We start from the raw sequence: 72,089 nt of genomic DNA, 5'->3' as shown, positions 1-72,089 counted from the left end.
GCTGCAAGATCCTCTTGTAGCTTAGCGAGGCGAGCATCGATGGAGGCACGTAGTGCCAAGTTGTCGTCGCTGATATGTTGTCGTAGTGTAGCGAACGAAGTCAACTCCGTTGAGACGAACTTGGCCAATTGCTGAACAATTGGTTCCAAAGTTGTCTTGGTGGCGTCGGCGCTTTCCTGCAAGGACTTCAGCAGGACGGAAGCGTCGGAGAATAGTTTATCGACTTTTTCGGTCGCAGCCTCACAGGCTCTGGTGGAGGCGTCAATCGCAACAGTTGCTGAGGCCACCGAATCATGTTGAGCCCTGGAGAAGGCGTCAACAATTTTCTGAAGGGCAGCTTCAGAGAGAGAGGACTGCTGGTTGGAAGAGGAGGCGAGAAGTAGGTCAACCTTCTCGTTAAGCTCTTTGAGATGCTTCTTCGTCACTGGAGCATCATCCTCCTCGTCACTCTGAACTTGAAACGGATTGTAGTAGACCGAATCAAAGTTCATGTTTTCACCACCAAGGTAAGGGTTTTCGCCATCAGAGGCATTTTCAGGAGATGGAGGGGGTGGTGAAGTTGGGGGTGTGGTGGGTTTGGTAGGTTCAGGTTGAGTGGATGTTGGGTTAAATTTGGGTGGTGGTTGAGTATGGGTAGTTTCGGTTGTATGGGTTTCAGGTTGTGGTGGTTCGGTTACTGGTGGTGTCTCGGTTGCAGTGGTGAAAATGGGTGGAGGTATAGGGAAAGATGTTGGGGGAATAGTGGGGTTTATGGTCGGAATGGAAGTAGGAATGGTTGGTGGAGGTGAAGGAACTGGGGAATTATGAAGTTCCATCTCTGGGGTAGGGGACCGAGGTGGTGTGTTGCCTCGTTGAGGAGATTCATCTCCTTGAGAGCCATCAGAACCCGAACTCTCACCCTCAGAGTCACTGGAAGAAGAGGGGATTACAAGCTTTCGCTTCTGTTGAGTCTTCCTCCTCTTCGGCTATGGGGACTGTGCAGCCTTCGGTTGTTTCCTCTTTTTGGGAGAAGGTCCCTTTGGAGCTTTGGACGCTTGCTTCCCTTTTTCTGCCTTTTTGCCCCTGCCTACCGGTTTATCTGCATCGTGAATCAACCTGAGCATATCCGGTGTCAGTTCCCTAGGACCAGTTGGCCTAAACTCCTTGATCGTCTGAATTAGTCTGCTGTCAGATGGCACGTCGCCATACATTGACTCCGGGATGGAGCCAATGAAGGAAAATTTGGATGCATCTGAGACGATGATCTTCTTGGTATGGAACGTACCAACAGAATACATCGATGCACCGTCAGCAGTGGGAACATCAAATTTATTCATGGCCCATCTTGTAATCAAGATCCAGAACCGGGCCAACGACACCTCAGAGTGTCGGGATGATGAAGAGAGGCTCTGGATGAGCTGTTGCCATAGGACAAACCCATAGTCCAGGTTAAGCCCGTTGTATACCCCGTACATTATTGACAGGAAGAGACGACTTGCACCGTCGGATCCTGAGCTCCTTTCCGACAAGCCCTTGAAAAGGACTGTAAATAGGCCATTCCACTGTGGCAGCAGGCAAGACTTCTTAAACTTAGCGACAGAGGTGAGAACCTCTGTGTATCCCATGTTGTAAAACATGTTATACAGATGACCAACCGGAATCGTCTCCGGATGAACTCTTGAAGGGTCAACGGAAAACCCCAGCATGGTGCAGAACCTTTGGCGAAAGACTGAGGTCTTGTGTTCTGCAAGCTCGAAAAACACCCTGTCGACGGCCTTGTCGTAGTAGGCAGTCGCGTAAACCTGCGATAGGGCCACCATTGGCACAGATTCAATTCTTGAGAGAGCCGGAGCAAGTTGGGAGTACTTCAAACATTCTATGACCGGCGACATGTAGGAGTCGTACGCCAGTGGGTTAAGATCAATAACCAGACATTGTTGTGGGCGGATAGGGAGGATCTGTGAAGTAGCATGAACGGAAGAGGATTCAGCCATTTTTGCAGGTATGAAGAAGATGATGAACAGGAAACTGTTTGGGAGTATTTGCTCTTTGGAAATTTGGAGGTAGTAAAGAGGTAAAAGGTGGTGGAGACGGCTTTTTATAGTGGGTGATAGGAGAGAAAAAAAATCATTTCAAATCTCTTATGGAAATACGAAACGGGTTCTTGAGTGACAGATGGATGACAGTTGAGGCGTGCGATGATCACGTAGGAGAGAGAGTGTCAGGTTCCTAGGATCACGCAACCCAACAAGCGCCGTTTCAGAGAGAAAAACCGTTTCCATTTCCACACGCGCCTTTAATGCCAGTATGATAACGCTTGGATTTCGCACACGCGTCCACAAGTGTCAGTAAGAGCACGGCCGTTTCAAATTCACATGCGCCCACTTTTACTGTCGTTTGAATTTCAATCCTTTTAACTCCCGCCGAGTCAGCAACCTTTTGTCTTATCCTTTTAAACGGCATTTTTTTTTGAATTAATTAGCCACGTGGATTGTTTTTTACCACAACTTCATAATTAACCACCAAGTAATAATACAGCCTGTAAATAATTAGCAACGGAATTTGGGAAAATCAAAGATTTTCGTGCAAAGAAGGATTTTGTTTATTCATTCGACACGTTTGATTCCATCTTGTCTTGTTCTTATTATTGCGTTCATACAGTTTTATATTTACATACTTGTTCAAGATCTAATCGATCTTCGTAGATTAAAGGTTGTTTTAATCTCATCAGTATAGGTAGTAACCTTATACCCCCCCCCCCCTTATAAATTGGCTTCATGAATGAGACCTACTAACGGTAAGGCTGACTTACTCTTATACATATATATAAATATTAAACTTTTAATATTATAATAGTATAAGAGTGTATTTTAGACATTTAAAATACATGGTGGTTTAATCTATTAATTAAACTATACTTTTAATTTAATTAAACTCAAACCATATATTTATAGATTTAATAATACTCTTTTAATTAAACGCTTTAATTAACTATTAATAAAGTCCATAAGAGTTAATTTGAACTATTCAACAAAACATCATAATTCCAATTATTAAATTCAAAATTAAAACTATTTAATTAATTGTTTAAGTTATGAACCCAAGGGTTTTAGAATTTAATTTTTTTTATAAAAAAACTTTTTTCAAATACCAAAACTTGAGGGTAAGTTTTGTGACTCTTGAAAACTTTTGAATTTCATAACTTATGGAGTTAAATGTTTGTTTTATGATGAAACTTTTCATGTTCCATAACTTAGAACAAGTTATGGAATTCTTTAAAACATTAACACCAAGTTTTGTAACTCCATAAAAAACTTTGAATCAAATTTTTTTAAAAAAAAAACTTTCATATCCATAACTTATGGAGGTTTCAAAAAAAACTCTTTAGATCAAACTTTTAAAACTAATAAAATAATCATATCATTTTATCTTTTACTAAATTTGACCTAATTCAACTCTTATAGCAAATGATTCAAATTTTACAAATAATTAGTTTTTCACAAAAATAAATAATTAGTTTTTCACAAAAACAAGTAATTATCTTAAAATTTATCAAACTTCTTGTTTTTTTTTCTTTTTTTTTCAACATTGAAAATCAAACATTTGCATCAATATAACAGAAAACAACCCATGGCTCTGATACCACTGATGGGTTTTGTATACTACAACATCCTATGGTGCACATACAACCCTAGAAGCTTTGGATCTATGTTTTCACTAATTATACATGCAAATGGTTTCCAAAGCTTTAAGCCTAGAACTAGCATACAATTGATATAAACTACATAAAATACTAGTTAGAAGTTTACCTCTTTATGTAGCTTGTAGAACTTGATGAATTTGGCCTTAAAGAGCTTAGCCTCAACTGTGTGGAAGCCTCAAATGAAGTCACAACACATCATGGACAAAGGTGGAACTTGAGAGAGAATTCCATGCACCCAAAAACACCCATGAACTCCAAGAACAAGCATGTAGGCGTTTTTTAGGTTAAGAGCATGTATGTATATGTTGGATTTCAAGGGTCATGGGTATAACCTAAATCCATACCCATGGGTGTTATGATATGTTGCCCAACTCTTTATGTATCCATACGTAAACTTGGTCCAACATGGATAATAAGCCCAACACATATAAATATAACTAATTACCATAATTAGTCCCCATAGATTTAATTAGTCTCTTTTGATCACTAAATTAATTCCAAATTAACTCTTGATCAATACTAATTAGAACATATGATTTCATATTAATATTTTTAACTTATAATATATTAATAAATCATATATAACCTTCTCTCAAGAGTCCATCCTAACAAAATGTCCTGATTATATGCAACCCAAATCGACCATGCTACTCTCGGGTCGAGTACATACCAATAATAGTTATGTGCTTAGACATCTAATCCAACAGAATCATGACAAGGAGAGCCCTGTCAACTGAACCGCCGTTGCGGAGGTCGTAGAACTTTCGGCACATACCGTATGGGGAATGCTGGCCATGCTCGTGGCTCCATATGTGTAGGTCCTCTTCCCAGCGCGGTGTTGGTCCCTGGAGTGGTACACCTGTCAGAAAAATCTTGTATCTACGAAAGGGAGGTATCCTCTTACAAGGAGTGTGCATCCATAATGGACCACCTGGATGGCGGTATACCTGAAAGCTCGGCTCGGGCATAGGGTCGTACAGGTTGCGAATGTAAAAATGTAGGTTGCTAACCTCAAAGTCAGCATCGGAGTCCTCCTCCATTAGGTCCTCGTCACTGTCCTCATCACCATCTTGACCCTCCTCCGTGTCCTCCTCGGTGGCTGGTGCATCAGCCTCGGCCTGCTCCTCAGGCTCCTCCTCAATCCATCCATCATTCCTATTGTTGGCAAAGTAAGGGTCTCCGATTAGGTGAAATCCAGCCACGTCAACCATGTAAGAATAGAGGTATAAGAAGCATGTAAGGTGTCTAGGTGTATTGTTCTATAGTATCATAAAACACTCATGTAGTATTTTAAACTTTATGTTTGGTTCTATAGTTCCTTTGTATGGGGTGTTGGAAAGTTTTAGACATGTTCACCACGACTATTCCCAAGCACATGTTAGTCACATCTTGGATGAATATAGTTGATTAGGCTATATCCATCCTAGATCTGATTACATAACTACCTAGGCCTACTCGTACAGTTCAACTTATCTTATTACTTTTGTATTTTTCTTGTTATGACATCATAGCAATGTAACATTTTCAATTATATTTATGATGGTTGTGTTTGTTTTGATCACTATTGTACATTATGTTGTGATACTGTTCATTAAAGTCATCCACCTCCAGACGTTTCCGCCATCCTGGTTTGGGGGTGTGACAGATTACCCCAAATAAAAAGCTCCATAGTGATCGGAATATCGACTTTTGAAAATCATTGATCAATGTAATTGAAGGAGAATACCCCATTTTCTTGCAACATTGCTAGAATGTTTTCGGAAGAAGGAAAAAAACATACCATCAACTTCTAAATTGAGAAAATTGCTTCTTCGATAGATTTTTCTTCCCCTTTGATTCCATCTGAAACGTAATCACTTCCATACTCTTGTTGTACACAGTTGTTGTGTATGCAAGCGATAACCACTTCATTGGAATAGCAAAAGATGTAGAAAGAGCATGATGTAGAACAAACTCATTCAAACATTGAACAAGCATTTGAAGACCTTCAGGATAAATGTATCGGGATTAAACTAGACATTATTGGCTTAAATCTTCATTTGAGGAGTAGAGGTATCTTCATCAACAGTATCAAACAAATCAATTTACGACACGATTGAAAATGATCAAATTAATTTCTCAAAAGATGAAAGAATCGTTGTTCCCCCTTTTATGGTGTCAAATTTGAATTACAATCTATAGCCACTAGAAAATGCCATATGGAATGTAGGTAATTAAAGATACATCATCTTTATCTGCCACGTGTAAAAGCAATGAGTGTTTTCCCTCAAAAGACGATAAAGCAACATTAAGTTCACAGCATTCATGCAACAGTCACTTTTATATATAGCAAACATTGAACATCATTCTAGATTTTGTCACTAGAACAGAAAAGGTAGGGTCATATCCACTTACTGAAATAATAAATGGAATCATAAACTAGACTTTGTAGAATCTTGGCTCACGTTGGTATTACTTGAAACCTCGAGCATTCTAGTGCAATAGTGTGCCAAATAAAAAGATAGAATCAAAGTTTAAAAAAAAAATCTAGAAGTCATAACACCAAATAAAATTTGATATAAAAGCGATATAATATCAAGCAAATATTCTCTTCCTTCGACATCAATAGAGATATCGAAGTGCTTGTATGGTTTCCAATGAATTATAACTTAATACTTATAAAGAAGTATCGAAGGGCCTCTTTTTATAGGTATCGAGGGTATACTTGTTTCCAAATATATATATGTAGATTAACATAAGAGGAGTGATATGTATGAAAATCCTTGAGTGATCAGTATAATCATCTCCAAGTAAGCATGAGTTAGATTTAAGTAATTAAAGGATTGAAAATGTCCAGACTAATCTCATTTCATTAAATAAAACATGGATCTCTATGAAAGAAATGACTTGGAAGTGGTCAATTTCAATAACATATTGAAAAGAACTGAAGTGTGAGATTTTGAACATTATGCAGAGGCGTAGCGCAACACAAAGAGTTTCCTTCGTCAATTACATGCTAAAAGATAAAACAATAAACACAGAGTTTTGGGAAGATCCTCACGTCATTAATGGTATTGTTTTGTGGGTATCATTTAAATCATGGTAACAATGACTTCAAGATCATAAACACAAAGTTTTCGGTAGACCATGATTCTTGTTTGTTTAGACTAGGGATCTAATGAGTTTTGCATATGTATGTGTGAATTGTGTATGAAAGGGAGATAAGAATAGAGAAAACGAGTTTCTCATAAATTCATAGCGAAAACAAATTTGATCGTAAAAATAGTTTTCGAATAATCATAATACTAATTTGGTATTAACCTAGAATGTCAAGGGTTAAACAAAAAAATTGCAAATATACCATCGATTCCTTTATTACAATCTAGAATACAAAGTATTCATCAAAAAGAAATTTTCACAACAAACAAAAAATATTTTTGATATTTTTGATTTTTGAAAAGAAATAAAATATTTTTAGAAATATTGATTTTTAAAAGAAAAATAAATAAATAAAATCTTTTCGGACGTTTTGGTTTTTAAAGAAAAAAAATGTTTTTTGACTTTTTCATTTTTTTTAACTAAAGTAAATCTTTTTGGAAATATTTTTCTAAAGAAAATGAAGAATATATGATGTGCCTAAACTATAACTATCAACTTTTGAATTTATAACCTAACAAAAGTTAACTAACTAAGCACTAATAGGAAGTGTATCTAGTCGGATTATAGAATAGTAACTAAGTCGGGTGTCGATCATATGGAATTGTATTTAATTAATAAAACAACTACTAAAAGCTAAACTAAGAAAAACAACTAGAGGTGGGGTTTTATCTGATTTTAGAAGTTCATATTAACTTAATTAAAATACTCAATTAATTACTAAAGTAAACAACTAGAAAGACGATTTTAAATCAGGAGTAAAGGATACTTTCATTTGGCTTCGAATCTCTCCTGTTTCCTATGGTTAATTTCAAGACAATGGATTAATTTCGTTAGTTACCAAATAAAAGTTACTAGTCATCATGATCAGACTAACTAGCATAAGTCAATTCACTAACTTTAACCCCAGTGATCATGCAAGTTAAGGACACTAAATTGATTTTAAAGGCCATTTGGAATCTGAATGATAGAATCTATAGACTACTATTCTTTGGTCAAGTCTAGTACTTGAGAAAATATTATGATCAAATACTGCTCTCTAACACAATTAAGTTTCTAACTTATCACCTATACCAGGATGTGACTAATCACTAGCTCTAAAAATTTAATGATGATAAATATTAAATAGCTAGGTAAATCAATTCCATGCAATTAACTACAATTTAACTATATATATATATATATATATATATATATATATATATATATATATATATATATATATATATATATATACTTGTCAAATTTTGGCCACCACAACGTGGTTGGCCGCCACTACGCCGTTTTCCTCATCGAAATTCCGTATTCTCCAATTTAGCTCAACAATCACAAAGTTTCCATTCACCACGTCGTGGTGATGATCACGACGTCGTGGTTGTTGGATTTCACATTTTGGTACAAACACTAAATCCATCTGCAATTTTTCTTGAATTTCAGATCATTTTGAATCTCGCCAATCGAAGTTACGAGTCATGAGATATGGTCAAAATACTGACGAGGGGTCAAGCTGTCCAACAACATCTTTTTTGTGTCTTCTTTTTGTATTAGCCTCTTCATTCCCGCTTCCAGCTCCCCATTTGCTTCCTTTTTGTCCCGAGCTTAGGGCTTTTTGTTTTGGCTCCTTGTATCCATGAAAAGGCTTAAAGTTAGAGACTTTATGGATGAAGATGTCTCTTCATGGCCAGATCTGAATTTGGAATAGGTGTCTTAATGATTAACACCTTAATAAATAAGTTATGGGAAAACGTTGCATTCGTCAAGCGTACTTCTGGTTACGGGCAGCATATCCCATTGTGACAACCCGAAATTTCCATTCTGAACCAACAATATCACTTCAATAGAAGTTATAACAGTCACAGTAAATTTTCAGACTTTTCGGATAAGTTTGAGTAATTCATGGTTTACACTTCAGGAGATATCAGGAGAGTGGATGCACTAGGGTTTCGTGCAACACTGTTATTCCAACACTCTGTCATAGTAGAAATCATTTCGGGAATAAAAATATTTTCTGCCAAAAATATCTCAGGACTATAAATACAATTCTAAACCAAATTCATTCATTATTCGCATTTCCAACTAGAGAAAAGCCATTTTCTCTCTCACGGATCTTCAGGTTTTTATCCCAAATCGTGAGTACACTTCTCTAGTTGTCTTATAATGCTTATAATGTGCTTAATAACTTAGATTACATAGCAAATCTGTGAGATTCGGGAGTTTACCGCCCAAGAACGTTCTTGGAGAGTAAACTCCTATATGTGGCTTAAATGCTACCTAGTCTTTCCCCCATGTTAGGTAACTACCTTAGGCTTGTATGCTAGTGTGTTTGAGACTAGAAATCAAACAAAACCCTAAGATTCGGGATTTTACCGCCCAAGAACACTTGGGGAGTAAACTCCATTTTAAGGGCTAAAGGTGTCCCAAAGTCCCTCGAAGCCTCGGATCTCAAACTAGAAGCCTACATTACATGTTTAGACCACCAAATCAATTAAGATTCAAGGGAGAAAGAGATTTCACGGCCCAAAAGGTTCTAGGGCCGTGAACTCCAATAAATGGTGCCAAATGGTGCCATAATTCCTCCTAAAGCCTTGAACAATTGCCTAGAACATATCCTATGTGAGTATGGGACTTGAAAGCATCAAAAACATCATTCCAAGGGAGTTTACAGCCGTAAACTCCAAGGGAATATGGTCCCAGGGCCGTAAACTCCTAAAAGGAGTTATATTATGCCCTAAACTCTTCCATAGACCAAGCCATTAAGTAGAAATGCTTATTAGGGCCTTATATAGCATCAAACATCAAATGGTAACATAAGTGTGAGCTTACGGCCGTAAACTCATGAGTTTACGACCGTAAACTCATGAGTTAACAACAGTAAACTCACTTAGTAGGGTCATTAGGGCCGTGAACCTCATGGTGGAGCATTCCTTGAGCCCTACACACAATAGCTTCCCCTACAAACACTTAAATGTAATCCTAGAGGCTAATAACACTTGATAAAGGTGTTTAGCATGTCCTAGGGTGTCTTGACTTGTTTATTAGTTGTTTATAGACTAATTTGTTACATATATGTGAATTTATATGTTAACTAGGATCATAAGTGTGTTCAAGACTTCACTTGACACCTAGCAGTCCTACCTCTTCAGTTCATCCGTATCACCCACAACAGGTGAGTTCATACCCCTTAATCAATGTTTTAAATGATTTTAAACGTTTTAATGCGGGGAATACAAGTAGAAAACAGTATGTTATTAAATCAATCTTATGTATTTTGTAACTGTGTTTTCACTCAGTAGATTTCACATATTTCAAAAGGTGACAAATGAAGTGGTTTTCTATCTTAAAATACCTAGATAACAAAAGTATTAGTTTTGAAATGTTTATTAAAATGACATCAAGTCATTCTCAATTATTGTTCAAAACTCCTAGATATCTGGCAAAACCATTATTTTACCTTCTTGAATCAAACTATACTTATGCGCATATGTTCATATATATGTTAGAAATTATAGTTTTCACCCTTCATTTAGTTTCCAATACTCTTGGGTAGCAAGAGTGCATAAACCTACGTAAACAATCAATTACCTTTAAGTTAACTATCATAGGGATAGTTAGAAGATATCAAACATTATTACTACTACAAGGAATCACACAAGAGTCAGTTCATTCATGAGTCTATACCAATACCTTACATGATACATGAGTACACTTACTTAGGATTACGTGATACATGAATATGTTTACATATACTTACCTGTTACATGAACACACTTACATGAATACCATACAGGAACACTTTTACATAGGTGCATTATCCTGTATTTACTTACCTGGATACTTGTACTTAGAACTACGAGGATGATTTATTAGTACTTTCTGTGTAAATTACCTTTCCTATCCCGGTTCAATGGGATATCTCGGCGGGACTTACCATTCCGAACCCCACTGATTAGCACCAGTGGTCGATGACCATCTACGGAGGTCTAAGGTTACTACTTATACTAGGTAGATCGATAACCGGGGCTAACCCCTCCACCCACATGCTGCTGCTACAGAGGACAAGTGGACAATCTTCGATTGTTCATAAGGTTATACCTTTCGCTTATTGCGATGTTGTGTTACTCCTAGTACCCAGCGATGACACTTACATTAATACTTGTTCTGGACAATCTTCGGATGTTCATTAGGTTACATATTTCGCTTAATGCGATGTTGTGTTAGTCCTAGTACCCAGTGACAACACTTACAGTAGTACAACTTACATTAATACTTGTTCTGGACAATCTTCGGATGTTCATTAGGTTACATATTTCGCTTATTGCGATGTTGTGTTAGTCCTAGTACCCAGTGACAACACTTACAGTAGTACCACTTACATTAATACTTGTTCTGGACAATCTTCGGATGTTCATTAGGTTACATATTTCGCTTAATGCGATGTTGTGTTAGTCCTAGTACCCAGTGACAACACTTACAGTAGTACATTTTCCTGTTTACTTTATTTCGTGATACTTTCACATAAACGATTAGTTAGACTAAGTACTTTAGTACTAAACAATTGAAGGAAAAACTATCATTTTACTTACAAAACATTCGGGTCTTGGGAGAAGACTACATTGTCATAACAAAACATTCAGGTCTTGGTAGAAGACTACATTATCATAACAAAACATTCGGGTCTTGGTAGAAGACTACATTGTCATAACAAAAAATTCGGGTCTTGGTAGAAGACTACATTGTCCTAACAAAACATTCGGGTCTTGGTAGAAAGACTACATCTCAAACTAATAGAAAATAAGGGATTTTCTAGGGTTTTTCATACTTACATCAACATTTTCATTTAAAGGTTTACATGTCCTTCATAATAGATTTTCATAAGCAAGACAACAACACTTAATTACTTATGAATTCACCAGCTTTAAAGCTGATACTCTCTTTCAAAATAACTTGTATTCTCAGGTCAACAGTAGACAGGTACGATGGCCAGGTTTTGAGAAGACGGAGCAGACAAGTCTCGTCTTTTATTTTGATTATTCATTTTATTGTTGTACATTATGAAAGAACACACATGTATTAAAACTCTACTTATAATGCAATGGATGATGTTGTTGCTTGTTTATTATATTACACCGTTGTGATACTATACATGACGTCCTCCACCCCTGAACGTTTCCGCCGTTCGTGGTTTTGGGGTGTGACACCCATGTCGATCGCGAATCATCTTGCCCAACGCTCTACACCCAGTGTAGATATGTGTATGTCACACGTACGTCTGTCGTTGACCTCTATTGACTTTTGACCAAATGTGCCTTTTTTGGTTAATTGTGAGGGTTTTGGATCTTGAAAGGGGCACAAGTTTCTTAAGCCCAAGTTATGGACAAGACTCGGCCTTGGATTAGTAGGTGTGAGAATTTCATTAATTTCTAATTAGGTTTAAATTGGTGTAATTATTAGGCAGAGTCTAGTTTCGGCAGTTCGTGTCTAAGTTTTATCAGTCATCGGTGTCAAGTGAGTCTCATCACTTATTCTTACCTATGTGGTAGAATAGATGTATATATATGTGACGACCAATTAATTCTAAGTCTTATTACTGTGTTTTCGTTGTTTATATGTTTTGAGACATTGGGTAGTCTACAGGGTTGCTGATAACTCACAGGGCGTGCTGTTTTTCCAACTGAGACTTCGGGTAGTCTCCAGGGTTGCTGATAACCCGTAGTCGTTTTATATGTTGTGATGTGTGTGATATTTTGGGTAACTCACTAAAATTTGTGCTTACAGTTGTTGTTACTTCTGATGATTGTGGGAAAGTTAAGGCTTGATTCTACACATTTTTCAGAAGATTATGTTACTTGATATTTTGGGACACTCTGATATTTTGATGTGGAATTGTATTTGACATTATGACTTTTCATGAGATTGTTTTTATGAAAACTGTTTTTTTTATATGGGATTAAAAATGGAAATTTTGGATTGAAATTTTGTAACATCCAAATGTTCAAACCAAAATTTTCATTTTTGATTCCATATAAAAAACAATCGTAATCCATAAAGTCTCTTATGTTAAGCCTTTGCATGGCTACAAGGAGCTAAAACCCAAAAACCTTGACTTTCTACTTCATTAAAGCCCCATCTCTCTTGCATGGAAGAAAGGAAAAGGCCAAGCTAACATTTTTATGACTTTATACATCTTAGAATGTCTGAAAGGACAGCTATGGAGTACTCCATACTCACAAATATCAAAGCTTTGGGATAAAATGAACCAAAATACAAGGCTAAGCAAGATCTAACTAAATAAACTCCAAGATTTGGACTTTATACCTTGAAAAGGTGCACAAAGAGATGAAGTTTCTGGATCTACAAGGTAGAATGCACCACCACCACTAGAGTGATCTTCCTTCTAACACAAAACACTCAAGAATCACTTTTTAAGCTTCAAAACTCTCATACACAAGCTAGAGTTCGATTTTAGGGTTTGGGGGATATGGAGGTTGGTCATGAGAAGTTCCAAGACGGTTTATGTTGCTTATATAGTGGTCATAACCAAAGGATTACGGTTTTGGAGACAACATGAGTACGCCCGGCATACCCATATGTACGTCCAGCGTACTCAAATATTGACCCGCCCCAAAGCTTGTTAACTTACGCCCTACATAAGGACCTTTTATGCAAACTTTTAAAACACAAGGACTGAAAAGAAAAATATCTGACAACGGATGTTACAATTTTAATAGTAAAACTTTATCTTCCAACTAATTAATCATTATAACTCAAAATTCTTTTAACTTATAATACATAATTAATTGATATAGATATGTATATGTAAAACTCTACTATGATTGTAGAGTATATAGTTTTGGTTTGAAGAAGAAGACGCAAAACTCTACTTTAGAGGTTAAGACATTAGCAATATTTTATTTTATTTTATATTGTTTTGGTCAAATATATTATTATTATGTTTTCTGTTTTATGCATTTTTTAGGTAGTAATGGATGTCATGCATAATATCTTATTTGTTGTGGTCTTACGATTCATTAACGAAACAAAAACCCAAAATAATTAAAATATTTGCTACGTATTGATGGATGACATAAATAATATATAATAAATAATTAAATATTATAAATAATTAAATATTAACATAAAAGTATTTGATGAAATCATAAAGATCTATAATGAACAACGCTTCTGACATGTACTCAATATTATGAAAGCTAATGTTCGATTGATGTTATAAAGTACCATCCTTTGATTATTCTCTTTTAAATTAATTGATGTGTAATTTTAATAGACATAAAAATATATTTTTTTAATATTTTTCTAGTATTTAAAGATTATTAGTCAAAAAATAAAAATAAAATAATATATAAATAAGAGTGATAGAATGATAATGTTATAAGACAGAGTAATAGTATAATAAATATAAACTGTTGAAAAGTATTATATAATTAAGAGGGATATTATAATAAATAAAAATAGTTGAAGAATATTATGGTAATTATAAAGTCATTTTTAATAACAATATTTTTGAAACAAGTAACTTTGTATTATTATTATTATTGTTATTATTATTATTATAATGCATTTTAGATGTTTCATGTACATATGTTTCCCTAGGTACTAACGTTCACCAAATAAATAATTTTTAACTTAATTAATAATAATAATAATTATTATTATTATTATTATTATTATTATTATTATTATATTTAATTTTATTTATACATAAGCAGCAGAGGAGATTGCAAAATATAGTTGTAATAGTATATGTTTACTTTACAATATTTTTCAAAAAAGTTGGATTTTATATACCAACTAAGTGTATGAAATATTATTACATATTTAATGTCAATAACTAATCATTTTCTACAATATATATTTGTCAAAATTATAACTTAATAATTTTAACATTCTCGATATTCGTCTAGTTATGGAATTACACATATCTCTCTCACACACACATACACACAGAGGTTCCCAAAGTTGATAAACCCACTTGGATGTATAGACTTTTAAGAGTTAAATGTGTCCTTTCGTGCTTTACTTGTAGTTAAAGATGAAGTTTTCATCTTGATTTGGTTGTGTGAATACACACCATAGTCCATAGATGTAACTTACTTTGGGTGTGATCTACGCTTCAAGGGTAAATCTTCTAAACATCTTATGATTTTTATAAGTTGATAATCTTTGTCTAATTGGATCCATGGTTTTCAAGTTAAATTTTAAATTTACTGATCTGCTGCAAAATCTGTTTTCCATAATTGTTTTAGATTATATCACCCCACAACACAATTTACATCAAAAAATTTGATAACCATTTGTTGATTCATCGCCCTTTTATACAACCTCGCCATATGAAACATGTTTACCTTTCCATAGAGAAATACACTCTTTTCCACTTTATTTTCCTATGTTTAGAGTATTGAAGTCACCGTAACTTCGAATAAATTACAAACTTTATTGTTTCTTGCAACATACCAATTCCACTAGACCGAGTTATTCCATGTTGATTTTCCCCCGTCAATAGGTTTCCAATAAGAGTAAGAGATCGATATGTAACTACTCGGTTAATCACACATTAAACAATTGGAGAAGGTTGATTTTCTATGTCAATAGGTTTCCAAATCAGAGTAGGAGATCGATATGTAACTGCTAACATGATTGACAACAAACAATATAACTTTATTATGAAGGTAAAAATAGTAACATCTAAATAAATATTTAACATCATATCTGTTATACACGTAATGTCACTCGTTTCAAGATATTGGAGAGACAAATGTATTTGATTTGTCTATAAGCTTAAATTGGAAGTCATCAAGTTAACCAAGGCATCAAAGTTGATATCATAAGTCAAATCAACATGTTAGCATGTGTAGTATGAAGTTATATAATGCATAACATCATTGATTCTGGTACGAAAAACGAGTCCTAAAAACGAACTGATGTTGAACAAAGAAGTGTGTATTCAAGGTGCTTTGAAACATGCTAAAGCCCAAATAGAATAAAAAGGCTGCAAATGCAAAATGCTCTGTTGTCCGAAATGAATGTAGTCATTAATTAATTGATCGAATAACTAAAGTCGGAAATGAACCAAAAGTAAGGAATGTTGAAATTTTAAATTTCATATTTCTGTCACATCTCGATATTTAAGAACATAAATGAAAAAAATGTTTTAGTCAAAATCATCATTTTGGTAAATCCAATAAAATTACTTCTTTCTTTAATTTTCCAAGATATTTTATTTAAAAAAAAAAAGTTACAGGAATCTCGTATAGAATTTATTCATTTGCACGTGTTCTTTACATAATTCATATCTTCCAGCCTTTTATTGCTAATTTCTTAGGTGTTGTTTGGTTATTGACTTATTTCCAAAGGAATTGGAATTGAAAATGGAAAAGAATATATCAAGAATTTAAATTTAGTTTTATATATCAAGAATTTAAATTTAATTTTATATACTCTTTGGTTGACATAAATGAAATTGAAATTTATTCCATATTCTATTCGGTTGTTAGGAATTGTTAGGAATTGGAGTTGTAATCCATATAAATGACAGAATTGCCCTTTTTTGTCTGTTTTGTTTACTTTTGCAAAGATATACTATATAAACTATAAAAATCATAAATATTTATTTTATTAATTGAGCATTCATATCGGTGGCCGTGGCGATGGTAGGTGTGTGGTAGTAGAGGTGATGGTAGTGGTGGTGAAAGTGGTGGGTGGTGGTGGCGGTGGTGGTGGGCTGGTAGTGGTGACAGGTGGTGGTGGAGGTGGTGGGTAGTGGTGGCGGCAGTGGCAGTATGCAGTGGCGGTGGTTGTGACGGTTAGACCTGGCAATTTCAGATATGAAGACAAGAATCTGTGAGAGACACTACACGACACGAATACATCTTAAAAATTGAGATAAAGCTTATTTATGATCGTGTAATCGTATCGTATCAAATTCGTGGCTGACACGTTTTCATGACACGAATATACGAATTGTCAGGTCTAGCGACGGTAGGTTGGTTGTGGAGGTAGTTAGGATAACTGCGTGGCGGTGGCGGTTGAAGAATGGAGTTACACGATTAACCTAGCACGCCGGTTGTTTAGATAGTACATGTTACCATTTTTTATAATACAAAATAAAATTCTACGCAAACTATGAGACAACACGGTTTGTTACTATCATTCACGTAGAAGGGAATCAATACCTTAACATATCTCTATTTCAAAAAAGAAACTGAAATAGAACATTACATTAAAATACAATTTCATAAAATGAATGATAAAAAAAATTCTACTTTCACATGTAGGAAATGAATGAGATATTAGAGATACATAAATGATAATAAAAAATTAGCACATAAGTAGAGAGCAAAGAGGAATTACCTACAAGGCATCTACAAATAGGTTGTTAAAATGCATGGCAAGTAAAGCAGCCACTTAAGGAACCTATTTGTGGAGTCCTGATAAGTGAGATGGCCTTGTGTGAAGAAGAAGAAGTTGAAGATCGAGGAACTTGATTAGATAAAACCGACCCTCTCATTTCTTGTGCCTTTTTTTGAGCTGATCGTAGTTTGCTCATAATTTTATCCATGGAAGACGATCGCTTTTTTTCCAATTTCATCTGTGAATCACATAACCAAAATCAGATAACAAATATGACATGACATAACATGACAGACTGTCTCGCACTGCGTCCTGTGTCTGTGTCAGTGTCCGGCATACATTTGACTTTGACCGGCATACATTTGACTTTGACCGAGACCAGGACCAATGTGACGAACAAAAATTGCAATTGTTGTCCTATTCAAAAAAGTAGGACATGGACTCGGTCTCAATCTCTCCCCTATGAAAAAGACGTAAATCCCCTCTTTATCCTCATAATTTAAAAATAGCCCTAGACAGTTTGTCCAGTCCAATCCAGTTCTAGTTCCAGTTCCATCACGGAACTCTCATTCTGTATGACGAACGCAGCGTAGTATGGGAATGTTTCAATGAAGCAGATAAAGAGGGCATTTTCGTCTTTTGCACTAGCAAGAGAAAGATCAAGAGCTAGTACATGTACTATAAAATATTAAAAAGGTGAAAAATAGACCTCAAGTTTTCGTATGGATGCTTCTGCTTTTGCCTTCTGGAGATTCTCCCAAGCAGTAATTTTAGCTTCCTCCCGTTTAACCCTGGAAAAGAGAATTAGTAAAAGAATGTGTAAGTTAACTCTAGTTATCATGTCTTGTTTCATTTCTTAATACCACAACATTGTTTTCCAATTTTTTTTCATATTAGCACATGGTGCTTTAGAATATCTACCAAATTATAGCATTGTATTTTCAGTTTTTCTTTTTCTTAAACCAAAAAGAGAACTGAAGAGTTGACATACTTTGAAAGACTTTTAGTCATCTCTGAAACTTCCCAATCTGCAGACCGAACCTCCAACGCTTTTCTTTTCCAGTCATCCACTATGTCTGACCCTGCCCGCCTGCCCGGAATCCGAGTTCTAGTTTTCTTTGACCATCTTGACAAACTGACCTGATCATCCACCTGTACATCTCTCACATCTGCTTTAGAGGTTCGGATCTGCTGCAACTCATCCACAGTAAGAGAATTGGAAACAGAAATAGAGTTTCTCATTCTAGGAGACGAGTATGGACTTCCCTCAGGGCTCATTTGTGTTGCCATATCTCTCCTTGAAACATCACCAGTTTTTCCATCTGTAAACAACTCATAATTAAAAAACCAAAAACCCAAACTCCATTATCAAATTCTTGATGAAATAGAAATAGAAATAGAAATAGAAATAGCTAACCTTGAGTTATACGCAATAATGATTGACTCAATGATTCAGAGCAACCATGTACACTGACTGATCTTGCCATACATGGCTCAGTCAATGAAGGGAAGTTTCCACTATTCACATTTCGATCAACATTGTTATTTGAATTTATTCTACTTGAAAATGGAGATCCATTGAGCAAACTTAAACTTCCTATATTTCCTCCATCGAATGTATGTACAGCAGGGGAATACATGGAGTAGAATGAAGATCCATGTGGCCCAAGTGGACCACTCTTTGACTTTTGTCTTCTTTGTGGCTGTTGAATTGATTGTTTTAAATTAGCTTCTCCTCCAACTGGACTACATATCCACCTTTCAGCATCTTCCCATTTGGAAGGAAGTGTTCTTCCACTATTGTAAGACATCAATCCAGAACTCACTTGTCTTCTGTTAGTGTTTGTAGGTAAAGGCACACGTTCTGAACTCCATCCTTTCATGTTTGGAGGTCGATAATTTGGGGTCACAGGACTTGGGAATAAGCTTGTTTTTCGACTTGAAACAGAGGTTTTCATAGCAAGTCTTGGAGAAGATGTGGTTACATTTATCACTTGATTGTTGAGATCTAAAGATGTTGGTCTTCTCCTGTCTGACTTCCTTGATAGATTTTCAGATCTTGACTTTCGTGTTTGGCAATCTGTAAAACAGCAAAATGACAACCCACCTTTCTGATTAATTCACCATGTAGCTATTGATTACAACTTAAAAGTCATGTTAAGATGCAAAGTTTTATTAGGATAATACCTTTTAGAGCTTGAGAGAAGGAGCTCCTTGCTGAATCTAGTATTTGATGCTTCTCACCATGTGTTTCGACATCAGTGTAATCTATTATAGCTGCATGTAGAATAGAAAAAATAAAAAGGAAAGTTGCCTCTATGATTTGCTTTCGTTAAAGGAAAATCTTCAAAATTCAATTTGCTTAAATTATTGAAACATGGCCATGAGAATGTTTATTGTATTAATGTATTATACCTTTTGCTTTTTCGGCTTTTTTGCTTACTGGATGCTGACCTCCGCTCCTAACTACTGTAGAATTATTGTTTGGATCTGGATCTGGACCCCTTGCGGAGGAGGAGGAATCACGGAAACCACGTCCCGACAAATGCTGTGCCACAAATCAAAAGACATTTTAAACGCTTCGAACCAGACGAATTTGAAGTTTAATCATCCCTAGATTTGTTGATCCAACAAGGAACACAAATCACACTAATTAAAAATACTGTACATTACAATAGCACATTATATTTAGTGTAATCTCTAATGTGATAATTACCAGAGACATTTCGGAGACGATGGAATCTCGATCAAGAGCATCTGAAGCAGAAGAACATCGCTCGACGCTAGCTGAAGCGGAAGAAGAAAAGAGGCTGAAATTCGAGAATATGACGGAGTCAGGACTACCACCACCGGCACCAGCACCACCTCCGCCGTAGCTCGATCTCGACTGGCTACTGGTAATGCTGATTTTGTGATCTTGAAATCTTAGCTCCTGCATTGTTAATGGCGGAAATTACAGCTTCAATCGTGGTTACAGTGAATCATTATAGTGCGATTACGGAGAAAATGGCGGGCATCTGGGAGGGGAAATTAGAGAGAGAAAGAGCAAAAGACAAGTGGTGTCACGAGGCCCATGATGGTGTTTTGTTGAACTTCAAGAGACTGACACACGATAATTTTCTTTTCTTCTTCGCTATTTATATTTCTTTTTTGACCCGAAATCTGACTAAATTTTGATAAAGACGCCTAAAGCAATCTCAATAGTTTTTATTTTCAATTTTTGTGCACCTACCTAAAAAACAAAGGTAATCATAAATATACTATATATCATATTTAGAGAAGTAAAAAACTAAAAAAGTACTATCATCAATTGATAAAGTTCTAGCTTGCCAAGTACTACAAATAGTCTTTCTTATATAAAAGCAATTCTATACATACCCCAAAATATGTGTACCTCTCCATACGAGGAGAATAGTGTTTTTTATATTCATTATTGTGAGTGAAGGGTGACTTATAGCACAATCGTATTTAAATAGTATTTTTGAAACTTTTCCCACATAGTTTATCCCAAAATTTATTTTGAGCATTCTTTAAATGTCACTGGTTCGCAACTCTAAAAAATGAAATTACAAGTATTCATTCAAAAACGAATATATATATGTTCGCTTTCTTAAAAACTGCTTGATTGTGACAACTTAATTTCATTGGATTTGTGAGATCAATATCGAGGTCTCTCAATATTCGTTTTATCCATAAAAGTTCACATACACCATGAATCATTCCACGTAGTTCACACTCCGCACTTGATCTGGCAACAACCTTTTGTTTCTTGCTTTTCTATGTGACCAGATTACCTCTAATAAAAGTAAAATATATGGATGTTGATTTTCCATCGGTCTTATTTCCAGCCCAGTCGGCATCTATGAATCCACTTATCTCTTTGCTTTGATTCTTTGAAAAAAGGAGTCCTTTTCCTGGAGATGACTTCAAGTATCTCAGGATTTTATAAACAGCTTCCATGTGATCTTCACTCGGAGCGTGCATAAATTGGCTAACAACACTTACAGCATATGCTATGTCTGGACGAGTATGAGACAAGTAGATTAACTTCCCGACCAGCCGTTAGTACCTTTCTTTGTTCATTGGGACCTGATCCGAATGAATCATTAATTTGTGGTTTACTTCCATAGGTGTGTCAGCTGGTCGACGATCGGGCATCCCAGTTTCTGCTAGAAGATCTAACAAATACTTTCTTTGACACATAGATATGCCCTGCTTGGACCTTGCGACTTCTATACCCAAAAAATACTTTAAATTTCCAAGATCTTTGAGTTCAAATTTTGTCGCCAAAACCTTTGGAGGTTTAATATCTCTGTTGAGTCATTCCTGGTGACAACCATATCGTCCACGTATACAATCAATGTTGTTATGTTCTTCTTTTGTCTTTTTATGAATAGAGTGTGATTCGCATCACTCTGTTTGTACCCGATTTTCTTCATAAAGTTAGAAAACCTCCCAAACCACGCTCGCGGAGATTGTTTTAGCCCGTATAACGCTCTATTTAGTTTACATACTTTGCCTTGACAATTTATCTCGGGAGGAGGTTCCATATACACTTCTTCCTCTAGGTGACCGTTTAGGAATGCATTTTTCACATCAAATTGTCTAAGAGGCCGGTCTTGGTTTGTTGCTATAGATACAAGGATATGAATGGTATTTATCTTTGCTACCGGAGAAAAGGTATCTCCATAATCGATACCATATTTTTGAGTGTACCCTTTAGCAACGAGTCTCGCTTTGTACCTGTCAATATTTCCTTTCGAGTCGATTTTGACCGTAAATAACCATCTACATCCTATCGGTTTCTTTCCTTGAGGGAGATTTACCATCTCCCAAGTACGATTCTTTTGGAGGGATTCCATTTCATCGTTCATTGCTTTCTTCCACTTCTCGTCTTTCAAGGCTTCACGAACATGGTTTGGTATAGACACAGATGACAACTAGTCTACGAGTACGCTTGAGATTTTGCAAGTCGGTGGGAGGAAACAAAGTTGTTGATGGGGTATTTTTCCTTAGTTTTGAGATCTGCTTGATATCTCTTTACCAGGACTCCACGGTTTTGTCTTACAGGATATCTTGGTTCAGGTTCTTGCGGGATGTCATTGTTCAGGTTAGCCTGCAAAATAGAGCCATTATGGTTAGAGGTTGGTGAGGGATCCGAAGACGTCGACGGTTCATGATCCGGTGGGGAAGTAGTATTCTCTTGATCTTCAACCACCACATCATCTAGTTCTTCACTAGTTTCATCCATAGGTGTTCCATTATCTTCTGCTTCATTTCTGTTGTCCGGAGTATCAGGGGTTTCACCTTGTAGATTTGGTTCTTCACTGAACTCATACGGGTTCTCTTCCTGCATTTTTGTTTATCTTCTCCCCTTGAAGAGAACTCCTATCTTCAAAGAATTGAATATTCTCATGAAATACCACATCTCTGGTGATGTACATTTTTTCTCTGTAGGGTCATAACAACGGTATCCCTTCTTGAAATCAGCGTACCCTAGGAAGATGCATCGGACAGCTCGAGGTTCTAGCTTACCAAGGTTCTGATGTACATAAGTTTTGCAACCAAAAACCCTTGGTTCAAGATCGACGTTTGCTGGGATTTCCACGAGTTCTTGAAGTTTTTTAAGACGAGTTTTAAAATCAATGACTCTGGATGGAGTTCTATTCATGAGATAAACTGCAAATCGGACAGCCTCACCCCAGTATTGACGAGGAACATTCATGTTAAACAAAAATGTGTTGGATAAGGTGTCTAAGTCCATAACTATATTTGGTATGTACTTGACCCGACCCGGCATGGTCCATTTGGGTTGCATGGCATAATGCATTTGGATAGACTTAATGAGAAAAATAACATTTGTGATTTATTAATATATTATAAGTTCTAATATATTAATAGTATTATCTAATTAGTATTGATCAAGAATTAATTTGGAATTAATGAAGTGATCAAAAGATAACTAATTAAATATATAGGTTGATTATCTAAATCATCTATAACTAGTAAAGTGGGCTAAAAGGCTCCATGGATTATCAAGTTGGGTTAAATCCATAGGATGCTCCATGGGAATTACAAACTCATGGGTCATGGAAATGAAGAGTCATGTCACATTAGGGTTTACATGGTGTAACCCTAGATGCGACACACTATATAAAGGACACAATACTCACCAAAATCGGCTACACTAAGAACTAGAGAGGGAAAGCTGATTTATACAAGTGTTACACATACTCTAAAGTGATTCCAAAACATTTGGTGTTGTGTGAAGCATTTGAGGCATCACACTTGGGGTGCTAGGCTCTCAAGGTTTTCAAGGAATCCAATCAACTACAAGGTATGTAATTCTAGCCATCTTTTAGATTAAAAGTTCCCCAGGTATGCTAGATAGGATTAGGACCCTTGGAAATCATATTTTGCATGTATTTTAGACAAACATAGATCCAAGGTTTTCTAGGGTTTCATGTACACTTAGGGGTGTTAGAATGCTCAAAACCCATCAGTGGTATCAGAGCCTAGGTTCGTTTGTTAAATACTTGATGCAAACTTGTTTTTCAAAAGCCAAAAACTATCCAGACAAGAAAACTCAACGAGTTCTGGCCAAAAACTCGTCGATTTTATGTGTTATTGCATAAACTAGACGAGTTCATTAATGAACTCGACGAGTTTGTCATCCAGTGAGCAGTTTTTGGAGCTTTGCTGCTGGAAATGGACTAGAAACATTACTCTAAATTGTTTTGGTGTTGTAAAACTTGTTTTACATGGTGTAATGGTTGTTCTAATCCATTTACAATGGCTAATATCAATTTTTCATGATCTTATGTGTCCATATGTTCTTGAAACTTTGATATGAATATTCATGTTCTTATGAGTTTTTGATACATCATAAGAATTACTTGTTTAAATGTTTAATTCATGATCTTTATGTGTTTTAATGGAGTCCATAACTTGTCCTCAAGTTATGGATAACCAAAAGTCTCTTTGTGTTAAAAACCACTAAAAGAACACATAAGTTATAAAATGAAGAGTCTTCATTTTAATAACTCATAAGTTATGAATTTGAAAGGTTTTGTAAAGTTACAAAACTTGCCCTCAAGTTTTGGAACATGTAAAGTCATCTAATAAAATTTAGTTCCAACCCCTAGATTTTTTAAAAGTTAAAAATCAACCCTTATACTTTATAATATTATAAGTTTTATATATATATATATATATATATATATATATATATATATATATATATATATATATATATATATATATGTGTGTGTGTGTGTGTGTGTGTGTATAAGAGCAAGTCGTCTTACCATTAGTAGACATCATTCATGAAGCCGATCTATAAGGGGGGTATAAGGTTGCTGCCTATAAAATGGAAGCTTAATGGGCGTCCACTCTCACTCACCGCTTCCTTGATCGGTGGAGGGTTGTTAGCCGAACGGGTAGAACAAGGACTTATAAATTCTCATTAAAAGTATGATGAATATTATAAAGTAACTAAATGTTTTATTAAATTCTCAATCTTAGTTACTTTAGGAAAATGTGAATAAGGTGCTAATCCATGAAATTACACTTTACACTTTGTTTAAGTCATTAGTGGAGCGTGTGTGGTTAACCAACACACTAACCTGGACTTAACAAGGTAGGTAAAGGGTGACTTAAGGTTTATCATAGTATCGGTGGAGCGCGTATGGTTAACCGGCACACCGATTGAGTGATAAACATTAAGGGAACCAAGTGATTTGCATGATTACTTCACACCTCATTTTGTGATCCTCGGTATCCCAATCATAAAACTTGGAGGGCACACTCGAGATTGAAACATGCCTTTGAAAAATTCATTAAATCTCAAAAGAATCTAGGAATTTCTAAGAACCTATTAAAACCTAATAGTTTATATTTCGTTTTTTGTGGAAATTGGTGAATCGCCATTCACCTACCTTTCAAATATGTTATAGCTTAGATTATGGCATACCTCTTCTAAGTTATGACATATTGTGATTGGATCCTAGCCTTAATATTACATTTGGGTGTTTTATTAAGGACTATCTTTATATCTAAACTAAACTTGTTCTCTTCTTTTTTAGATGTCTTACAACAACATTGCTTCTGGCTCAAACCCTACTTGCTCCTTCTCCCTCATGAACCTATGTGGGAGGCTCATCTTCGATGGTTCCAATTTTATGGATTGGATCCGGAACATCGGGATGGTGACTCGGTACGAGGACAAGGAATATGTCCTCGACAAAGAGCTAAAGTAGATCGATGAGTCCACTGCTACTCCCCAGGAGATCGTTGACTTTCAGACTCATGAAAGAGATGCCACCAAAGTGGCATGCATCATGATGGCTACCATGACAGCTGAGCTTCAGAAGTCCTATAAGGACTACTACCCTTTTGAGATGCACCAAGATATGATGGAAAGATACTATCAGAGTGCTCGTCAAGAGCAGTATGAAAATTCTCCTCAATTCCTCAGTTTGAGTTCAGATACGCCCGAAGATGCATCCGAATCCCTCAAACCAAGGCTCTGATACCAACTTGTAACAACGTAAATTTTCAAAACAAATTTTTCATTTTCAAAACAATCATTTTTCACATAATAACATCAACATATTGTTTCAATTGTATTTATCACAAAGACATCTCCCCAGAATACAAAACATAAAACTCCTCAAGTGTGTACGGATCATGCCGGCGCCTTCCCGCGCTCATCACTGGTACCTGAAACACATCACACAACAACTGTAATCATAAATGCTTAGTGAGTTCCCCAAAATACCACATACAACACATACGCCACTCAAGGCTATAATACGACCCTCCGGTCGATGTGTGTCACACCCCCAAACCAAGGATGGCGGAAACGTCCAGGGGTGGAGGACTTCATGTACAGTATCACAACAACGTGTATAATAGTGCTCAAAGTAAATACAACCATCATAAATATAATTGAAAAAGTTACATCAAAGTATATGTTTACATGTCTCAAAATCAATTACAATATGATGACAAAAATAAATTGTTGACGGTTTAACGTCCCATCCTCAAAGCGCTGAAGTTTTCCTGTTTCACTGATTTCCTGAGAATACAAGTAGTTTTGAAAAAGAGTGTCAACAATTAAGTTGGTGAGTTCATAAGAGTTTTGTTTGGAGTAAAAACCGTTTTCCTTCTTAAAATCGATGAAGTTTGATTTCCAGAAAATCCAATATTTTCTTAGTTAAGTGTAAACAGAATAATCCTAAATGATACGTTGATGTATTCTAGATTTACCCGTAGATTTCCCCTATAATTGTCCAGCCTATATAAGTTATATAAGATTTAGGTTAGATAAAACGTCGAATGTAATGGGTCCGCCCTAGGTCCACAACCAAACAAGGAACAGGAGATAAGGCGGGCACCACCAATTCCAAGCCAATCCAGACTAAATTCTTGTATGACTCAAGCATATACGCTCAACGATTATAGTTGAAGTCTAACCATATGAAAATCTATTGTGATTATAACCTATACATATCATAGTTCACCGGGGAGTAATAGGGATTAGGGAACCTGAACTATGCATATGAATAGCTTAACAAAAGTGATGGTGATGGTGAGTGTAACCTATACAATGTGTTAATGTGAATATAACCCATACATATCATAGTTCACCGGGGAATAATAGAGATTAGTGAACCTGAACTATGCATATGAATAGCTTATCGAAAGTGATGTGAATATAACCTATATGATGTGTTAATGTGAATATAACCTATACATATCATAGTTCACCGGGGAATAATAGAGATTAGTGAACCTGAACTATGCATATGAATAGCTTATCGAAAGTGATGTGAATATAACCTATATGATGTGTTAATGTGAATATAACCTATACATATCATAGTTCACCGGGGAATAATAGAGATTAGTGAACCTGAACTATGCATATGAATAGCTTATCGAAAGTGATGGTGATGGTGAGTGTAACCTATACAATGTGTTAATGTGAATATAACCTATACATATCATAGTTCACCGGGGAATAATAGAGATTAGTGAACCTGAACTATGCATATGAATAGTTTATCGAAAGTGATGGTGAATTCCTTTCTTGTAATTAAGTTCCTAGAGTAGATGAAACATAAACTATACCTATTATAGTTTATTACATTGTTTGTAATATGTATTTACCATAACTATACCAATTACAACTAACGAGTTCGTTTGTGGGGGTATAATGGCTTAACTATACTTATTATAGATTATCTTAATCGTCCATAGCGGCAATAACTCTTATGTAAGTGTAAGACTTTTAATATTGTGTTTGTTATATGAATGACCCTAAACTATACCTATTATAGTTTATCGATTGATTTCGTGGGAAATGAGCATAGGCCTTACTTGTCATAATTTATCAATATTTATATTTTAATGGATATAGCCTCGTAGTATCGTATATATATATATATATATATATATATATATATATATATATATATATATATATATATATATTTGTCATACTTGTGAAGATGTAAATCCATGTGTTTTCTGATGTATGTCTATGTAGGAATACAAAATTTGTCATGTATTGCAGCTACACATAATCAACTAACGATGTATACCTTGCTCGACATGTTACAAGGTGAAATGAAATTTATTGTGTTTTTCTGTTAATAACCTTTTCTGTAACTAATATTGGAAAAATTGTAGAAAAATCATAAAATGTCCAAATCAGGTTCTGTAACTTCTGAGAGTTTGGAAAATGAGTCTAGTTTGTTCATAATTTTTATTATAATTTTTAATGATCTCTAACTTGGGTGAAAAAGTCCATAATCACAGACTGGTCCGGATTGATGTTTGAAATGATAGGCGGTTTTGTAAAAATCACCATAAATTGTAGAAAAATCGTATGGAGATGTGCAAGTAGTCATTTTAAAGCTAAGAAGTGGAACTACATGCACCTAAAACAGTTTTGAAAACAAAAATATTTAAGATGTCCAAAACAGTCCGTGAATGGAGTGAAACTTTTCTGATGAAAGCTGTTAGAAGAATGTAGTTATGTTCTAAGCATTTTAACTTGTATTCCCCCCCTAAAAACTTGAGAAAACGTGAAAATGTAGGGGTATGAACTCACTTTGTGTGTTTTCAGTAGATAAGAGTTGAAGAAGAGAAGTGTTCAACCCAAGAACACTTGGAGAATCCCTTGAAGATTCGAAGCTCTAACACAAATATAATGGAGTTTGTGTAAGACATCCATGATTTGAGTGGAAATAATTGAGATAAACATAAAGGAAATGGATTATGCTTACCAAATGTGGAGGAAAAACTCAAGATCAGCCCTTGAATCTCGAATTTCTAGAGAGAGAAAGTGAGAGAGAAAAGAGTTTGATCTTCTTGTGAAATGAGAGCAAATGAGAGAAAATGAGGAGAGAGGATGAATATCCAGCTCTCAAAAACGTGGGGATGGCTTGTAAAAAGGGGTAAAAGGTACAAGGTATGGTGGGGAGGAGTATGGGTTGTCATGGAGTGGGTATGGGGGTTGCTTGCGTCATAAAGTAAAGCAAAGTCAACACTCCATCTCTTTGTACTTTACCCACTTGCTTTTAATATTTAAATAAAGATTTTTATGAAAATATGATTAAATTGTGAATATTTAGGGTTTATTATGTTAAAATATAATTTTGGGTGAAAACCCCGCGTTAAAATAATTAAAAACGGGCCTTAAACGTAAAACTATGCGAAAACCGGGAGAAATTGAGCTTCCAGCGAGACCTCTCGGTCCTAGGCCGAGGTTCGGTCCCTAGGCCGAGGTTCGGTCCATGCTGATGCTGAGTCGGAAACGAAGGCGCGAGCCAGAAGAAGAAGCGAAGGCGAGGGGCGAGGGTCTGGTCCGAAGGCTCGGTCCGAAGGGTCAGCAAGGAAGCTTCGGTTCGGAGCTTAGGAGGCAAGAATGGCAGAACCGAACGGACTGTAGTGAACAGTAGTGAACAGTACCTTCGGTTCGGTTAGTGAACAGTACCTTCGGTTCGGATCAGCAGCCTTCTTCATCAGGAGGGTTCGGTTCCTAAGAGGGGTTTCGGTTCCTAAGAGGGGTTTCGGTTCCTAAGGGGGGTTTCGGTTCCTAAGGTCCGTTTTTCGCGTAGACTTCCGTTTTTGGGCTGTTTTCGCCAAATTCGAGGGTCGGGATGCCCCGAGTGATTATGGAAAGTTGGGAGAGATTTCGAGGGAGATTTGGGAGAGATTCCTCGTTCTCAGAGAGATTTGGGAGAGATTTGACGTACTTGGAGAGATTTCGCATACGAAGAGATACGTGAGAGAGATTTCACATACTTAGAGAGATTTGGGAGAGATTTGACGTACTTGGAGAGATTTCGCATACGAAGAGATACGTGAGAGAGATTTCACATACTTAGAGAGATTTGGGAGAGATTTGACGTACTTGGAGAGATTTCGCATACGAAGAGATACGTGAGAGAGATTTCACATACTTAGAGAGATTTGGGAGAGATTTGACATACTTGGAGAGATTTCACATATAAAGAGATATGTGAGAGAGATTTCACATACTTAGAGAGATTTGGGAGAGATTTGACGTACTTGGAGAGATTTCGCATACAAAGAGATATGTGAGAGAGATTTCACATACTTAGAGAGATTTGGGAGAGATTCGACGTACTTGGAGAGATTTCGCATACGAAGAGATACGTGAGAGAGATTTCACATACTTAGAGAGATTTGGGAGAGATTTGACATTCTTGGAGAGATTTGACGTACTTAGAGAGATTTGGGAGAGATTTGACATACTTGGAGAGATTTCACATACTTAGAGATATGTGGGAGAGGTTTCACTGGTGACCTTTTTGAGTGTCCGGCCACGCACTGCAAGGTCCTTAAACCCAGTTAAGCCTTGATTAGGGATCTTGCATACTCCCGGTGAGTATGTAACATTGTTTTATCGGTTTGGCTCTCTACGTACCACTGTTTCAGGTTAAGGAGATTTAGGTGAACGCACTTTTCAATTTATGATCTCTCATTAGAATAGAGAGTTGTTTAGAAGTTACTTAACGTAAACTCTAGTACTCATGGCAAATTGGGTTGACCGGTTTGACTTGTTGACTTTTGTTGACTTTGACTTGACCGAAAATTGACGGTTGTCACATCATCCCCCCGTTAGAGGGAATTTCGTCCCGAAATTCGAATTTAGGCAAGGAGTTTGAAAATGACTAAGGTCGGCTCTTCATTATTTTGATTCTGACTAAGAGACGAGTTATCATACATGAAACTTAGCTTATACACATTATGATATAACCAATACTGGGCGGATAGTAAAATGTGTGATTCTATTTCAGTTTCACATCCCAACGAGGAAAAGAAACTAAGTCAGGATTCTCACATTTTATTATCTACCAGGTATTTGTTATATATAACTGGGGAATGTATAAGCGAGGAAATCATAACAAATAACTTAGTAATTCTTCTTAAGGAATTAGAGTTCCTAGTCAGGGCTAACATTGAACCTAGATGTATTTTAACCGCTCACTTATAAAGTAGAAGTATGTTCTCGAAAGTTGACCTACATCCCTATGATGCAGTCCCATTGCGGAGTGGAAGCAATTCCTAGAATGGTCTTATGACGGCCTTGGAATTTCCTATTGTTTATGCTCCCAGTTTAATCTTTGGCATTACTACTATGCATGCTTAAATCGATGTTAGACTTAATAAAATAAAGAAATTTGGAATTTAAACGTCGGTGTTAGAAACACGTACTAATATTTGCAGGCAGTTCCGGGGTGGTCTCTTCTTCGGTGATCGCAAGTACCCTTCCACCACCACTGGCATCCCTTGCTCTTGGGCAGTTCCTTTTAAAGTGGCCCGTTTCTCCACATTTGTAACAGGCTGGGCTTACTCCAGAGCCGGGGAACTGGTTGATGGGTCGTACCGGTGCCTTACAGAAACGGGTAGTGTGCCCTTTTCTATTGCAGTTCATGCAATGCAATTCTCTACAAGCCCCAGTGTGATGGAAGCTACACTTGTTACATTTCGGGAGGTTTCCAGCATATTGCTTTATGGGAGTGGGTGTGGTGAGGGTTGTGGCAGCATGAATCGCGACAATTGGCGTGGTTGTCGAAGTGTCACGGCTGGCTCGATGGTCAATCAGTTGTTGTGCCAACTCCTTGGCGCTGTCGAAGGTAGTTGGTCTTGAGGCCAATACACTATCATGAATCTGGGATGATAGCCCCCAAAGGTATCGTTCTATCTTCTTCTCCTCTGGGGTGACCATTGCAGGACAGAGGAGTGCTAGGTCATTGAATCGGGCAGTATAAGCTTCGAGATCCATTCCCGACATTTTGAGGTTCCAGAGTTCCTCTTCTAGTTTTTGCACTTCGCCTCTTGGGCAATACTCTTTTAGCATTAAAGCTTTTAGATCCTCCCAACTTATAGAGTTAGCCACTACAGGAGTAAGTGACTTAACTCGGCTATTCCACCAAGTAAGAGCTTTTCTTGTAAAAGTGAATGCCGCATACTTGACTTTGCTCGCTTCGGGACAAGCGCAGATTTCAAAGACTGCTTCGGTCCTTTCAAACCATTGCATCAGCGCGATGACGCCCCCGCTTCCGTCGAAAGAATCGGGTTTGCCATTTGTGAAGTCTTTGTAAGAACACTCCTTAGTGCGTCCTGTGCTGTCCCCCTGATTCGAGTTAGTATTCCCGGATCCGAATCCGCCGGATCCATTTGTACCCATTTGCGACATTGCTGCCGCCACTGCTGCTGTTACGGCAGCTTGAAACATTATGGGATCAAACTGCGGAGGGGGCGGTGCTGTGCTCCCGGAGGGTCTGGACTTTTTCTTTGGCGGCATTGTCCTGTCATAAGTTGGTAGAGACGTACAAACGATAAGTTTTTAATAATAGAGACAAGTCAGAAGTTATCAAGCCAGACTTGTCTGTATCATGTTCTGTTTTAAAAGTATTTTGTATGTATTTCGCAACAAAGTCCTCGTGAATGAATTTTAGTGGTGGTGACTCAAATGCAACTAGTGATTTGTTTCGCCTGATCCCTTTCTAAATTTACTTGATATATATTAAGAATTTCTTAGAGTTACCATATGTATATTGTTTGTAGTATAGGGTTCGAGGATAATAGGTTTACATCTCATTAACGTAAGGAAGATTTTGGGCAAAGCTACGGTTCCCTTGAATAGTGTAGTCTCCGGATCCTGAAGGATTCGAATGTCTCCACTTAACAACCTAGGTTGGTCGTGATCTTCTTTCCAGGTTTCCAAGCACTCTACCTAAGGAGGCGTTGCGCCTTGAATAACCGGACGAGGGTTAGGATTTGGAACAAGGGCTATCAGGGTAGGTTCTCCACCTCAGGGTTGGGGTCAGGGCCATCAGCAAAGCCTTCAGCTTGGTGATCATCCAAAGGGATTTGGTACTCACTCTATGGCTCCTCTCCGAGCCATTCAGTATTGCCGTGGTTAGGGTAGTACGGGTCGTCGTGGAGAAGGAATTCAGCCATAATATCTTTGCGAGAAATGGGGATATAAGAAATAACTAAGTAGACATACTAATTAGATAATTATAAGATGATCTTTATCAGGTACTTCAATATATTATTTAGGGTATACTAGTCACATGTATTTGGGACAGGATAGACCTTCGAATAAGCGATCCTAACTCTAAATCCCCAATCCAACGAGAACAGGAAGTAAAGCAAAGATTCACAGATTCTAAGCCTATGACGTCCTGGATACATATAGTTTTATTGTATCCTCTAGGCAGTTATTGACCTATTGATAAAATCTATTTAGTTCTCAAATAAGTAATTATAATAATTCCAAATACCCCTATGGTATTTCATTGTGGTAGTGTTGGTAAGTTTTTAGACTTGTTGCAACTCCTACGACCATTCCTGGGCATATGGTAATCATTTCTGGGTGAGACATAGTTGATCAGGCTATGTCATTCCCAGTCCTGACTATACATCCCCAAGCCTACTCGTATTGTTCAACAATTACTACTTTTGTCCCATCCCATCGTGATACTGACCCTAGTGTGTGTGTGCACATGCTCTTACTTTTACCGAAGAATTATTTGTTTCTAAAAGTATAGTTGTTTTGAAAACTTTTAAATCAGAGACTTTCGGTCCCAATGTATTTATAGTTTGTATATCTTATGTGGTTCGATATACTGAGTTCACTATAAACAATGCTCTGATACCAATCTGTCACACCCCCAAACCAAGGATGGCGGAAACGTCCAGGGGTGGAGGACTTCATGTACAGTATCACAACAACGTGTATAATAGTGCTCAAAGTAAATACAACCATCATAAATATAATTGAAAAAGTTACATCAAAGTATATGTTTACATGTCTCAAAATCAATTACAATATGATGACAAAAATAAATTGTTGACGGTTTAACGTCCCATCCTCAAAGCGCTGAAGTTTTCCTGTTTCACTGATTTCCTGAGAATACAAGTAGTTTTGAAAAAGAGTGTCAACAATTAAGTTGGTGAGTTCATAAGAGTTTTGTTTGGAGTAAAAACCGTTTTCCTTCTTAAAATCGATGAAGTTTGATTTCCAGAAAATCCAATATTTTCTTAGTTAAGTGTAAACAGAATAATCCTAAATGATACGTTGATGTATTCTAGATTTACCCGTAGATTTCCCCTATAATTGTCCAGCCTATATAAGTTATATAAGATTTAGGTTAGATAAAACGTCGAATGTAATGGGTCCGCCCTAGGTCCACAACCAAACAAGGAACAGGAGATAAGGCGGGCACCACCAATTCCAAGCCAATCCAGACTAAATTCTTGTATGACTCAAGCATATACGCTCAACGATTATAGTTGAAGTCTAACCATATGAAAATCTATTGTGATTATAACCTATACATATCATAGTTCACCGGGGAGTAATAGGGATTAGGGAACCTGAACTATGCATATGAATAGCTTAACAAAAGTGATGGTGATGGTGAGTGTAACCTATACAATGTGTTAATGTGAATATAACCCATACATATCATAGTTCACCGGGGAATAATAGAGATTAGTGAACCTGAACTATGCATATGAATAGCTTATCGAAAGTGATGTGAATATAACCTATATGATGTGTTAATGTGAATATAACCTATACATATCATAGTTCACCGGGGAATAATAGAGATTAGTGAACCTGAACTATGCATATGAATAGCTTATCGAAAGTGATGTGAATATAACCTATATGATGTGTTAATGTGAATATAACCTATACATATCATAGTTCACCGGGGAATAATAGAGATTAGTGAACCTGAACTATGCATATGAATAGCTTATCGAAAGTGATGGTGATGGTGAGTGTAACCTATACAATGTGTTAATGTGAATATAACCTATACATATCATAGTTCACCGGGGAATAATAGAGATTAGTGAACCTGAACTATGCATATGAATAGTTTATCGAAAGTGATGGTGAATTCCTTTCTTGTAATTAAGTTCCTAGAGTAGATGAAACATAAACTATACCTATTATAGTTTATTACATTGTTTGTAATATGTATTTACCATAACTATACCAATTACAACTAACGAGTTCGTTTGTGGGGGTATAATGGCTTAACTATACTTATTATAGATTATCTTAATCGTCCATAGCGGCAATAACTCTTATGTAAGTGTAAGACTTTTAATATTGTGTTTGTTATATGAATGACCCTAAACTATACCTATTATAGTTTATCGATTGATTTCGTGGGAAATGAGCATAGGCCTTACTTGTCATAATTTATCAATATTTATATTTTAATGGATATAGCCTCGTAGTATCGTATATATATATATATATATATATATATATATATATATATATATATATATATATATATATATATATATATATTTGTCATACTTGTGAAGATGTAAATCCATGTGTTTTCTGATGTATGTCTATGTAGGAATACAAAATTTGTCATGTATTGCAGCTACACATAATCAACTAACGATGTATACCTTGCTCGACATGTTACAAGGTGAAATGAAATTTATTGTGTTTTTCTGTTAATAACCTTTTCTGTAACTAATATTGGAAAAATTGTAGAAAAATCATAAAATGTCCAAATCAGGTTCTGTAACTTCTGAGAGTTTGGAAAATGAGTCTAGTTTGTTCATAATTTTTATTATAATTTTTAATGATCTCTAACTTGGGTGAAAAAGTCCATAATCACAGACTGGTCCGGATTGATGTTTGAAATGATAGGCGGTTTTGTAAAAATCACCATAAATTGTAGAAAAATCGTATGGAGATGTGCAAGTAGTCATTTTAAAGCTAAGAAGTGGAACTACATGCACCTAAAACAGTTTTGAAAACAAAAATATTTAAGATGTCCAAAACAGTCCGTGAATGGAGTGAAACTTTTCTGATGAAAGCTGTTAGAAGAATGTAGTTATGTTCTAAGCATTTTAACTTGTATTCCCCCCCTAAAAACTTGAGAAAACGTGAAAATGTAGGGGTATGAACTCACTTTGTGTGTTTTCAGTAGATAAGAGTTGAAGAAGAGAAGTGTTCAACCCAAGAACACTTGGAGAATCCCTTGAAGATTCGAAGCTCTAACACAAATATAATGGAGTTTGTGTAAGACATCCATGATTTGAGTGGAAATAATTGAGATAAACATAAAGGAAATGGATTATGCTTACCAAATGTGGAGGAAAAACTCAAGATCAGCCCTTGAATCTCGAATTTCTAGAGAGAGAAAGTGAGAGAGAAAAGAGTTTGATCTTCTTGTGAAATGAGAGCAAATGAGAGAAAATGAGGAGAGAGGATGAATATCCAGCTCTCAAAAACGTGGGGATGGCTTGTAAAAAGGGGTAAAAGGTACAAGGTATGGTGGGGAGGAGTATGGGTTGTCATGGAGTGGGTATGGGGGTTGCTTGCGTCATAAAGTAAAGCAAAGTCAACACTCCATCTCTTTGTACTTTACCCACTTGCTTTTAATATTTAAATAAAGATTTTTATGAAAATATGATTAAATTGTGAATATTTAGGGTTTATTATGTTAAAATATAATTTTGGGTGAAAACCCCGCGTTAAAATAATTAAAAACGGGCCTTAAACGTAAAACTATGCGAAAACCGGGAGAAATTGAGCTTCCAGCGAGACCTCTCGGTCCTAGGCCGAGGTTCGGTCCCTAGGCCGAGGTTCGGTCCATGCTGATGCTGAGTCGGAAACGAAGGCGCGAGCCAGAAGAAGAAGCGAAGGCGAGGGGCGAGGGTCTGGTCCGAAGGCTCGGTCCGAAGGGTCAGCAAGGAAGCTTCGGTTCGGAGCTTAGGAGGCAAGAATGGCAGAACCGAACGGACTGTAGTGAACAGTAGTGAACAGTACCTTCGGTTCGGTTAGTGAACAGTACCTTCGGTTCGGATCAGCAGCCTTCTTCATCAGGAGGGTTTGGTTCCTAAGAGGGGTTTCGGTTCCTAAGAGGGGTTTCGGTTCCTAAGGGGGGTTTCGGTTCCTAAGAGGGGTTTCGGTTCCTAAGGTCCGTTTTTCGCGTAGACTTCCGTTTTTGGGCTGTTTTCGCCAAATTCGAGGGTCGGGATGCCCCGAGTGATTATGGAAAGTTGGGAGAGATTTCGAGGGAGATTTGGGAGAGATTCCTCGTTCTCAGAGAGATTTGGGAGAGATTTGACGTACTTGGAGAGATTTCGCATACGAAGAGATACGTGAGAGAGATTTCACATACTTAGAGAGATTTGGGAGAGATTTGACGTACTTGGAGAGATTTCGCATACGAAGAGATACGTGAGAGAGATTTCACATACTTAGAGAGATTTGGGAGAGATTTGACGTACTTGGAGAGATTTCGCATACGAAGAGATACGTGAGAGAGATTTCACATACTTAGAGAGATTTGGGAGAGATTTGACATACTTGGAGAGATTTCACATATAAAGAGATATGTGAGAGAGATTTCACATACTTAGAGAGATTTGGGAGAGATTTGACGTACTTGGAGAGATTTCGCATACAAAGAGATATGTGAGAGAGATTTCACATACTTAGAGAGATTTGGGAGAGATTCGACGTACTTGGAGAGATTTCGCATACGAAGAGATACGTGAGAGAGATTTCACATACTTAGAGAGATTTGGGAGAGATTTGACATTCTTGGAGAGATTTGACGTACTTAGAGAGATTTGGGAGAGATTTGACATACTTGGAGAGATTTCACATACTTAGAGATATGTGGGAGAGGTTTCACTGGTGACCTTTTTGAGTGTCCGGCCACGCACTGCAAGGTCCTTAAACCCAGTTAAGCCTTGATTAGGGATCTTGCATACTCCCGGTGAGTATGTAACATTGTTTTATCGGTTTGGCTCTCTACGTACCACTGTTTCAGGTTAAGGAGATTTAGGTGAACGCACTTTTCAATTTATGATCTCTCATTAGAATAGAGAGTTGTTTAGAAGTTACTTAACGTAAACTCTAGTACTCACGGCAAATTGGGTTGACCGGTTTGACTTGTTGACTTTTGTTGACTTTGACTTGACCGAAAATTGACGGTTGTCACAATGTGTCTCAACGGGACCCTCCAGTCCCGTAGCTCGTTGGACCCTCTGGTCCGGTCATAGCTCGTTGGGCCCTCCGGCCCGGTCTGTATCGTTGGACCCTTCGGCCCGGTCTATAACAACATACAACATACACATAGCACATAGCACATAATCTCATACATAACACATAAGACCCTCTGGTCTACACAATATACCACTCTAGGTAAGTATAGTGAGAAGACTCACCTCGATGTCTCGGTAAATATCTGTCTCGGAATAAACGTGATCTAGCCCCCGCCTAATCACACAAAGTAATACACTCATAAATACAATTGCACTCAACCCTAAAGGTCAACAAGGTCAACGGTCAACTTTGACCAGACTCGGCGAGTGCACTAGGGCGACTCGGCGAGTCTATACGTGTCCACTGACTCTCTTGGATCCTCTCTTGACACGCCGAGTACTTCTCTGACTCGACGAGTTCCACCTGGCATGAATCGTGGGGACACCACGACTCAACTCGCCAAGTCTCAAAAACAACTCGGCGAGTTCCGGCTTGACTCAGTCCCCCCTCCCCCGACTCACCCTGACTCACTGAATCACTCCCTTAACTCAGCAAGACCACTCACTGAGTGATTACGGGAAAACTTCATACTACTCCCCGAGTCTGTTCTTCAGACTCGGCGAGTTCATGCCATGCATAAACTCAAACTCACTTCTAAGGTCAGATCTGTTCCATACAATCATAGATCTGGCCTCCCCAAGCATGATAATCACGTAAAGTCCAAACCTTAATGCTCAAACAACATCTATTTGCTCCTATATGATGTTTTAGCCCCATATCTCATAGCCCTTGGTTAAAACTCCCATGAATCCTCATAAAGCTTAAGGAATAAAGCTTCTCTGGACCTCTATGGATCCTATTTCAAGCCTCATCACAAATAGGGACGAAATGGACATCAAATCTAACCAACAAAGGGGTCAAGAAACCCTAAACCCCCATGTTCATCATAACAACAGAAAAGGGAGCCAAAATATACCTCCAAAATGATGCTCTGAGCTCCAAATTCGAAGGATGTCCACCTCCCTTGCCTCCTCTTGGCTAGAATCTCCTTTGCCTTGCCAAACAATGCTTCAAAGGTTAACAATGGCCTCTTCTCTCTCCCAAAACGCTCAAGATCTCTTTAGGATTTCTCTCTGGGGTTGGTGGCCGCAAATGACGGCCATAAGCCCCTTTAAATATGTCTCAAACCCTGGAAATTAGGGTTTCATTAAACAGCGTGGACTAGCTGAGTCCACTTTTGGACTTGCCGAGTCCAGACGCGAACCCGCGTGCAAAACTGCGATCCTACTCGGCGAGTTTAGACTCCAACTCGGCGAGTCTCCTCACATCACTCAAAAATAAAAGAATAAAAATAATACCTGGGAATCTGGGTGTTACAAATCAAAACTTGAGCGCCAGTTGAACTTATCGAGACTCATCAGCAAGAGTTATTTTGAAGATTATGATACTGATTCAGTGGGTGGTAGTTGTTGTAAATTGGTATATAATAATAATTAAATAAATTGTTGTTGTTAGTTTGACAAGTCTTTACAATGTGTGGAAGAAGAAGTTGTGTGAATATACAAAGATGAACATGGCTTACTTCTTGATAATGAAGCAACTTCAACCAGAGATGCAATGTAAGTTTCTGGAGTCGAGGGCATTTATGTCTTTTGCACATTACAAACAAGGCGCTTCTTATTGTTTTCATTTGCTAAATTTCAGGTATGAGCAGGCTAAATTCATAGAGAGAGAAATGGAACAAATGATCGAACAAATAAAGTCTATTATTCAAACTCTTAATGTCAATCAGGTTATTTATCTTTATTTATTTTTTATTTGGCAATGCAAAAAGCAGCTTTGAAAATTAAAAAAAATGATTAATTTGAATATGTTTATGTTGGATATAATAATAGGCGGGAGAAGTTGAAGCAAGTGATGGTATGGGTATGGCCCCACTAGATGTGGTGGTTCAGATCCTTAACAGTCAACTCAGTTCATTAATGTGGATCGATGAAAATGTTGTATTTATATATTTAATTTTGTAATTACAAAAATAACAACTTACTTTGAAAATCAGAAATATAATAACTAAATTATAAATTATAAATAATATAAACATATTGCTGGTTCCACAAACATCCTTTTGAAATTCAATCCTTCTTTATTTTTATTTTTTTAATTTCCTATCAATTTTGGTCTCAGTGTCGTCAAATTCAACATTTAACTGTCAAAATTTTATAATGACCACAGGGACCAAATTTGTTATTTACCCTAATATGTGCTATTTGTTTTCTGTAAATTAACCTTTAGAAAGTTTTGAATTTTTAGTCATGGATCATGCTCAAATGATTATTATGCAAATATTGTTATTATGTTATTATTGTTATTATATATCATTTAAATTCAAACCCCTTTAAAATCGATATCTAATATCAATATATTTGTTAATTTGTCAATTTTTCAACTTACTCTAACACAATTATAGGGATTACACGGATATTTATACCATACAATCAGGGATTTAATTTCTGAATTCCTTAATCATTACCCTTTTTATGAAGACATCCATAAAAAATATATCTATTATAAAGTGAAGTTCTTATTTTCCCTGAGTGTACGGTTTATATCTGCAGAAAATTTGTCTTCAGCTATTCCTTTCATTGTGAACAACAAATAAGATAACATCAATGTTAGTTTTTATTTACTCTATAATTTTGTATTATGTTCATCTTTTTCCTTCTATTAGTTCATCTACATTATTTGTATCTTATTCTGTAATGACATCAACATTTGATTGTGTTGGCATCTACTTTGTTCAAAAAATCATAATTATCTTTGCATAATATGGTTGTATATAATTATCTTCTTCTGCCAGCCTAAATATTTTCTCCTACATGCTTTCATAATGATTATCACTTATAATCATTCATTGTGTTAGGGCAACTGCAAGTTTTATAAATATTTTCTCCTACAAACCCATGGGAAATTTGTGGTCTTCAAATCCTAATTTTTAACATCTACCATTACGGGGAAGAGGAATAAAAATTCAATATTTCTACTATTTTGCGCAATTTAACAAATGAAATCAAATTATTGAAACACAAACTTAACAAAGATTCATACATTTTTCAATGTCGAATCCTATTTTTTTTTTTATGTTTTTCAGCACCAATTTCAGTATAAAAACAGAAACTTAACAAAGATTCATACCTTTTTCAATGTCGGATCTCATTATTTATTTATTTATTTATTTTGTTTTTCAACACCGATTTCAATATAAAATGTAAACAAAATGATTTGTGTTTCAATTAATAAAATTTAATAAATATATGATGTTTCATAACTATTTTTAATCATTAATAGTATTATATTGCAGGAAATGAATATAGGTAATAAAGTTTACCTCAAAAAACATTGAACGCATTGATGATGATTTACATATCAAAGTGCGGATGGTAAAGATGTGGAACTTTATCAAGAATAATACAGTTTTATCAATTGAAATGATCATAATGGACGAGGAGGTTGGTTATATTGTTTTTTTTAATATCCCACTAAATATTACATACGTTTCAAGTAATTAATAGTTTTTTTTAATTTAACAGGGAACAAAATATCATTCTCGTGTTTTCAATCAAAGTTTTTTCAGATTTAGTGATCTTTTAAAGGAAGGTCAAATATATATATATCATTATAAAACCCAACATGATGTCTGTCAAAAATGGTTTTAGTGCTACGGGTCAGAAACAGACCATCACTTTAAATTGGAAAACCATCGTTATAAAATGTGAGGATTTTTCAGGTCCGATGAAAGGTTTTGTGTTCGTTGATTTTAATTCTATTATCGAACAAAAATGCACAAGAGACTCATTCTTTGGTTAGTTATTAAATTTTATTCCAATCATTTTTATAACCTGTGTGATTTATTATACATGTTACTATTTAACCTAATCTTACTTATTATATTTTATTAAACTTGTCGTTACTTAAACGTATGTTGCATTATATAAAATAATGACTTTTATAAAATATGTGGATTTACATTTGTAATTAAATACTTAAAGTTCACAAATTTAGTAAAAATAGAAAACATATCCTAAGAAAAACACCATCATTGAACGGATTTTAAGGTTATTGTCAGTAAGCCTAAAAAAACATATGACGCAGTAAATCAATGTAAAGTTTTGAAAAAAACAGACGAAAACAGCAACAACTTCTATTAATCTAACGAAATTAAAATCATAAACGATTAAGAAATAGTAAAAAGCAAGAGTTTTAAAAATCTTCATTTCTAATTAAATATTTACTATTTATTGTATAATTAAATACATAGAAATCAAAAAGTTATTAAAAAATACAATATAAATTTTCTAACTTAAGATATATTATTTAATAAATAATTAAATTTTAAATTCTATTTAACATTAACACATGTGGGTTCCACGGGTTTTTACCTGGTTATAATATATAAATCTATGTTAGGATGCAACTTTATCGGTAAGAGAGGTGGGTGTGGGCAACGCCCACACGAGTTACTAGACTAAAAAACAAAAAAAAAACGTCGTTACCAAATGTGATGGTTGTAACAGGAAGTAACGCGAAAACCTTTAACATGTAATAACTGGAGGGACAGCGGTATTCATTGGCGATATACGTGTTATGAGGAAAATAACGGGAGTGGGCAACAAAATAAAAGTAATTGTTACAAAATATCTCGTTCACGCGGTGGCTTTGGATCCACGTAATAAAAGTAATTGTTACAAAATAGTGAACACACAGCACAAGTTTTGTAAACAAAGGCCGTCAGGCGTCAGCTACGTACTTGTGTGGTGACAGGCATTTAATTTCCCTTTGCATTGTCTGCACTAACACGCCACTTGGCCCCAGTTACAACTACTTCACTTTTCTACTTTCTACTACGTAAAGCCAATAAATCATGAATTACTATGCGAGTTATTTCTATAGGAGGAGTCGTATTACTCTTATGTGAAAAGTAAAAACAGTTATATCAACCCTATATTTAATATTTTACTTAGAGTGCATTACTTAAAGATAACGTTTATGTATATTTATATATCTCGATTTATGTCTAAATTTTAAAGTCAGTGTTCTATTTCGACAACATGTAATCCGTTCATGAGATATTGACATATACATCAATACATCATTTTCGTCTAAAATAAATGTACTTATCTTTTGTAAAACCTCAAACACAATGTTGCACAATAAGTTAAGGTTGGAACTTGAGGTAGTCATCCGTTTGACGTATGCACATTATATTTCTTTTTTTATTTTTCATTTTTCCCAAACCTATTATATAAAAAATTCATTTTTACAATCCTCTGAACCCTATCGATTTTGTTTTTAAAAAAATATTAAAAAATTTAATAAATTAGAAAAAAAAGCCTAAAACTAAAACTAAAACTAAAAACATTTGTCATTACAAAAAAAAATCACACACACAACTGGAAATTAAAATCCTAAATATGATAATTAAAATGATATTTGAATCAACTCGTTATCCTGAATAATCATTTACATTATGGTAACTTAGTAAAAGATGTGAAAGATATATGGTGGATAACCTATTGATCTATGTTTAAATTATGGCGCTACTCAACCAAAGGCGGTTTTAGTACAGGGCACGTAGTGGCACGTGCAACACTGTCTTCTCCAGACGCAGTGTAAAAAAATAATTTTTTTTTCTACTATCATGCAACAACTGATTCTAGGGCATGATGCATTATAGTCTCATGTTTACAATGGGGATTAATCGGTGTGCGAGAGCTGACCCAAAAGCTCTAGTTAGATAAGTTTCCTTTAAAAAAAAAACTCATTATCCTTAATAACCACCGTGGCAACTCAAAAAACTACCTTCTAGAATGTTGTAATTAAATCATGATTTGCAAGGTTAGTGAATGACAAAATTATGAACTTAATGTGGAGTTGGATAGAGTTTTTATATATAGTCAGAAAAAGGATTTTTTATTTAAATATAGCCTTTAACAATGACTTCAAGGCTGTTACCAACCCAACAAAGTCTCATCCGTCGATATCACTAACCCTAATAACCTTTTAAATCACTTTAAATTATTGTTTTTTTTAAACAAACGGATATTATTAAATAGTAAGAAGATAGAAAATTGAAAAAATATATTACAAAGAATTTAAATCCAACATAAGATTCTTTAACGAAGAAATTCAATTTTGTGTAATAATAACATATAGAGATAACCCAAAACATGATCATGCAAACCCTTTCGAGACATGATTTTTGCAAAGTTGACATCTTAACCGAATCCACCCAAGAAAAGTCACTCACTCATGATGGCAGATTCCACCACCTAGTAATCTATAAAGGGTAGGGGTGCAAATGATTGTCAAAAGTTCGATTCGAAGCCGATTTTAAATGAGTCAGAGTCGAGCTTGAGCTTCATATTAAGCTCGTTTATTAAAGGAGCTCAAGCCTATATACGATTAGTCTCGTGAGCCTAAACGAACCTATATATAATATAATTTATTATTATTTTTATATATTAAAATAAAAACTACTTGGGAAATTAGAGATTCAGAGTATTAATAAATGAGTTTCTTAACGAGCTCAAATCGAGCTTAAGCTTATTTAGACACGTTATACAAAAACAAGCCGAACTTGTATAATTTTTTACGAGCTCGAGCCGAGCTCAAAAAAAGAAAGCTTGAATCGAGTCGAGCTTGAGCTTGAGTCTCTTATAACTTAAACGAGCCCGAGCCGAGCCTGACCAGGCTCGGCTTGGTCAGGCTCGGCTCGGCTCGTTTGCAGCCTCAAAGAAAAATGAGCAAAACTAGACGAAATACACATAATAGGGTTGCTTATCAATTTCCTCTAATTGCCGTGTTTGGTTCTCGGTTCTACCAGGTTCAACTTTCACAGTGTTCCGTTTTTACTCGAAATCGGACTAGAAAATTAAAGACATTCTAATTTAAAACCCATTATCCAATCCCTAATCAGAATACACTATCAATCCTACCACTCTATTTGTTTCTCTCTTGTCCTACTTTTGTTAGTATATGGTGCTACCTAACTACATTACTGATACTATGCCCGGTTTTCATTTATTGTTGGTCCAAAGTCGACACCATCATGCCATCAATGAAACTTATTATACATACCCACACGTATACATAACTGTTGTCATTTATGATGCTTGAAAAAACTAATTGATTAATGTATCATATCATTTTTACTTTTGATATGCGTGTTCAAGCATATGGCCCAGTAAATATAAAAACATATTATTTGTAGTTTTATACCTCTCATTTTATTCATATGATAGAAATTAAATTAACTTATAACATAAAAATTTCCCACAATTGTTTAGTTCTTTGAATAAATGACATAATAAATCTCCCCTCTCTATGACCAACGGTATCTCCCATTTATAAATCTGTCAGTAATCTTGCAAAATAAATTTCAGTTTTCAACAAATAAATTCTAGGAAACTCCTCTTTAAGAGTAACATGATCAATCCAAACCCCATTGCAAATGTTGGTTGAACATTTGATTTTGAAAGAATTTAAACTTCCAATACAAGAACGAATCTCACCTTAGCACCTAAAAATTTATCTCACTTCACCCAATTTTGTTCCTTTTTCATCGATTTCTTTTCCCTAAAAATTTTTTACAATCTACTTCACACAGATTCCATCGATTTAATCATTTTATCCACCGTTTTAAAAATAGACATATAACTTATAAAATGATCAAAGTTTCATTTTTTATTAGTTACTTACAATTTTAAGACGTATAAAATAACTTTTTAGTTTTTATAGTAATATTGTAATTTAATTATAATTTTATTAAACCTCAATAAATACAAGACGACAAGGAGTTCTGTGGGATATAAAAAGTTCGCCCAAAGAAAAAAAAATTAAAAAATTCGGCACATGTGTATGTAATTTCTCATTTATGTTTAATAGTTCATAACTATTTTGTAATTTCTCATTTAGTAAGGGAAATTGCTTCCATAATTCTTGATCAGAGTTTTTATTTAGAATGATGACACATACGGTAATGTATGTATCCTTTTGGCCTTGGGAAAGAAAATCAATAATGAAGTATTGGTTAGTATGGCCAGGAAATCCTACACAATTGGAGTGAGGTCGGGTGAGTGAGGTAGATGACAATTGATCCATATTATTGTCCATTGTGCATTCATAAGACGATTTGTCGATATTAGCAGAGACTTCAATATAATTTATGTGAATAAGCTAGTTAGTCTTTATTTGTTGATTGTTTGGTCGTATGATTCGTTCTTATGACTTGTATTGCATGTTGGCGGAACAGTGTAGGACTAAGTCTGACGGATCGGCATGAGATCATGAGTCTTTTGGCGTCGACGAAACAGAATGAGATTGTGAGTCTAATGGATCAACATGAGGTTGTGAGTCTGATGGGCCACCATGAGGTCGTGAGTCTTCAGGCGTTGATAGAACAATGTGAGACTGTGAATCTGGAGAACGGTGTGAGGTCGTGAGCCATTAGGTGGTATGTATTGTATGTGTATTGAAATATGGTGTATACTAGAGAACTAAGTTTTATGCTTACGTTGTTATGTTAAATGGTTTTCAGGTTGTTCAGGTGTGTAAGGGAATGGCACGACGTGATTGTACATTCACATCGGTATTATATTACTGTTTTGAGACTTCCGCTGGTTTTTATGACTTGGCTCCGGTTTAACGTTAGATTTTTTTATTTTGCAAATGGATGTTACGTTGTTTATTCAAAGCATTGGTTTTGGATATTTAATCTTATTTGAAGATGAAAAGTTCATTTGAAAATTGGGTATTAGAATATATATCTATTTGTATAATTAGATGATGAATTTTAACATAAAGCTTAAATTTTTCATGCTCCCCATATTGTTATTCTATTGAATTTATATTATAATTGTGATGACGGTTCAAGCAAAGCATTGATTTCACATAACTCGAGAGTCGAGTCAAAGAAGCTTACTAGAAAAAATGTTGTGATCCTCTTTTAAATATTGTAAACCTTTATGTATTTTTCATCATTACAAGTTTAAGATCTAAGATCTGTAGTTTTGTAATTATTTCTATAGTTTTTGCAATTCTATCTTGCTTCTTATTAGTGCTCTAAAAATATATCTTAATGTTCCAAAAATAAATAAATAAAATCTACGTTTTATTTTTGATGATGAGAAAAAGCCTTCTGTTAGATTGTTTTCAAAATCAATCAAAAGATAACATCCAAACTTCAATTTATTTGTATAAATCTAATTTTAGCTTTTATATGATTTGATCTATAATAATTTCATTGAATTTTTTTAGACTAATATCTTTCCATCAATAATTAATAGTATTCATTTTGAAATTAGTAGACTGTATGACCTTTGGTTAGCAAACATAAAACCTTCCATCTCTATTGAATATTTATAATCCAATGCTTGTATATTGAATATTCATAATCAGATAAAAATACCAACACATGTTTAAATTTTCATATACAAAATCTACAACATTTAAATATCACAATGATGGATCCGTGAAGTAGGCAGTAATAGCCTTCAAGTTGCCATTTAAAAAGTTCTTTTCAACCTAAAAAATCAATCATATACAATTATTATCACTACATATATATTCATTCAATCATATACAAAAGTAAAGTTACCTCAAGTTTCCATGGAGGATTAACAGAAAGTGACAGCTCAGCTAGTTGATTGATGTCAACATTTCTTGGAAGAAACATAACGATTCTTGGAGCTATTTGTTTCGCCACATTGAAGAGAAATTGTCTATTATAAGTCAACAAAAGTACATTAGTATTTCAATTTTGAAGCATTTAAATATAAAATAAAAAAGCAAAATAGCTAGAAGTGAAACCCGTTATGTGGCTTGAGCATAGTGATGATGTCAAAGTTTCTTGCTTTAGCATAGTGGGGCCCACCCCAGGGTGGAGACAAGAACACAGTGTCTGCCTATAATTTAAAAGGTTAGATGCAAAAAAAAAAAAAAAAAAAAAAAGGAATGTAAATATTACACTTTGGTACCTTTAAGTTTTGGGCTAAAATGAAAGAGTCGCCTGTTATAAATTCTATAAGATGTTTGACTCCATAAATGGATGCATTATGTTGAGCATACTCGATCTTCTTTGGATCAATATCAATTGCAATTGTGTGGATGCTGCTGAAATTAAGTAAAAAAAAAATATATATATTATTTAACTTTTATAGAAATTAATTATAAAAAACAGATAAATGAAAGTACATTGCTATTTATGGAAAGGGTATAAAGATTTTATAGAAACCGAGTAAAATTGAACTTACTTTGATGCAAATCGGATGGCATTCCCACCAACTCCAGTAAAACAATCAACAATGATTCCATTCCGACATCGGAATGCGTGATGCCGTGCTATGCATTCCGGAGTTGCAGAAAACCAACCTTCTTCATCCATTTTTATTCCCTCATCATATTTTGAAAAAAGCAAGTATCTTTGACACCAATACTTGCTAATAATTGGATCCATTGACACCTCAAATTCAACCTCTGTGGAAAAAAAAATAAAGTGCTAAATGCAAGAAATAACTACATTTCTTTCCATTTGTTTGTGTATTATAAATGAAAGAAAGCAAGAAACCCTCTTTTTTTCTGAAAAAAACCCCTCAACCTTCTAACTGTTTCCAAATAAACACTCAAGTTTTTTAGTTTTTCTTGAAAAAGCCCTCACATTTTACAAAGTTTTTCTTCGGAAAAAAATGACTAAAAGGGTCAGATGGGAAAAAAAATGAAGAACAAAAAAAATGCAAGGTGTTTTTTCAAGAAAAAACTAAAGTAGAGGTTTAATCCGGAAAAGACACAAAATATAAGGTCTATTATGAGATTAACTCTTCTTTCTATTACAATACTTTCAGTTTATTTCTTATTATTGCCTATAAAGGTGTGGCATTTTTGTCATTTTGTCACCTTAATCAGGTTTAAAAGTCAATTACGTGCTTAGTAAAAGAAACCTTTATTGTCAACAGATGATTTCTTGTGTGCCTTTGTTCGTTTCACTTTCTTTTTTCTTTTGTAAACAACATCATCAGCTTCAGTATACAATTTCTTTGGTGTGAGATGCATATTTCCATCATCTTCTTTGCTACTCAAAAGTTCATTTAATTTATCATCAGAAAGAGTAGTTGAAAGCCTACAATCATGTTGCAAAACACCTGAATTTTCCTCTTTGATATCATTTTTAATAGCATAAGCTTCATCATCTATTTTAAACACCATCTCTTTCATCTCATTTAACACATAAACAGAATCTAAGTATGCCATTTCTGGAGGTTGTTCCCATGTTGACTCATGTGTTCTACTATTGTAATAGTAGTTTCTTTCATAAAACTCATCCCAATATATCATCCAATCTCCAGATTCATCATTTCTTCCACTATCAATTGTATCATCAATCCTTTCATCTTTTGGATTCTCCCTTTTGTCATCAACAATCATATCACTACAAGTTCCACCATTAACATGTTCTGGAGTAGCTTCCATTTGCATGTCATCTTTTAAAGAAGCTTCATCTCTAGTTTCTTCATGTGTATGCAAAACTTTCTTGTTGACATACTTTCTATTTCCTCTGACCTTTCCATTTCTCTTCTGGAAAACCGAATTAAGCATCATTGTAAATAAAGGAAACAGTAGTTAGTTTGTAATAAGTAATAAACATTCCTACATGGATATAAAGTGAGAACTATGAAGTATGAACCCCTTAACTTATTGATTAACCTTGTATCATTTCAACAAGCTAACTAATTACAGATAAAAGAAAAATACATACATCATGAAACAAAATTTAGCAAATAAAGATTGCCAAGATAGCAAAATCAGTGTGTGTGTGTGTGTGTGACAACTAACAAGTCTCTTCACCTCAAGTTGAAAAAATTTGGTTAACCTTTTCACCTTTGTGATTTGAATATGGTTATGAATGCCTCCAAGTTAAGGAAATGTGATTGCAATGTCTCCTAGATAGTGTCCAATAGCCACCAGACAAAATTGCAACAAAGGAAACAACAAATCATTCTAAAAAAACATGAATTGATGATTGATTTAACCACAAAGAAACAAAAAGAATCATGCAAAAAAGATATACCTTACCTCCTTGTTTGTGCAGAAGGAAAGAGGAAGCCCTAGTTCATTCATCTGCCTAGACAATTCAGTCTCAACAGATACAGAACTACTTTCTGAAACACACAACAAGATATAATCATGAAATTGCATTTTTGTTAGAACATAACAAGCATAAAATATCCCAACATTGTATCAAATCAGAACCTGTCTTGCTTGAGCTAATGGCTTCATCCATGGCTGTTTCCTGCATGACAAAAGTGTTAAGTTCAATCAACTTCCATATTCAAGAACTATCGACCTTACTAAGAAATGGAGGGATTAAATGAAGAAACAAACTTACTTTACATTCTAGATAAGTTGAATCATATGGCATCCCGGTATAAAGATCGACCCTGTAACAACACAGATAACAATTAGGCATAAATATCGACATAACTAAGTTTCCACCATGTATTGGAAATATGAAATTAGAAATACCCTTTTCACATCCATCAAATTCTTTAGGTAAAACACTAAATCATACCAAAAGTGGATTTCGGTGAGCTTAAGGAGGGATCCAAGTGCTATAATTGCTGGAGAGTCTTCAAGTTCGCCTTTATGATCGCCGTCTGCCATAAGTTGGAGAATTGGGTGTTCTGTATGAAGTAATCGATGTTATACAAAGAAGAAAAGAAAAAAGGGGGATGATATACAGGGAGATATATGACATGTTATTGTTATTGGAAGTGAGGGAGATTTTACCGAATCTGGTTTGGTCTGAACTGTGAAGTGCGAACCCTTTTTTCGCCTCGTCGTTTTTATGTTCCAACTAAAACCTCAATAAAACCCTACGGCCTCTGCACCACGTTGGATGCAGATACATGGTCATTATTATTTTAAAGCATAAGAAATTAGAGCAAGTTAAACAAACGGCAAATATGGTTTGGGATAATCGTTATAATTTTTTTTTTTTTTTAATTTGCATAATGCTCAAAAGATGTTTTTTGTGGTGCATTTGGTCTTTCTCCGGTAGAAATTGAGTAAACTAATCTTTATAAACCAATTTATTTATAAAAATATATATATATTTTTTTTAGAAATGATATTTTTCTTCGGAATGTCTTATTCCAAAGTATTTATTATTGTTCCGAAGTTGTTAATGGTTGGTAGGAATTATGTCTGGAATTTGACACCCAGTGCATTCCAGACTGAAAAAGTGTAGTCCGGAATGGTCTTAGATTCCAAAGTGTTTTTCCAGAGAGTTAAAATTAGGGTATTTGTGTGTATTGTTCCATATATTTAACATATTTATTTATGTGTTTGATACTTTCCTTACACCTTCCAGAATGAGTATATATACAAGATTTTTTCGAGTGTCAATTTCTAGTGGAGGCAAATGGCAGCGTATCAAGGGATCTACGCAATATATTTCTCCAGACTATACATGTTTTGGTGTAGATATAAGCAATGATATCAACTCCGTTTGGTTAATTACGTTGGTTGCTTCACTAACCAAATATGTTTATCTTTTCAATGTTCTACATTAAATGTAGTTATGTAGATTCTTGACAGTAGTGATGTCGGATATTTTCTTAATTTTGTTACTAGTATGTCTCCCAACAAAATATAATTGTTTGTTGTTAATAATGTTATGGAAAGTGGTATTCATCGATTTGTCAAGGAAAATCATTCAGATGGAAATAGGTCTTTTGGTGTTGTGTCACACCCCCGAACCAAACGGTGGAAACGTCCAGGGGCTTGTGTGTGACTTCATCTTGAAATATCATTACAGTGAATATAAATGAAACATAACATCATCATCACCATGCATAATATAATACAACCTCCATTGTTTACATCAAGTACAATCTTTTAAATTTCATGACCAAAACTGTCACAACTAGGAATTTTAATGCTTTTTGTAAACATTAACAATGACGACATTTGTGACTAAAACTTGAAAACATGCATGATGTTTATTCAATGACAACAAAATTCCATCAAACACTCTATGCAAACACTTCAAATGGTCAACAAAACATTGGAAACCCTAAAAATCCCGATTTAAGTCCATTATAGACTAGGATTTCCTTATTGGGCCTAATGGACCAATAAGCTTCTAAATTAACTATTGTGGGCTTAGAACTCTTAAATGGGCTCTAATTGGACCCATTTTCACGAAACTTAACATTTTGGGCCATAATGGGCTTCAAATGGATTTAGTTTACCTTCAATGGGCCTCGTTGGGCCATAACAAATCTAATTAGCCCTAATGGGCCATAAACCCATTCTTTTATTCTTTTTTAGCAGTGAACTATCTTAAAGGCCCAATGGGCTTCATGTTTTCGAAACAAGAACAAGAATGGGCCAAACTAATTCACTTCTCTTTTCCTTAAACCCATTCTCGACCATATATATGTTGGATAAGGTGTCTAAGTCCATAACTATTTCTGGTATGTACTTGACCCGACCCGGCATGGTCCATTTGGGTTGCATGGCACCATGCAATTGGATAGACTAAATGAGAGAAATAACATTTGGAGATTATTAATATATTATAAGTTCTAATATATTAATAATACTATTTGATTAGTTTGATCAATAATTAATTTAGAATTAATTAAGTGGTCAAAAGAGAACTAGTTAAATATATGGGTTGATTATGTAAATCATCTATATCTTGTATAGTGGGCTAAGAGGCTCCATGGATTATCAAGTTGGGTTCTACCCATAGGATGCTCCATGGATGCTCCATGGGAGTTACAAACCCATGGGTCATGGAAATGAAGAGTCATGACACATTAGGGTTTACATGGTGTAACCCTAGATGTGTCAACACTATATAAGGATCCCATTCTCCACCAAAATCGGCTACACTATAGAAACAAGAGGGCTTGGCCGATTTCAAGAAGTGTGTGTTCTCTCATAAGTTTTTCCAAGAGCATTTGGTGTTGTGTGAAGCATTTGAGGCATCACATTTGGGGTGCTAGGCTCACAAGGTTTCAAGGAACACAAGCAACAACAAGGTAAGTTATTCTATCTATTATTCAAGTTAAAATTGTTCCCCATGTATGCTAGATAGGAATATAACCTTGGAATTCAACTTTGCATGATAATTAGACAAACATAGATCCAAGGTTATTAGGGTTGCATGTACACTTAGGAAGTGTTAGAATGCTCAAAACCCATCAGTGGTACAGAGTGCAGAATTTCGACTTCAGTTGCTGGAAATGGATTTGAAACATTACCCTAAATTGTTTTGGTACTTGAAAACTTGTTTTAGAAGGTGTAATGTCTTTTCTAACTCATTTACAACAACTAGTTATCAAAATTACAAAGATTAAATGTGATTTTGATTCTTGAAGGTGTTCATGTTCATATTCATATTCTTGTTCTTATGATGTTTAGATGATCATAGGAATTATTTGTAACCTATGTGGTAGTTTAATTCTTGATCATAATGTGTTTTAATGGAATCCATAACTTGTCCTCAAGTTATGGAAAACCAAAAGTCTCTTGGATTAAAAACCATTAAAAGAACACAAGAGTTAGGAAAAATGAAAAGTCCTCATTTCATTACTTTATTAAACTCATAAGTTACAAGAAATAAAAGTTTTGAAAGTTTACAAAACTTGCCCTCAAGTTTTGGAACAAGTAAAGTTAAGTTAAAACTTTAGTTCCAACCCCTAGAATTTTAAAAGTTAAAATTCAACCCTTATACTTATATTATTATGATTTAATAATTATATATATATATATATATATATATATATATATATATATATATATATATATATATATATATATATGTATAAGAACAAAGTCGTCTTACTGCTAGTACGCCTCATTCACGAAGCCGGTCTATAAGGTGGGTATAAGGTTGTTGCCTATAAAATGGTGACTTAATGGGTGTCCACTCTCACCCACCGCTTGCTTGACCGGTGGAGGGTCGTTAGCCGAACGGGTAAGACAAGGACTTACAAATTCTCATTCAAAGTATGATGAATATTATAAAGTAACTAAATGTTTTATTAAATTCCCAATCTTAGTTACTTTAGGAAAAATGTGAATAAGGTGCTATTCCATGAAATTACACTTTACACTTTGATTAAGTCGTTGGTGGAGCGTGTGTGGTTAACCGGCACACTAACTTGGACTTAACAAGGTAGGTAAAGGGTGACTTAGGGTTTATTATAGTATCGATGGAGCATGTGTGGCTTACCGGCACATCGATTGAGTGATAAACTTTAAGGGTACCAAGTGATTTGCATGGTTACTTCACACCTCGTTTTGTGATCCTCGGTATCCCAGTCACAAAACTTGGAGGGCACACTCGAGATTGAAACATGCCTTTGAAAAGTTCATTGAATCTCAAAGAATCTAGGAATTTCTAAGAACCATTCAAAAAACCTAATACTAAAATATTGCGGTTTTCGTGGTGGAAATTGGTGAATCGTCATTCACCTACCTTTCAAATATGATATAGCTTAGATTACGGCATACCTCTTCTAAGTTATATTATATTGTGATTGGATCCTAGCCTTAATATTACATTTGGGTGTTTTATTAAGGACTCTCTTATATCTAAACTAATCTTGTTCTCTTTTCTTCAGATGTCTTTCAACAATGCTTCTGGCTCTAATCCTAATGGCTCCTTTACCCTTATGAACTTGTGTGGGAAAGTCACCTTAGATGGATCCAACTTCAATGAGTGGATCAGAAACATCAGAATGATTACCCGCTACGAGGACAAAGAATATGTCCTTGACAAGGTGCTTAAGGAGATTGATGAGACCACTGCAACTCCTCAGGAGATCGCTGACTTTCAGGCACATGAAAGGGATGCTACGAAAGTGGCTTGCATCATGATGGCCACGATGACAGCGGAACTCCAAAAGTCTTATGAGGATTTCTACCCTTATGAAATGCACCAAGATTTGATGGAAAGATACCATCAAAGTGCAAGACAAGAGAGGTATGAAATCATATGCTCCATGATAACAACCATGATGAAGGACGGGGAATCCGTCACGAGCCACATGCAGAAAATGCAAAGGTATGTGGATCGTTTGCTAAAGCTCAATGTGAACTTCCCGGAGGATCTTGCAATAGATATCATTTTGCACTCCTTACCATCGTGCTATGATCAATTCCGCATGACATATCACATGAACAAGGAAGAAGTCACCCTCAACAAACTTCAGGGACTTCTCAAGACCGCAGAAACAGGTCTTAAGGGGAAGTCGGTTGCTATCACTCCTACTCCAAACTCAACTCCGGTTTTGGCAATCGGGAAAAGTCGAGGGAGGAAGAGAAAGAGATCTTCGAAGGGTACCAAGGCTCGGACCCTTGATGGATCTTCTTCAAGTGGAACCAAGAAAGGTTTCATTACTCCTTCTTCTGACCCAAAAGAGGCTGAATGCTTCTATTGCCATGAAAAGGCTCATTGGAAGCGGAACTGCCCAAAGTACCAGCAGGATGTGAAGGATGGGAAAGTCAAACCCAACCATGTAGGTATTTACACTATCATTTCTAATAACTCACCCCATTCTAATTCTTGGGTCCTTGATACCGGTTGTGGTATTCATATTTGTTGTGACTTGCAGGGACTAAGAAGAAGTGAGGATGTGGAGCAAGGAAGAATAAACTTGATCATGGGGAATAGGAAAGCTTCACCTGTCACCAAGATTGGAGTTTATACTTTATCGCTAAGTAGTGGGTTTAGTTTAGATTTGAATAAATGTTGTTACTCGCCAGGAATGGCAAGAAATATTATTTCCTTTCATGCTTTGTACAAACAAGGGTTTACCTTTTCGTTTAATAATGAAGTTGGTTCTATTGATGCTTTCTTTAATAATGTTCTTTATTTTAAAGCATTACCTTGTGATGGTGTGTATGAAGCTGTGTCTGTTGTAGATAACTTAGGAAATAATGTTTTGTGTATTGATTCTACTACTAATAATAACTTGGATAAAGCATCATTATGGCATTGTCGCCTTGGACATATAAGCAAGAAACGCATAGGCCAACTCCAAAAGGATGGAGTCTTAGAGTCGTTTGACCTTAAGTCAGATGATAGTTGCGAATCATACTTACTTGGAAAAATGACAAAGTCACCCTTCACAGGCTCGTGTGAAAGGGGTGAAGGTTTGTTGGAACTTATACACACGGATGTGTGTGGACCATTCAAACATGCCACAAGGGATGCTAATCGTTATTATTTGACTTTTACTGATGATTACAGTAGATATGGATATGTCTACTTGATCAAGCATAAGTCAGAGACTTTCGAAAGGTTTAAGGAATTTAAACAGGAAGTCGAGAATCAATTGGGCAGGAACATTAAGATGCTTCGATCCGATCGAGGAGGTGAGTATCTTAGTTCAGAGTTCCTCGACTATCTTAGGGAATGTGGGATTGTCTCACAATTGACACCTCCCAGGACACCACAGTTGAATGGTGTGGCTGAGAGGCGTAATCGAACCTTGTTAGATATGGTTCGTTCCATGATGAGTCGAGCTATGCTACCAATCTCATTCTGGGGGTATGCCTTAGAGACTGCCGCCCATATCCTTAATCTAGTCCCTACAAAGAAAGTTGCCAAAACTCCTCACGAGATGTGGACTGGTAAAGTACCTAAACTAGACCACATCAAGATTTGGGGTTGCGAGGCTTTCGTGAGACGCGAGACTCATGATAAGCTCGAACCTCGAAGCGAGAGGTGTATTTTCATCGGTTACCCACAGCAATCCTTTGGTTACCTCTTCTACAAACCTAGTGACAATGTGGTCTTTGTAGCAAGAAGAGGAGTCTTTCGAGAAAGAGAGTTTATAAGCCAAGGAGACAGTGGGAGGCAAATTGATCTTGAAGAAATTCAAGAATCAAGTGGTGAAGGAACTTCAAACTCTAGCCCTCAAGTTGAGGAGGAAACTCCTGTTGAGCCAATTGACAAATCTGTACCTCTGAGGCGTTCCACGACAGTTAGGAGTGCACCTGAGCATTACTATGGATTCCATATTACTGCAGAAGGTGAGACACTTATTAGTGATGGGACACTAGTAAGTCAAGATGACCCTAACAGCTACGAGGAAGCCATGGCAGGCCCCGAGTCTGCTAAATGGAAAGAGGCTATGGATAGCGAGATACAATCCATGTATGACAATCAAGTTTGGAACTTGGTTGAAAATGTACCAGGTCGTAAGACAGTAGGGTGCAAATGGGTCTTCAAGAAGAAGACCGACATGGATGGTAAAGTACACACTTATAAGGCTAGACTGGTTGCAAAGGGCTTCTCTCAAATTCCTGGAGTGGATTATGATGAGACCTTTTCTCCGGTAGCCAAGATTAAGTCTATTCGGGTTCTGTTAGCCGTAGCTGCATTTCATGACTATGAAATATGGCAGATGGATGTCAAAACTGCTTTCCTTAATGGAAAGTTGGCTGAAGATGTTTACATGAGTCAGCCAGAAGGTTTTGTCAGCAGCAAGTACCCTAATAGAGTATGTAAGCTTGAGAAATCCATCTATGGATTGAAACAGGCACCTCGCAGATGGAATCTTTGCTTTGATGAGAAGGTCAAGGAATTTGGCTTTACTAGGAGTGAAGATGAATCTTGTGTGTATGTCAAGGCTAGTGGGAGTATAGTTAGCTTTTTGGTATTGTATGTGGATGACATACTACTCATAGGAAACGACATTCCAACCCTGCAGGAAGTAAAGTCCTGGCTTGGGAAGTGTTTCGCTATGAAGGACCTTGGTGAAGCTGCCTATATTTTAGGGATAAGGATCTTGAGAGATCAGAGTAAAAGACTAATTGGACTTAGTCAGAGTACCTACTTGGATAAGGTACTGAAGAGATTCCGCATGCAGGATTCCAAGAAAAGAGAGTTACCCATCCAGAGTAACACCAGATTGAGTCAGACACAAAGCCCTAGTACTGAGGCTGAGATAGCAGAAATGAGTCGAACACCTTATGCTTCGGCTGTAGGATCGATCATGTATGCTATGACGTGTACTCGACCCGATGTAGCCTTTGCCCTGAGCATGGTTAGCAGGTATCAGGCGAATCCTGGCAAGGCACACTGGACTGCGGTAAAGAATATCCTCAAGTACCTACGGAGGACTAAGGACTGGGTCCTTACCCTCGGTGGGAGTGATGACTTGAGAGTAGTAGGGTATAGTGATGCTAGCTTCCAGACTGATAGGGATAACTTCCGCTCTCAGTCAGGCTGGGTCTTTACCCTAAACGGAGGAGCAATTTCTTGGAAGAGTTCCAAGCAAGAGACAGTGGAAGATTCTACTTGTGAATCAGAGTATATTGCAGCTAGCGAGGCAGCAAAGGAGGCGATATGGCTGAAGAACTTCATTGGAGACCTTGGAGTTGTACCAGCTATTAAAGAGCCAATGGAAATTTTCTGTGATAGTGAAAGTGTTGTTGCCTTAGCCAAGGAACCAAGAGATCACGGGAGATCCAGGCACATCGACAGAAAATACCATTTCATCAGACATCGGATCGAAGAAGGACTCCTCGTGGCAAAGAGGGTATCATCAGATGAGAATCCGGCAGATCCCCTCACAAAGGGACTGACTCGGGTTAAGCATCTTCAGCATGCTCGGAGCATAGGGCTGAAGGATGATATTAGATTTAGTAGTTAGATAACCTCGAAATTTGTAAAGTGTAATTGACATTTGATGATGAATAAAAATTGTTTTATTTATGAGTAAGGTGTTGCTGTCTCTTGTCGATCGTTTACTATATTTCTTTTGCATGTTTTGACTTCAAGAATAATCTTTGTTTGGTATAACATATTATTCAAACCTCCACAGTCAGTCATATGTCGGAAGTAGGTATGAATCAAGACTGTCATGTTTGGTTGTAGAGGTCTTGGACAAGGCTACAGCAATCATGAGTGCTCATAAGTTCTGAGCATTGGACTCAACCCACGCTCACTGGAATCACTTCATGGAATTCTATCTCGAGTGATCGTGAGACGGTAATATCGTATAAGTCTTCAAACCTAGAGATATGATTTGTTACTTACAAGTTGGTTATGCATTGATTGTACGAAAACGCATTGGTAACTCGATGTTATAAATCGTACTCTTGTGTGTAATTCAATGAGTGGTAGAACAAACATATGAGTAAAAGTTTATCTGTTCCTTCTTGGATTAGAAGCTGATATCTGGGCCCCTCGATGATTTTGTTTTGACCCATGTACCGGGCCCGGTCAGAACTAAGTTGATGTGTTCAATTAAGTTCTTTGTCAAAAAAATCGAAAATCGGGAAACAAATGTTGGACAATAAGCAAGACAATGTTCCATGTATTTGTCCGGCTGATATCTAGAACAGAGGATTATATGATCACTTATCTTAAATGGCGTACCATCATCTTCTCAGTTCCGAGAAACCTTGAAAAGAGCTACGATTGCCGATCGGTTCTTGAAGTCATACTTGCAGTAATAGTTATTAGACTTATCCAAGTGGGAGACTGTTGGATAAGGTGTCTATGTCCATAACTATTTCTGGTATGTACTTGACCCGACCCGGCATGGTCCATTTGGGTTGCATGGCACCATGCAATTGGATAGACTAAATGAGAGAAATAACATTTGGAGATTATTAATATATTATAAGTTCTAATATATTAATAATACTATTTGATTAGTTTGATCAATAATTAATTTAGAATTAATTAAGTGGTCAAAAGAGAACTAGTTAAATATATGGGTTGATTATGTAAATCATCTATATCTTGTATAGTGGGCTAAGAGGCTCCATGGATTATCAAGTTGGGTTCTACCCATAGGATGCTCCATGGATGCTCCATGGGAGTTACAAACCCATGGGTCATGGAAATGAAGAGTCATGACACATTAGGGTTTACATGGTGTAACCCTAGATGTGTCAACACTATATAAGTGTAGGGTTTCAAAGCACTCCATGGATGATGGCAATGGGCCCCTTTGATGAATTCTAGGTTAAAAGCCCAAGACTTGTCTTTTCCCTATAAATAGTCATGTATTATTCATTATTAGGGTTAAGAGTGTGGCAAAATGTAGCCGCCACGTGAGGTTTCTTATAGAGTTAGATTCTTATTTCTTAAGTGTAATTCGTTCCTCACAATTCAATAAATCGAGTGATCATTCGACATAATCTTCATTATTTGTGTTTGTTCTTATTTTCCGCATCTTGTTCATCAAATCACAATTAGGGTTTTAATCCCAACAAGTGGTATCAGAGCGGGTCTTTGAAAATCTATTGATTTTTGAAGTATCGGTTCTTGATTTGGTGATTTTCTGCACATATATTGAAGATTATTGGTGTTTTGGCGGTAAGGAATCAAGATTTTTGTTCATGTTACTGTTCATGGAGATTTATACTGTTCATCTGGTATTTTTTTTAATCTGAATCTTTTTTCTGTTCGTTTGGGATCAAATCATTTGCTTAATCCCAAATCAATTAATTCCTTTGTTTTAAGCCTTTGAATCCAATCGTATTTAATTTTGCTTTGGCCCAAAATGTTCAGTCCGTCACTGTTCATAAAGCGAGTATTTGATGATATTCACGATCCAGTTTTATTTGACCCTAATATTACATCTATGTCTCCGTTTCCGTTTGCGTTTTTGTTTTGTGCTTAAATTCATTCATTCGTGATTATCAATTTCAACATCCGTGTCGCGATTATCGACTCATGAATCGATTCCTTTTGATTTCAAGTTTTTTTTTTTTCGATTGGTGTTCATGAGTTTCTGGGTACATTGATGAACCATTGAAGGAAGTTTGCTATTTTGATTGAAAAACACATTCGATCTGGAAATGACTTGTGTTAATTAATTTGGTGATTTTCACGGAACTCAAATCACCAATCAGAGATTAGCTTGTAATCAGAACAGATGGCTTTTGCAATTAGAATACAGATGTCGGAGTCGGTACCAATTTCTCAGAATTTGGTTTCAAAGTTGTGATGTTGGATGGCGTCTATCGGAACGAGATGGAATGGTAATGCAAAATCTTTGGTTCCATTGAACTCACTGTGAACGAATCGGATTTGAGAGTTTATCGGAATGAAATCGTAACTGGTGCGAACGATAGTCAAAATCAAAAAGTCAAAATTGATGATGTTCACTGCAAACGAATGAAACTGGAATTGGAAATCAATTGGGAAGAATAATTATCAAACGAAGGTCAAAATTACCTTATCTGTGAACGATCGAACGAACATCTGTGTGACTAATTCGGAGCGAAAGGTCTGACGTTCGTTGATGTGGATTCGCTTTGATTGATGGAGTTGGAACGAGACTAGACTGATCTTGGGTTCGCTTGTTAAAAATTGGAACGAACCTCGATCTGACATTGGGTTCGTGTTTGAAATTGGTTCGCTTTGGGTGAGATTCTTGGTGTTCAGAACTCAGGGCTCGGTATGAAGGCTTGTGCTCAAAACGAACGTGAAATAATCTTGGGGTCATTGGTTAGCACTTGGAACGAAAGGGGGAAGATTCGCTTTGGTAGCTATTGGAACGAACCTCGATCTTGGATTCGCGTGTTTATGTTGGGTTCGGTTGTTAATGGTTGGAGCGAACGAAGGATGAACCGAAAGCGAAAGGAGTTTCGCCTGATGAAGCTTGATTTGGAATAAGAAACGAACCGAACGTTCGGTTATGTTCGCGTGAATAAATGGCGATCTTGAAACGAACCTTGGTTCGGTTGGTTGTGCTTGAAACGAAAGTGGCTCAGATTCGCGTTCGCTTGATATCATGTTCCAGTCGCTGTGTTTGTATAAATGGGGAAGATGACTTAATGTTTCATACTTGGTCCCTGCCACTTCAAGAATTTAACGATCTGGTCCCTATACTTTTCATGCCTTGGCAGTTTTGGACCATTTGCAGATTTTGTTACATATAAAAGGGTTTGTTGATGCTGAATTACCATTCCAGCCCCTGTCTTTCAGAAAGTGACAGTTTCGGCCCAATTTTCAGAAAAGTTACTACATTGAGGGCCGGTGAACAGTTTTGGATTCTTTAACGCTCATATTTTTTTGTGAACAGAAAAATAAAGATTCCATCAAGTCTTGGCGGTTCGGAAAGTCGTTTTTTTTAACGTCAAGTTTTCACGATTTTTTTCGGATTTTTATATATCTTTTTGTCGCGGGGGAGCATAGTAAATTTTTATCCATTCAAGATCATTCTCATGACCATTTGAAGGCTTTATAATCATGTTTTTGATTATAAATCGGGGGAGAATTTGGTATGGCCATTCGAAATTGGATTTGTGACTTTTCAAAGTTGAAGATTTTTGATAAAGCTTGTGGGAGAATTATGAAGGTAGCTTTTACAACAGAAGTTCTTCATCGAGCTCTACTAAGGTTTTTACAGAGAAGTATCCTTTACAGCAGGAGTTCTTCATCGAGCTCTGCTAAGGACTTGTTATATCTCCGACTTCTTGTATTTTCTCGATCAAGTGGCGTTACGAATCTTAAAGTTTGGGTTGTTACATGATATTTTTTTGATGGCTTATATCATTAGCTTATTTGAAGATCGTTGTGACTTGGAGGGGGAGCTCTTCAAAGACAAGAAGTGATTCAGTTTCTTTGTTCTGAGATGGGTTTTATGGCGGGTTTGGTTTTCATGAAGATTCTTTGGGATTACATTCGAAAATGAAGTTTAAAGACATTACTTCAGTGCTTGATTTATATATCCTAGAGCCCGTGTTTGAAGACTATTGAAGAATCAAGATTCGTGGATTGCTTCATATATTCCTCGTTGCAGATCTTTTTATTTGCTAGATGCTTGTTTTGGAAGTTAAAACATTGTCATCCATTCCATACTTTGAGGGGGAGATTGTAGGGTTTCAAAGCACTCCATGGATGATGGCAATGGGCCCCTTTGATGAATTCTAGGTTAAAAGCCCAAGACTTGTCTTTTCCCTATAAATAGTCATGTATTATTCATTATTAGGGTTAAGAGTGTGGCCAAATGTAGCCGCCACGTGAGGTTTCTTGTAGAGTTAGATTCTTATTTCTTAAGTGTAATTCGTTCCTCACAATTCAATAAATCGAGTGATCATTCGACATAATCTTCATTATTTGTGTTTGTTCTTATTTTCCGCATCTTGTTCATCAAATCACAATTAGGGTTTTAATCCCAACAATAAGGATCCCATTCTCCACCAAAATCGGCTACACTATAGAAACAAGAGGGCTTGGCCGATTTCAAGAAGTGTGTGTTCTCTCATAAGTTTTTCCAAGAGCATTTGGTGTTGTGTGAAGCATTTGAGGCATCACATTTGGGGTGCTAGGCTCACAAGGTTTCAAGGAACACAAGCAACAACAAGGTAAGTTATTCTATCTATTATTCAAGTTAAAATTGTTCCCCATGTATGCTAGATAGGAATATAACCTTGGAATTCAACTTTGCATGATAATTAGACAAACATAGATCCAAGGTTATTAGGGTTGCATGTACACTTAGGAAGTGTTAGAATGCTCAAAACCCATCAATATATATATATATATATATATATATATATATATATATATATATATATATATATATATATATATATATAAGAGAAAAATATGAATTAAGGAGAATTATACACCTAATTATTACATCTTGGATATCCATGCCAAGTTCATGTATCAAGGCAAGCTCATTTTTACCCCCTCTCTCCTTATCTACGGCCGAGAGCACCACACACCATCACCATTTTCATTTTGATCAAACTATTACAAGAAAACTCTCAAGAACTCTTCTCTTTTCTCCAAAATTTTGAGCATTGGTGTGTGTTTTCAAGGAGTTTTTCAATTAATATCATCATTCTTGGTAAGTCTTTACTTGAATCCATGGATTAACTTCTATATTTCATACAAAAATCTCATCTTAACTCATGCAAATTCATGATCATGATTCTTAGAACCCATCTAAGCCCAAAGACCTCTCAAGAAACTTGCTAGGGCCGAGAATCACCTCAACCTCTTCCAATTCTTCTTCAAACCGAGACCAACTAAGCAAGGTGAGTTCATACCCCTTGTTTTTGGTTTTTTACATGATTTATGGGGGAGAATACAAGTAAAATGTGTAGATCCATGTGTTTTTGTATGATATGTGTGATTTCTTGAATTTATTTGATGATTATGTGTTAGAAACTTGATCTATTCGAGATTTATAACCTTGTTAAGGAAATATGTGACCTAAGATATCTTATACATATTATTATCAAGGCAAAAGTATTATACAAGTTCAAACTAAGTAAAACAAAACACAAATTCTATTTATGAACCATTTTTGACAAATATGCAAAAGATGGAGGAAATGATGTCATTTACGGTTTTTATAAGGGTCAAAAGAGTCAACTCACTTAAAATATGAGTTATTATGAAAATCACAGTTTTTAAAGGACTAAAAGTGTAAATTTTAGCCTAATGGGCTAAAGTTTGGGATTTTCGGCCTTTAGGCCCAATTTGCGAAAAATATGAAACTTAAGGGACTGAAATTGCAAGTTTATCAAAATATGAGTTAAAAACATAAATAAACAATTTTCAGGGGCTGAAAAATGTCTTTCTTACCAAATAAGACTAAAAATGCAAAGTTTTTGGATTTTGGGCTAAAATTGTAAAAATTGCGAAAATTTGGACTACACATCTAAATCTTTTTAATTAAAGGGCTGACATTGTCCAAAACCTTATTTTGGGCTGAAAACATGATCTAAATGAGTGTTTGGGCCGAAAATGTCAAGAAACATAATCTAAGGACCTAAAATGTCATTTTTCATAAAAGGGGTAAAATTTTGTCCTTTTTACTAGATAAGGGGCTGAATTGGTCAAACAGTTATTTTTGGGTCAATTATGTTAATATTAAAATAATCGGGTCAAAAATACATAATTTTAATAACTTATGGATTTAAATAGAAATATATTTATATATTTTTTTATATAAATCTAAATATCGTTATTAAATAATTTGGCGAATGTGATGACTTTTCGATTTAAACAATTCGTGTGAAACAAACCTTGCGACATTAATACTATACGAAACAAGTAAACATTATACCGGTTGGGCTTTAATACTTCTAATCATGCTTATTGGGCCTTCGTGACCCATTAACATGACTATTGGGCCCAACATAAATGATACATGTTTATTGGGCTTCTGATGGCCCAATTACATGTCTAATGGACCCACAATGGCTTTAAATGGTATTGGTCCTTAATGGCCCATTGGCATTGCTAGTATGGTCCAAATCAATTATATGCTTAACTGGCTAACGTGTTCGTCGCATACTCGTTAGTCTATAATAACATACATGATTAGTGGGCCATAGTTGTCCTTTTTCGTGTTTGTTAGACTTTATTCATATTCATGTAAACCTCAAATGGGTTGTAATCAATGCTATTCAAATTCATGGGGTAATAATAGGCATTTAGTGAGAATTATCGGTTGGCACACCAATAAGTGTCGGTCGTAACCTATAGTTATAACCAGAGTCTCTTGTAGGGAGGGCGAGAGTTTGTGTATAGATCTATATGGGGTGACTCCCCCACACATGAGCTGTTCGCTACAGTTACACTCGGCCAGTCTAGGGTGACAAAATCTCAATTCAAAACCGGCGTTTGTAAAAATGTCAAGACAGGCGAAATAGTCATTATTACGCATGGTTATAACGACTCACATAGAGATCCATTACCATATCATCATTCATGGGAAATCATATTCATACACTGTGACGATGCAAAGTGATTTATACAATAATACAAAACTACCATACTATTTAAATTGGAAAACATCGGGTTTTGCGGGGAACGACATTATTCACTTCTACATACAACAACTACAATACAATGAACAACTACGAAAGTCATTCATTCTTACATGTGTTGAAATCACATACATATATACTTATGAGATCATCACATCTTTTTCGTAAACAACTTTTGTTACAGAAAATATCCGATTTTCTGGGTTTTACAAACAATACAAACCATTTTATGTAAAACATGCTTATGAACTCACCAACATTATATATGCTGACCGTTTTCAAAACAACTTGTATTCTCAGGTAACAGATAAGCTGAAGAAAGTTACCAAGTGTGTTAGGATGTTATGTTTTGTGACTCTCAAACAATTTATGATATGGATATGTAATATTTAAACAATGTACTTGATGTGAACAATGACAGTTGTACTATGTAATGTTGGTGATGTATGTGTTGTTCATGTATGTTCATTGTGATGATATTTCAATTGATAGTCACACTAGCCCTCAGACGTTTCCACCGTCTGGTTCGGGGGTGTGACAGGTTGGTATCAGAGCTATGTTTATAGTGAACTGGCATATCTAACCACACATTGATATGCAACTATAAACCCAAAGAGGGACTAAATAACTCTGAACAAAACAAATAAAATATAATAATAAACACTCTTACTTGTGCAACTTAGGAAAATGAACATAATACCAAATCAAATAAGACGATCCTGACATCTCGGCTAAACCAGGACTGTTCACAGTTGTATTAAGGGGTAAAGGTAGCCTGATCAACTACATTTCCTCCAGAATACAACTATCACATGTCGTGGGGTGACCGTGATGGTCGGTAAACCTAAAACATGCCCTTTTATTAACTAAGAAGAGAACATCAAAATCAATTTATATAACAACTAAAACATCTTAGGAGTAATAGTAGTTTATTTATATACCCTCCTTGCGTGTTCCTCATCACAGTCACCATGGAAGAGGAGCATCAAGGCATCCAGTTTCACCAGGCCTTGGTGGCCCACGAAATGATTGAAGACGACCATGAGGAAGGGCAAGGAGTAGCTTATGACGTTGGACCTGACGAGTACACCGATACGGATTATGAGTTTGAGGGGACTGATGACGACACATAGGAGGAAGGGGACGCAGACGAAGCCCCCGAATCACCTACCGACGAAACAGACCAGGACCATCCTGCCCCACCAGGAAACCCCTTGGGAGAGGATCGTTCGCTGGAAGAAGAGATTACCACATTGCGACAGCAGTTGTTTGCCATGGAAGCACGAGCCGTGCGAGCTGAGAAAGAACGAGATGAAGTCATCGGAGAGATGATGGAAATGGCTTAGCTGCTGGCACAACATTTTGGGATATGATATCGCTGCCACCATTAGGAGATTTACAGCATGATCAGGATCAATAGTACGGGTATTGGTATTAGGACTCTCTTATATGATCTATGCTAGGTACCATTGACTCTATGTTTAAGTGATTACACTACTCATAGAGTCATTATGTTGTCGAACTTTGTGCCTTTATGTATGCTCTTTCGAGCAAATTTTCATGTATCAAAGTACGGATATTATTAGTGGAAAATAATATGTGTTCTATCGTGATGTTGTTATCTGCTATGTGTTATATTTCCATGTTGCATGGCAATATGTAAAAATTACTTAAGTATATACTATACACCTAGTTCATAGGACCCCAAGCTCACGAAAATTATAGGCACTGAACATCTTTCCGTTCCATGACAGAAGGATGCCTCGGCGACCCACCCGTGAAAACCCTGAGCCGATACCACACGAAATCAACTCAATTGCATTTCAAGCAGTTGTATCTGCTGCAGTCACAGCGGCACTAGCGCAGATCCACAATGGAAACAATGGTGGAGGCAACGGGCAAGGGGTTGAAAGCTCAAACAACGGAATGAACCAGGGGTCTACCAAGACATGCTCCTACAAAGATTTCACAAACGCCAAGCCACGAACCTTTAATGGAACAGGGGGAATGATAACCCTGAAGAGATGGATTGAAAAGGTGGAATCGGTGTTCGAGATATGTGATTGCCCCGAAGAGGTCAAGGTGAAGTTTGCAGCATGCACCTTTGTTGATCAAGCTCTCACCTGGTGGAATGGACATGTGGAGGCCATGACTCTTCCCGTAGCCAATGCCATGTTATGGGCGGAATTGAAAGATATGTTGATGGCCGAGTACTGCCCGTGTGGCGAAATTCAGAAAATAGAACAAGAGTTATGGAACCTCACAGTCCGAAATTACGACATCGATGCTTACATATCTAGGTTTAGCGAACTGTCTCTGCTGTGCCCTGGAATGATTACTTCGGAAGGGAAGAAAATAGAACAATTCATCTGTGACATCCCCAAAATCACGGCCAGAAAAGAACGGTTTGTTTATGCTTTGTAAAAATCAGAGTACTTCTTTTAATAAAAATGTTGCGGAATTTGTTCCCAGAAAAATACGATAAATACGTTGTTAAAACATTTTCTAAGAAACGTATTTTATTCATCTTAAAACTTTTGGGATGTCATCGTTAATATAGAAACATAAGCATAAACAGAACTTACATTTGTTTACACTAGTGATCTACATCTCTTTAAATCTCTCAGTGTAAAGTGACTTCATATCAACACCTGTGATATAAATAAACTGAGTGGGTCAGGTTGGGAAACCTGGTGAGTACGTAGGGTTTTCAACCCACAATAATATAATTATTATGTTAAACAATCAAACAATCCACCCAATTACCCATCCCAATTATCTTCTATACTCTTAAGGATTTAACCTAAGAGTCTTCTATACTCTTAAGGATTACCCATCCCCATCCCCATTATCTTCTATACTCTTACTTCCAGGGTTATAGGACTAGCACTAAATCCATAGCTGCCAATGTTCGTTCGTAAAGCACTAATTCCATAGCTGCTATAGTCTATCCATCGGGTACTAAATCCATAGCTACCAACGTTCATCTAATAGGTACTAAGTCCATAGCTACCAATTCCTAACAGGTACTAAATCCATAGCTACCAGCGTCCAACTAATAGGTACTAAGTCCATAGCTACCAATTCCTAACAGGTACTAAATCTATAGCTACCAATGTCTAATAGGTACTAAGTCCATAGCTACCGGTTTTTGTCCAATAGGCACTAAGTCTATAGCTGCCAATGTATACTCTCATCATCTTATATCTCTCATCATTCATCTACCCATGTCATACCCAACATATTCATATAAAATACGTATACAGTTTAAATCATTTAAAACACGTATAAAACGTTCATCCGGCATAGACATCAAGTATTCAGATAATATGCACACATAGCACATAGTTTATATAAAATACTTCATATCTATGTGTAAGATGAAAGGGACTATGCACTCACCTGAAAGGTGATGACTCAGCACTTGGACAGCGCTTCGATACTCTCAAAACGATTTTCCTTCGATAAAACCTAGTACCAATACCACTAGGGTTTAGTCCAACGATAACCACGACAAATTAATTAGTCTGACTATTATTAAGCGTTAATAACACTCAATATAACTCATAATAATAGCTCAAATAATTATTTTAAGGACCTAATAACATTCCTATAATTATTTGAAAGCTATATTAAAAATTGCGTAAGCGTAGCACACTTACAACAAATTTTATCGAAAACCGGAACTTAATTGGAGCAGCGTTTCGAAACCGAAAGGCTCTTTTTCTTGGGACTCCGAGAGCCTCGGGGCTTCCCTAGGGTGCTAGGGGTTTTACATAGGGCTTAGGAGTGGTTTGGGACCTTAGAGAGAGAAAGATTTTAGAGAGAGAAGGAGAATGGTGTGGAAAATGGAGGCTGCCCTTGCAGCTATTTATAGGTTGCTGGTTTCGGACTACGTTGGGCGTACTCCTCGGATAAGACCACCAGCTCGGACCCAACTGTCTTGCACTCATCGGATGGATTAGACCGAAGTTACGCGGGGCGTAGCTTCTTCGTACGCCGGGCGTAATAGCGAGGCTTCGTGGCATGATCCGAAGCGAGATCTGATCAGCGATGGACGACCCACAACGCGCCACGTCATCAATTCCTTATCAGCCTTCGCAAATTCGATCATAAACTTTAAAAATTCGTAACTTTTTCGTACGAGTTCCGTTTTCGATGTTCTTTATATCCACACGAAGGTGGGAACGTACTCTACAACTTTCGTTTAGAATCCGTTGGCTAATTTTGGCTCGATTTTAGATTTTATATTATTAACAGGCCGGGACAGGATTGGTCCGTTAAATCCTCATAACTTCTTCATCCGACATCCGTTTTCGCCCATCTTTTTCTCATTACGCTACTCTTAATGAGATCTCCGATTCTTGTTCAGGTCGTGTCGGCTAAAAACCACTCGATCTAATATTCGAATTTCGGGCTGTACACTACTAGTCCGAAACTTCGAAAAATCATAACTTCTTCATACGAAGTCAGATTTAGGCGTTCTTTTTATCGATGTTCTTAGTTTAACATATTCTACGACTTTCGTTTAGATTGCTAAGGCTAAATCTCGCTCTATCGTAAATTTACTATTTACGCTTCCCGGTGTCGTGCCAGTTCCGTCGCGAAACTTCGACGGGTCATAGCTTCTTCGTTATAACTCGGATTTCGGCGTTCTTTATATGTACGGAAACCTTGTGACATACTTTAAAACTTGGTTAAGATTATTTATTCTAAATAATCTTTTGTCGAAAAGTCGTTTTCGACCCCTATTGCCTCTAAATTGACTAGCCCGGATCTACGGGCGTTACAATTATCTCCCCCTTAGGATGATTACGTCCCGGAATCATCAACGAAACAGGGCTCGTATAATGACTCCATACGTCATCTCTTCATCCTAGGTAATAATTTATAACTTCTATATTCCTTCAAGTCTATCTCTTAGACTTATTGACTGCAAGCAGTACTCGATCGTGCACCTGCTCTCTTCCTAAGGTTAGACTCCAAATTATGACCTTCAAGTCACAACCTCGATCCTCACTGGATACGAACTTGAGATAAGTTCTTTTATTACTACTATGGATCGATGTGTCATATTCTAATGACCTATCATCGTATGTTGCAACACTTAGACTTAGGTCTCTTAGAGTTAAATTCTAAAACAGACTATGCCTTCCTTTATGTTTTAATGTGATACTACCAACTTCTTTAACAACGAGCGCGATACTTCTATTGATCGCTTTGATTTCAATCGTTTGGTTTAATTCGGACGCTAAATCAAACTTGGTTCTTTGAACCACGTAACATACTCATCGTAGTAGGACTCGATTCGATATGACCACTAGGGTCGGAATATCAACAATCTTCTTAGTCATTACCGAAACAATGGTAACGACATACTTGAATAAAACGAAATCAATTACTAGCTTCTTGGTAACCCTGTGACTTTCCCTGATCCAAGTGTGAGTCCTGTGCTTCCGGTAGTATAGGCCTCTACTACCATTCACACTTACTCATACTCGTCCCAAGTATTGTCTCGTAGTTTCCCAAGTCACCATGCAGCAAATCACACAATCATTCAACACATGAGATAACAAAATGAAGGTTTTACATTATTTCTTGAAACGATTACACAGGTGTTCAAGTTCACCCTAGACTATGCCTCTACTAGGCTACATCATACGATACTACGGCTACTGCATAACTTGATCTTCGGGTATAAAGTCCTCATCCTTGATTCCTCGCATGGTTTTCTGCTTCGTCGAGGATCATGTGAAATGCCCTTGGCCTTGGTGGCATTTATGGTCTTGCTGCTTTATTTTTCCTTGGGCAGTCTCTGGACATGTGCCCCTTGCCTCCACATTCGTAGCATACTTTATCATTATGTGTGCAGTACTTGGAATAGTGACCAGTCCTCCCACACTTGTAACAAGTCACTTCTTCGTTGCACTTCCCACAATGCTTCTTCTTGCATTTATCACACCATCTCGCTTCACCTCCATCTCCTCCTCCAAGCTTTGAGAATTTTCTTTCCTTGTTGGACCTTGAAGATCCTTCAAACTTCCGCTTCTCTCCTGCCTTATCTTTTTCTAGGCCCTTTTCTTTTATCTGGGCCTCTACGTTCTTAGCTGCCCTAACAACTGCTTTCAAGGTAGTTGCCATTTTGACCATTGGGCCAAAGTCAGTGGGCAGTCCGTTAGCAAACCTATCAATCTTGGAGAGTTCAGTAGGCACCAAGTAGGGGAATAGATTCATCCTCTCGGTGAATGCGGTGGCATACTCATCAACACTCATCTTCCCTTTCTTCAGGTTCTGAAACTCATTGTTTAGGTCTATAAGATCTATCTCCGAGCAGTACTGCATTTTCAACTGTTCCAAGAACTCCTCCCATGACATCCTTATGGCTTCTCCTCGTAGGATCGTATCTGCCAATAGCTTCCACCAGCTCAAGACTCCAGTTTTCAGCTGTCTTACTGCGAAGACAGTCCTCTGTTTCTCGTTACA

General features: G+C 36.3%; 2 protein-coding genes across 5 annotated transcripts; both read right to left on the bottom strand.

Annotated features, from left to right (window-relative positions):
• Window positions 1–16,958: 16,958 nt before the first annotated feature.
• On the bottom strand, window positions 16,959–20,313 carry LOC111911431 (uncharacterized). The gene is made up of 7 exons (XM_023907209.3): window positions 19,902–20,313; window positions 19,601–19,733; window positions 19,373–19,462; window positions 18,603–19,265; window positions 18,177–18,507; window positions 17,895–17,976; window positions 16,959–17,423 (listed from the first exon to the last, which is right to left on the bottom strand). The coding sequence occupies exons 1-7, from the start codon at window positions 20,121–20,123 to the stop codon at window positions 17,211–17,213; spliced, it is 1,734 nt and encodes a 577-aa protein (XP_023762977.1). The 5' UTR covers window positions 20,124–20,313; the 3' UTR covers window positions 16,959–17,210.
• A 26,838-nt stretch (window positions 20,314–47,151) lies between these two features.
• Window positions 47,152–50,753, bottom strand: LOC111911430 (uncharacterized). 4 transcript variants are annotated; one of them, XM_023907205.3, is made up of 11 exons: window positions 50,616–50,753; window positions 50,398–50,509; window positions 50,215–50,266; window positions 50,079–50,118; window positions 49,902–49,987; window positions 48,770–49,403; window positions 48,086–48,308; window positions 47,810–47,945; window positions 47,643–47,737; window positions 47,431–47,554; window positions 47,152–47,357 (listed from the first exon to the last, which is right to left on the bottom strand). In XM_023907205.3, the coding sequence occupies exons 2-11, from the start codon at window positions 50,487–50,489 to the stop codon at window positions 47,289–47,291; spliced, it is 1,551 nt and encodes a 516-aa protein (XP_023762973.1). In that variant the 5' UTR covers window positions 50,490–50,509; window positions 50,616–50,753; the 3' UTR covers window positions 47,152–47,288. The 4 variants fall into 4 exon arrangements, with proteins under 4 accessions (XP_023762973.1, XP_023762974.1, XP_023762975.1 ...); XM_023907206.3 differs by having other exon boundaries at window positions 47,810–47,942; XM_023907207.3 differs by lacking the exons at window positions 50,215–50,266; window positions 50,398–50,509; window positions 50,616–50,753 and having other exon boundaries at window positions 48,770–49,768; window positions 49,897–49,987.
• Window positions 50,754–72,089: the final 21,336 nt, after the last annotated feature.

The sequence above is a fragment of the Lactuca sativa genome, chromosome 4 (genome assembly GCF_002870075.4).
Source record: "Lactuca sativa cultivar Salinas chromosome 4, Lsat_Salinas_v11, whole genome shotgun sequence".
Taxonomy (NCBI): Eukaryota; Viridiplantae; Streptophyta; class Magnoliopsida; order Asterales; family Asteraceae; genus Lactuca; species Lactuca sativa.
The sequence above is the reverse complement of the archived record's forward strand: the minus strand, read 5'-3'. Positions and strand labels throughout refer to the sequence as shown.

Bases quoted from the DNA above. Each gene is read 5' to 3' on its own strand.
- LOC111911431 (XM_023907209.3), bottom strand. From the start codon at position 20,123: ATGCAGGAGCTAAGATTTCAAGATCACAAAATCAGCATTACCAGTAGC. The intron at 19,463-19,600 runs GTATAATACATT...TTCTACATGCAG, and splicing joins AAAAGCCGAAAAAGCAAAAG to CTATAATAGATTACACTGAT. The intron at 17,977-18,176 runs GTATGTCAACTC...TCTCTTTTCCAG, and splicing joins ATGACTAAAAGTCTTTCAAA to GGTTAAACGGGAGGAAGCTA.
- LOC111911430 (XM_023907205.3), bottom strand. From the start codon at position 50,489: ATGGCAGACGGCGATCATAAAGGCGAACTTGAAGACTCTCCAGCAATT. The intron at 48,309-48,769 runs GTTTCTTTTACT...TTTTTTCCACAG, and splicing joins ATCATCTGTTGACAATAAAG to AGGTTGAATTTGAGGTGTCA. The intron at 47,555-47,642 runs GTTTCACTTCTA...GACTTATAATAG, and splicing joins ATGCTCAAGCCACATAACGG to ACAATTTCTCTTCAATGTGG.